The sequence below is a fragment of the Palaemon carinicauda genome, chromosome 41 (assembly GCF_036898095.1).
Source record: "Palaemon carinicauda isolate YSFRI2023 chromosome 41, ASM3689809v2, whole genome shotgun sequence".
NCBI classification, from domain to species: Eukaryota; Metazoa; Arthropoda; class Malacostraca; order Decapoda; family Palaemonidae; genus Palaemon; species Palaemon carinicauda.
The window spans coordinates 47,320,433-47,390,432 of NC_090765.1; the positions used below are offsets into that span (position 1 = coordinate 47,320,433).

General features: G+C 34.9%; 2 protein-coding genes across 2 annotated transcripts in view; one reads left to right on the forward strand and one right to left on the reverse strand.

The window, feature by feature from the left end:
• LOC137632414 (uncharacterized) overlaps nucleotides 1-5,021 on the forward strand; it is a 13,681-nt gene extending 8,660 nt beyond the window's left edge. The window contains exons 2-3 of the mRNA XM_068364347.1: nucleotides 3,715-3,871; nucleotides 4,542-5,021. Coding sequence (XP_068220448.1) covers nucleotides 3,715-3,871; nucleotides 4,542-5,021 — 637 coding nt within the window. The remainder of the gene's footprint in view (nucleotides 1-3,714; nucleotides 3,872-4,541) is intronic.
• Nucleotides 5,022-9,334: 4,313 nt separating this feature from the next.
• LOC137632299 (uncharacterized) lies at nucleotides 9,335-43,146 on the reverse strand. Its single transcript, XM_068364210.1, has 10 exons — nucleotides 43,062-43,146; nucleotides 27,264-27,301; nucleotides 25,944-26,087; nucleotides 25,386-25,492; nucleotides 18,248-18,429; nucleotides 15,854-16,022; nucleotides 14,734-15,647; nucleotides 13,016-13,235; nucleotides 10,403-10,502; nucleotides 9,335-10,090 (listed from the first exon to the last, which is right to left on the reverse strand). The coding sequence occupies exons 2-10, from the start codon at nucleotides 27,274-27,276 to the stop codon at nucleotides 9,939-9,941; spliced, it is 2,001 nt and encodes a 666-aa protein (XP_068220311.1). The 5' UTR covers nucleotides 27,277-27,301; nucleotides 43,062-43,146; the 3' UTR covers nucleotides 9,335-9,938.
• Between the last annotated feature and the right edge of the window lie 26,854 nt (nucleotides 43,147-70,000).

Below are 70,000 nucleotides of genomic sequence, written 5' to 3' on the forward strand. Positions count from 1 at the left end.
TATATATATATATATATATATATATATATATATATATACATATATATATATATATATACATATACATATATATATATATATATATATACATATATGTATATATATATATATATATATAGAGAGAGAGAGAGAGAGAGAGAGAGAGAGAGAGAGAGAGAGTAGATGTGTGTTACTGTATATGATATAAATATTTCTGTGATATTTAGGTAAGGAAAATTGCCCAATTTGAGCGTAAGCATATTTCTAAAGTCTTCATTATGTTAATCGCTGTCATAACTCAAGTTTCTCTGTAGGTTTTGTAAATGTAAATTCCCCATATGTATCGTCCGTCGGTAATCTTACACGTTATTTAATGAAATTATGGATTTATAAGTTTCTATTTATACTTTCGATGATGATTCTCTGCATAGATAGCTTACTTATATTATGTTTGTGGCATATCCGCGTGCGCTCGCTTGTTTGTGTGTAAGAGAGAGAGAGAGAGAGAGAGAGAGAGAGAGAGAGAGAGATCCCTTTTTCACTGGAAGATAGACCTGTTATTTACCTAAGTAAATTTGGTATGTGAGGAATATTTTATTGATAGCATTAATTTGACAATGATGAAAAAAATAAGTTTCAGCAGAATATTATTCCCCTTTTATTAGGTTCGTGCTCTCACGGAATCCTCTGGGATTCATTCTCTTCAAGTTTTTATCCAAATTTGGTCGTGAGAATCTATCAGGTTACATTTATACATTCTCTCTCTCTCTCTCTCTCTCTCTCTCTCTCTCTCTCTCTCTCTCTCTCTCAATTATTAGTTTCATTGAAATGGAAGGGGTTAGGCATAGTAGATCTTCCTGGCATGCTCTCTCTCTCTCTCTCTCTCTCTCTCTCTCTCTCTCTCTCTCTCTCTCTAATTATTAGTTTCATTGAAATGGAAGGGGTTAGGCTTAGTAGATCGTCCTGCCTGGCATATTAAATCAATTCATCAATTGTCTGAGATAATCAAATCAAAGGCAGTAGACGCCCTCTTTGATTATTTGTTATTTGAATTAACAACATCCGTAGATCTCATCCCAAACGATAATTAGTTTTATTTCAAAAGAAACTTATTTTGGGAAATATGTTCTACCAAGCTATATGAATGTTAATTATGATGAACAAATTAGATTTACACAAACTAGCATTGTCGTTTTTATTCGTTTCCTGTGCTATAATTATTAATTTTTTTTTTGGGTACACGTGTTTTTAAACTCTTTAGATAACCTTCGTTTGACTGGTATTCCTAAATAACATCGTTATGTAATGTAGCATAACACAATTCTCCTTGTTTTTTGTACAAAGGTAAAGACCTTTTTTGGCTATGAGAAGAAGGAAATTTTCGCAGTAACTATAAAAGAAATTCAATATTTTTCTGCGATCCTTTTTATCTGGAAGTTGACTTATTTTTCTTTATTAATTTTCATATTTCCTGTTTGTGCTTCTTGCAAGTGCAGAATTTCTTTCCTGTGTGTTTTTTTTTACTCTGTGAAGATAATAATTGAAACCAATATAAATTTCATTGGGAGTAATGATTTACTCAGAAACCTTTATAGCTTATCATGGCTTGTGATTTCCTTTCTTTCATTAAAGATTTTTCTCATTGAACTTATTTTAGCAAAACTTTTTACAACAATTGGAGACTTTTGTTTTCAAATTGACTTCTAAAATGACATTTATTCCGTTTTATCATGAATGATTTTGATCCTGTACATCACATATATAGTATAGTATAACACACACACACACATATATATATATATATATATATATGTGTGTGTGTGTGTGTGTGTAATATGTGTATGTATAAATTTTTTATTGAGAGAATAAGTCTATTTTAACTCTCTGGAAATACATCTAAGTTAGTCAGACATCCGTATGCAGCAGTTATTGGGTTACGTGCTCCTTTCTTGAATTTGACATTTTTGGGTTCCTGGCTTACCTTGAAACTATGTTAATTTATGTATTACTCCCAAAGGAACGATCTAATTAATCGTGAAATTGAGATATCTTTATGGCCTCATATTAGAAATTCTAAGATAATTTCCCAATTAGAATTTTCTTTTCTTCTGTTTTTTTTTTTTTTTTTTTAGCCTTAGTACAGGTGAGTATACGCATATTTGCGCTTCCTTATTTCTTAAAAAAAAAAATAAAAAGAGTAATCATGACCCCCAGTTTACGTGCAGAATGTTATTTACTGTGGATACTTTAGAAGACATCTGTTCAGATATATGCAAATATCAATGTCTATGTAAGAAAAGGATTACTTCCTACAATTACGCGACGATTCACATTTTTTCTCCAACCTACACAGCATTGATACCGCAGAACATGAACCTATATCCGGGTTCTGATAGAAATCTGCAGCTCTCGAGCAATTTCACTTGAAAGAGGAGTCCTGTCCACAGCACCGTTCGAAAAGTTAAAAGGAGGAATCCAACCATGTCAGCTTTTCAAAGGGAAGTAATTTTTCTTCAATTCCAGGGGGATTATTCCTTTAAAACGCCCAGTGTATGTGTGAAGGTCATCTCGAGATTATATAAAGGTAAAGATTTTTTTATTCTCCATTGAAAAGGGACCATTCGTGAGCACTGCTTTGAGCCAACGAATTACCCCAACGATGAGTGAAACAGGTGGTTTAGATTTTAGTGGAAATTGAGGCTCATTTTCTTGTTGAAAATGATAGAAGATCAAGTACAATCAACTCGAATAATGAAAGTAACAAACTAACGTGAAAATGATATGTATAAACAAAAGAGTGCGCCATAAATTTGCTTAATGAAATTCTTGTAAAAACTAATATTGTTACAGATGAAACTAATTTTTGTTAAATCCTCGTTATCACAATACAACTATGCATTCAAAACCTGAACAAAATATTACCACTCGTGGCACCAGGATAAAGTCTGTGCATAGCTTATCTCAATTATTACTAGTAAATTTTTCAAATCAAGAAGTGGGTTATTGGGTGCATTTCATGATATGGCCAATTACAGAAATGAGATAAAATTCACATATACAGTACATACACACACACACACACACACACACACACATATATATATATATATATATATATATATATATATATATATATGTATGTATATTTATATGTATATATATATCTATATATATTTATATATATATGTTTATATATATATCTATATATACTTATATATGTTTATATATATATATATATATATATATATATATATATATATGTATATGTATATGTATATATATATGCAATCACTAATGCAGCCGTTTCTAGTCCACTGCAGGACTAAGGCCTCAGAAATGTCCTTATTCATGTCTGGGGTTTAGCTAGTTTTCATCACCACCTGTGGATTGGTGACGTGGGAGACTTTTGTCTGATCAGTCATGGCAAACCAACCTAGCATGGGTTGTCCAGACGAGAATAAGATAAATTTGCACAAAACCGTCTTTTGCCGTATGTGTTTCAAACACACTCCTACACTGTCACGGTTTTCCTTTTTCATCTTATCACTCGCTCTTCCTTGCACTATTCATAGACTAACCTGTGTAAGCATGCTAGTTCATGTTTGAATTTTTGTGACGTTCTTGCTCGCAAGTCCATGTATATAAACTCAATGATTGTTTAATAAAAGTTCAGTTATATTTTCCTCGCCTCACAGTTACAACCTAATTGCTCTCTCTCACAATTAATGACCACAGGTGGACTCCTGCCATTCCCCTCACTGCTGTGTCCTACTGTTTAATGATGCTGCCTACCGAACCTGACTTTTCCACACATGCTGCATCAATGAAACTACCACCCGTCGCCAGCCTAGAAGCTTGGTTCCAGTATGCCAAAGTCCAGTTTCGCATCAAGGTATGAATCGCTCGAGCAGTAAAGCAGAATATGTCTTTGCGGAGATCCCAAAGAACACATTCCCAGAAATCTCTGACTAGCTTTGCGAACAAGGGGACACCCCAATAGCCCAGCAAAAGTACCAGAGTACCAAGCATGTAGGACATCCTACACATCCCTCCATTGGGAAGATGTACCCCTCGACAACTCCGACACCCCCTGTATGACGTCAGTACTGGTAGACCTAGACCATGCATATCTGCTCCCATGTGCCGACATGTTTGATTTCATTCATGGGCTTTCACATCCCTCGCACCAATCTAATGCACAGCTACTGAATACAAAGTTCATTTGGCACGACATTACTAAGGATTCTAAGTATTGGGTTTGTGCCTGTATTTCATGCCAAACTTCAACAGTTCATTGACACACGGATTAAGGAGTGGGCACCTTTCCTCAACCTCAACGTCATTTTGCCCACATTCACATCTATGTATTAGGTACTCTACCCACATCACAAGGACATCATTATCTGTTTACCGTCATCAACATGTCCACTCAACCTGAAGCCATTCCAATGAAAACTGCACAATCCACCTCATGTACATTTAGCTTACTTTCAAGGTGGATCGTGAAATTTGGTATCCGTGAGCATATCACTTCTGACCTAAGTACCACTTTCACCTCTTAGTTGTGTAGATCATTAGTGAACCTCCTGGGAATCACACTACAGCAGACAACCGCCTACAACCCTGCTGCCAACGGAAGGGTTAAACGTTTCCATCTCACCCTTAAGGCAGCTCTGATCTCCCGCTGCAAGGACTCCAACTTGTTTATCCATCTTCCGTGTGTCCTCCTGGAACTAAAGACCACTCTTGAAGACTATCTAGATGTCTTGGCAGCTGGAATGGTATATGGCAACCCGTTGGTCGTCCCTGCCGAATGTTTTCCGTATGCAGCCCCCTCTGACAATCTCCAGAGCCCACGTGTTGTTGGGGGAAAATTTATTCCAAAGCGCCAGACTCACAAGCCCCCAGGGAAGCAACACATACCAACAGAGCTGCACTTAGCACTGCACGTTTTCCTGCAAAATGATACTATGAAGGCACCGCTAACACCCCCTTACATGGGCCCTTTCCTTGTTATCTGTGGTATGTCCAAACCCTTTTGATTAACATGGTGTCAAAGAAGACTGTCTCCATTGTTCGCCTAAAACCTGCATATCTACTGACAGATGACCTGCCTACAGTACACCTCTCTAGACCAGGGCGACCTATTTTACATGTGTTACTTTTCGGCGGGAGCCATGTACCACGTGTTTCATACACGCTCGTACACTGTAAAGGTTTTCCTTTTTTATCTTATCTCTCGCTCTGCCTTGTACTGTGAACAGACCAACCTTTGTAAGCATGCTAGCTCATATGCAATAATGTTTGAGTTTTTGTGACGTTCTTGCTCGCAAGTCCGTGTATATAAACTCATCGATTGTTTGATGTAATAAAGTTCAGTTGCATTCACCTTGCCTCTCAGTTACAACCTAACTGCTCACTTGCACACTTTCAGCCCATTAAGGTATCCCCACTCAGAAAGGGAAATATATATATATATATATATATATATATATACATATATATATATATATATATGTATATATATATGTATATATATGTATATATATATATATATACATATATATATATATATATATATATATATATGACGCATAGGCGTGTGTGTGGGGGTGGGGAAGGCTTACACCTCTAATTTCTAATTTCCCAGATCATGAAAATTGATGTGCGCTCAGTTTCATACATCTTATTCTTAAAAAATGAACTAACTTGTTACTTCCATGAGTCCTACAGAACAAAAACATAACTGCGCCACATATCCTCATAACAACGTGTGGTCTTTTTAATTTTAGTAATAATATATTTTATTATATTAGTAATTAAACAATCCAATTCCAGTATTTTTTTTTTTTTTTTTTGTGACATTATGGATTGGTCAATCACCTCTGATTTTTAAAATTATTCATAAATACTCAAAGGAATATGTAATACATGTAATTCTCACTATGCTGAAGCTAAATATAGAAAAAACTTACATACATATACCAAGGCACTTCCCCCAATTTTGGGGGTAGCCGACATCAACAAATAAAACAAAACAAAAAAAGGGGATCTCTACTCTCTACGTTCCTCCAGCCTAACAAGGGACCCAACCGAGTTCAGCTGGTACTGCTAGGGTGCCACAGCCCACCCTCCCACATTATCCACCACAGATGAAGCTTCATAATGCTGAATCCCCTACTGCTGCTACCTCCGCGGTCCTCTAAGGCATCGGAGGAAGTAGCAGGGCCTACCGGAACGTCATCACAATCGCTCCCCACTCATTCCTATTTCTAGCACGCTCTCTTGCCTCTCTCACATCTATCCTCCTATCACCCAGAACTTTCTTCACTCCATCCATCCACTCAAACCTTGGCCTTCCTCTTGTACTTCTCCCATCAACTCTTGCATTCATCACCTTCTTTAGCAGACAGCCATTTTCCATTCTCTCAACATGGCCAAACCACCTCAACACATCCATATCCACTCTAGCTGCTAACTCATTTCTTACACTCGTTCTCACTCTCACCACTTCGTTCCTAACCCTATCTACTCGAGATACACCAGCCATACTCCTTAGACACTTCATCTCAAACACATTCAATTTCTGTCTCTCCATCACTTTCATTCCCCACAGCTCCGATCCATACATCACAGTTGGTACTATCACTTTCTCATATAGAACTCTTTTTACATTCATGCCCAACCCTCTATTTTTACTACTCCCTTAACTGCCCCCAACACTTTGCCATCTTCATTCACTCTCTGACGTACATCTGCTTCCACTCCACCATTTGCTGCAACAACAGACCCCAAGTACTTAAACTGATCCACTTCCTCAAGTAACTCTCCATTCAACATGACATTCAACCTTGCACCACCTTCCCTTCTCGTACATCTCATAACCTTACTCTTACCCACATTAACTCTCAACTTCCTTCTCTCACACACTCTTCCAAATTCTGTCACTAATCAGCCAAGCTTCTCTTCTGTGTCTGCAACCAGTACAGTATCATCCGCAAACAACAACTGATTTACCTCCCATTCATGGTCATTCTCGTCTACCAGTTTTAATCCTCGTCCAAGCACTCGAGCATTCACCTCTCTCACCACTCCATCAACATACAAGTTAAACAACCACGGTGACATTACACATCCCTGTCTCAGCCCCACTCTCACCGGAAACCAATCACTCACTTCATTTCCTATCCTAACACATGCTTTACTACCTTTGTAGAAACTTTTCACTGCTTGCAACAACTTTCCACCAACTCCATATAACCTCATCACATTCCACATTGCTTCCCTATCAACTCTATCATACGCTTTCTCCAGATCCATAAACGCAACATACACCTCCTTACCTTTTGCTAAATATTTCTCGCATATCTGCCTTACTGTAAGAATCTGATTCATACAACCCCTACCTCTTCTAAAACCACCCTGTATTTCTAAGATTGCATTCTCTGTTTTATCCTTGATCCTATTAATCATTACTCTACCATACACTTTTCCAAGTACGCTAACAAAGTAATACCTCTTGAATTACAACACTCATGCACATCTCCCTTACCCACATTTTTACTATGCACAAGAAATATTTTACGACCGTTCAAAAACATGTACAAGCATGGTATTGCTTGAGGAAAGCACATGTATACACGGACACACCTAGAAGATTGGGCCCAAGTTTGATGCAGTGTTAACCAAGTGCATCCACCGCATCTACATACATTAAGTTATTCCAAAGGAGATTATGAATATTTTCTAATGGCCACAGTACTTCCATAAGTTCTGTAGGAAATATTACCTAACTGGCACAGAAAATGACAGCAAAGCTAACTAATAGAAATTTGAAGTAATAGTGAAAAAATTTCATATAAAATATAAAATGCGCTTAACGATCTACTGTAGAATATAATAGATAACAATGATATGATACCCTTATCTCGCCAGCTACATGGAAGCAGGTATAGAATATATGAAACGATACTATACGGTATGAATTAGTCGACTAGATATCAAAATGTTTAAAGCCAAGTCGAGGTCCGGTGTCAGCTTATTATGAATTACTTTCAGAAAGATCCTGAAGAATCTGTAGGTTGCATGGAAGACCGTGAATAAAAGCGAGATGGTAGAGATAAAGAAAATTCAAGACGGGTTGGAATTTGTGCTAGGTGGCTGTTCGATCTTAATAGAGGCGAGATTAATGCAAGTAACGTTTATTAAACACATAACGAGCTTATATACAAGAGATGCAATCAGTTGAAAACAACAGTGTCACAAAAATTCAAACAATGTGAAACATGCGATGGCAAGCTTATACAGATTTTTCTATTATCAGTGGGAGATGGAGTGAGAGATAAAAAAGCAATTTTATTATTATTATTATTATTATTATTATTATTACCTGCTAAGCCACAACCCTTGTTGGAAAAGCAGGATGCTATAAGCCCAAGGGCTTTAACAAGGAAAATAGCCCAGTGAGAAAAGGAAATAAGGAAATAAACTGCTAAAGAAGTTTAAGAACAATAATAATATTAAGATGAATCTTTAATATATAAATTATGAAAACTTCAAAATAACAAGAGGAAGAGGAACAAGATAGAATAGTGTGCCCGAGTTTACCCTCAAGTAATACATCACTAACCCAAGACAGTGGAGGACCATGGTATAGACGCTATGCCACTACCCAAGATTAGAGAATTATGGTTTGATTCTTGGAGTATCCTTCTCCTAGAAGAGTTGCTTACCAAGAGGAAACTACCCACTGAAGAATTAAAGTGCAGTAGTTAACCCCTTGAACGAAGAAGAATTGTTTGGTAATCTCAGTGTTGGCAGGTGTATGAGGAAAGAGGAGAATGTGTAAAGAACAGTCCAGACTATTCTGTGTATGAGTCGGCAGATATGAAATGAGCCGTAACCAGAGAGAGGGATCCAATATAGTAGTATCTGGCCAGTAAAAGGATCCAATAACTCTCTAGCGGTAGTATCTCAATGGGTGGCTGGTGCCTTGGCCAACCTCCTACCTAAAGTGTAAGAGCGTGCATGAAATAGCCTACACGGGCGCTAGAAGTTGATTTGGGGCCATTGAAAAATTATCCAGGGTTTTTGCAAGGTCCTTTAATCGGCATAAGGCTTGCTTAGATAACCGGTAAGAGAGAAATTGGAGGCGTATCTGATAAAGCCAAACTAGATTTCAATTTCTGCTTTTTGTTGCTGATCAGACGTATACTTTTTACCAGGAATTCTTGTTGTTTTCATACCTCTGTAAAATGTAAATGATTAGTATTTATTATAGAAAGTTTATTGGGCATGAGATGATTAGGATTTTTTTTATGGAGAATTTTCAATATTTAGTTGAATGAGAATTATCACAAGAAAGATTATCAAAATTAAATCATAGGAACCTAAGAGAGATGGAAAGGAAATGATAATTGTGTTAATCTTGTTGCTTGTTTTTAAGGATATAGATATATGAAATATAAAAGATGATTGGAGATTAATGATACTTATTAAATTAGTCATTCAATGCGTTATTGAGTATATTGTTAGAAATACTCTATTAAACTATTTTGTTTTTCCATTTAAAAAATTGGTGTGTAACACCACTACTACTTCTAGACGAATATTATTAAGTAATTGCATATAGAGTTTTTTAAATATTTCTTTCTTTAGTTATTAAAATAGTTATCACAAGTTTCTGTCATTCGAAGATAGGTTGGTTGGTTTCAGGTGCCAAGTGCATTGATGACACAAGAGAAAAATATCTGTCTGTATGAAAATAGAAAATAATTTTCATAGGTAGGTCATGCAATAGCTCCCTTTTATTTACATACAAAATCATTTATACACACACTAGCTCTTTTGAGCTGTTTTCCGTCACCGTCTCTTTATTGTGTTTCACTGTTCTTTACAGGACCTTCTACAGAATATATCCTCGGGAGGCGAATTTTCTCTTCAATGTAGGGCGTTCATTTCTAAAGTAGGTCCTTACAAAAGCAATATTTTCTATAGGTAAAATCACTAATACAATGGCTCTGATTCCCGTAAAGATTTATTCTTGAAACTTCTGAGAGTACCTTGTAATTGCCATGGTCACGCATGACGGAACTTTCCAGAAGAGCCCCACCTGAGTTTTGGATATAAAGAATTACGTATTACATAGTTTTAATTAAAATGTCTAAGCTACAGCTGTGCAAATAGTTACTTTAGTAAACAGGGCTTTTTCTTTGACAAGTTTGACCTTTAAGGTCTTATTTTTTATGATTAAGAGAGTCAAAAGAAGTCAGGCATGTTCAGTGGGGGAAAAACTATTCATTTGGGAAATGGATAGTAAGGGGCAAAAAATTAAGTCATTTCAAAGAAGCATGATTACTTGCCCTTATTATATTGAAGGGGTTGTATATATCAAACTAGAAATATATGTACAATCAACACTTACTTGGCTCAACAGAGAATATTATTGTATATTTCTCAACAATTGTTTCTCGCTTTACTGGACTGGTTTTATTGGTTGCAGTACTGATCCTTGCACTGAGAACCTGTAAGCAGTTGACATAAGAGAAAATGGTTAGGACATGAGATCTTAAATGAGGGCGATTTTCAATAATTTTGTATTCTATTTTTATATCAACTATAATTTTTTTTTTTATAAGGGGTTGATATTCTTACCCTAGCCGCTGGTTTCTTAGTAATCTAAATCAGACTTCACTGCATTAAACAAGAAATTATATACACTTTCTTTTGTCTGTGATTGTAGAGACATTCACTGTAATCTATTTGGTTCTTCTTTCTCAGTATTTACGATTACTTTCTCGTATAGTTTCTGTTTTTATTCTATGCATCTTTGCCTTTTCGTTATTCACTACATATATGTAACCTGCTTATTGGAATTTACAGATTTTAGTGTTGCGTTGATTTTTATGTCCTTTTCCTTGATGTGCTGTATAGCTAGAACCTTGATTTGCTTTTGATTTAACACTTACTTGTGGTGATTCAGACTTATAGATTCTTTATTTTAGTGCCTTTTGCAATGTTTAATGTTAGTACATAATTTACATTGGGTATATGTTCCAGTGCCTTATCAAATTCCTGTGAACTTTTTCGAGAAAAAAACTATTCAATTGTCTCACCCTCTTATATTTTACGTATCCTACACATACGCGTATATTGTACTTTTCCATGGTGATTAGAATTTGTTTAAGGTTAAGGGGAAAATATGTAGACCATTCATGTTTTATTATACTCTGAAGTCCAGACTTACCATAGGTTAAACATTGCTTGGACATAGTGCATTTGCTTAAATGTGGTACCTTATTTACTTATTAACAATTCATGAAAACCTTTCGGAGAAATGGTAGAAGAAACGCTATCAAACCTATTAAGTTTATCAGTCATTGGTGGTGACCCCGTGTAGGTATTATCACTCTACTCCTTTTTTTCACCGTTACAAGTCTTAAGATGGGCAGTAAATGCCCCGTCCATATTACTGTCTATATCTTTAATTGAAAATGTTTCACCCCCTTGATGTTGGAATGTTATGCTTAAAACACAATTAGAATGCTATCCTAATTTATTTTAGCTTTTTCCTGATCAAAAGCATGTTCATAAATTTAAAGACTCCACTAAAACATCCCAACAAATAGCCCACTAGCCCTTAGCACATTTTTATGGCTAACCTTTAAAGTACATGTAATCGCTCATCTAAATATATGTTCCTACCCTTTTAGTATCTCTTATCTATCTCTTCTCTAAAAGTCTTTCGATTTATTTTTATCTTTGGTTCTCATTCAAGATCCATTGAAATTAAGAGAAAACAAATCAGCCGGGACAGTCTTTGTTAACCATAAAGATAACTGAAACGTGCAGGATTGCAGCCTCTAGTAGTTTTAATTTCCGAAATATAGAATAAAAAACATTCTTTTGCCGATGTTATCCCAGCAATGCTTCCCCTAGTTCCAAATACAGTTCATCTTTCGAAAATGTATGAGAAATCGATATGCCTTTTGTCTATGATGCAAAGATTTTCTTCATTTGCTTTTAAGGAAAGACTTCATACCATGTTACGTGATTGCCTCAAATGAAAAGCTGAGAAAATAATTTGGAATAACAAAGACTTACGATGTAAATTAAATAATGGTTTTATCTAGTCTCAGTTCCCCGAAGAGAGTGTTTTCCTCCTAAAGAAAGAGATGTTTGATTTCCTCCAACCAACGTTGAGTGTTGTAGCCTGACATCTGTTTTTAGGTCACTTTTAGTAGTCCATTTGAACTCTATAGAATAGTGATCGAAATAGTAACCATAGTAAAATGCAACCAAGTCACATAACAAGAAAGAAAGGACAATATATTTGATTACATCTGTTGCCTGGGATTTAGAAATAGTATTCATAAGAAAATAACTGATTTCACCTAATCAATACACCAACATTTTAGAGGCAAAAGTAACTTGAACATGAAAAATGTTCTTTGAAGCGAGAGGTCAAATTAAATTTGGTTTAAAAAGGATAGAATAGTTGGATGGAAAATAATATAGCTAGGTAAAACGTGTTGTAGAGCTATTTAATTTGGTCGAGTATTGAAGCCCCGAGTCAAAATATATCCGATTTAATGTCGATAGATGAAGGAAAATCAGAGTAAGGGGTAAGAGATATAGAGAATTGAATCATAAGAACTAGAAATAATGGAAAGCTATTTTATAAAGTAAATGAGATAACGAGAAAATAGAGCTTAGATATTACTATTATTCCAGTTGCAATTGCCCTATGCCACAAGTGTGTTAATTTCATTAACCTAAAGAGTAGAGTCCTTTTGATTTTTCACATTTCCATAAAAACTTTAAACAAATTTCTTTTGTCAATACGAAATGATTCTTAAAAAAGGGGGACACAGACCTTTGTTACAAATCCAAGAGAACCAAAAAGAAATGGGACACAGACCATTGTTACATATTTAAGAGAACCTAATGAAACCCTTATATAGACAAATCTATGTAAATATATATAGCACTTCACACATAAAATCAAGAACTTTTTAGATCTTCTTGGAAACATCACCTTTTTTAGCGATAGTTTAACACAGTCGGTGAAATTGTCTAGTTCTTTGTTTAACTGTGTTATAGTATGATTTGCTGCATTCCGTATCCTAGGATCATCAACGTCAGCCTCTGTTGAATTCTGACATGCACATAAATGAGGCGGAATAGCCAGATCATCACAGGTCCTGTTTATGGGTACCACCTTGAAGAGACTTTGTCCATATTTTTCTCCCACATAGCTATAGGAAAGGAGAACATCAATGAAAATTAACAGTTAAAAAGTTACATCGTTGGAATAGATTATAGTCATTCAAGTTTGATAAAAACAAACCACAGGAGAGTACAGCAACAAAGCCCCTTTTTGGGAGCCTATAAAAAGGTATATACATGCCAGACCCTTTCAAGGGTTAATAATTTTAGCCAAAATAATCAAGCATCATCGATATATAAGAAATTTGTACTTGATCCATATCCCTAAAAGGAAATATCATTTTGATATACTTAACAGACACAAGGTACGGCTACTAAATTGTGGAAGTCCTCTCTCTCTCTCTCTCTCTCTCTCTCTCTCTCTCTCTCTCTCTCTCTCTCTCTCTCTCTCTCTCTCTCTCTCTCTGGTTGACATGAAATAAATATACCTAGAGGTGGCAATAAATTTCCCGTTTTTTTTATTTACTTTATATCGGTTGTTTACTCGCAACAAAACTCAAAGGAATATAGAAGCTGCAAATTGAATTAACAGAATAAAAAGTAACGTTCATTAGGACACATTCATCAGAAAATTTCAAAACTTCCACAAAACGTTTTATAAATGAACATTTACCCAAAAGCTCCCTGTAAAAAATCAGTTATTTCAGTTTTCACCTTTTTGGGTTTTGCAACTGTTTTGGTTCTAAGGTACCCAAGTGCCATATAAATTTTCAAATATTTTTCATATAAATTCCTAGCTTTAGACCAGACAATGTTAATTGCAGCCAAGACAAGAAGAAGACCTTTACAAGCATTTCTTAAGATGATTAGTATTAATGAATCAACGATTTGCAGGCAACAAAGAACTTATGGACAGTTGTCATTTTTAAGAGATTCAAAGTATTTTGGATATCACGATCACAAAACTACGGCTGCTTATAACCTTACTGGCATTATCTTATTGGATTGAAGATATATTTTTGGGTGATTATCAAATGAATTCCATTTGTATTAATTGTATGGTGTTATTGATGATGAATAAAACATTCATGTTATGTCCAGTTTGTGTAGTGTGCACTCAATTGCCACATCATTTTAGCTATTTTTGAAAATTTAGAATAATACTGATGATTGCCAGCAGTGAACAGGTGATTATTTTCTTAGTTATAAGCTACTACTGATAAAAAAAACACGTGAGAGGCCTAATACTTTTAAAACCAAATTTACCTCAGGCAAATTTCTGTAACCTCAAACGTATTAATTGTATTAATACAATTGACTCATAAATCGTAAGAGTAGTATTTTTTGCTCCATATGTCCTTAGAAAAGGATACTTAAAATATTGAAAACTTCCAATTGCAATAATTAACATGCAAATGACTTGAAAGTCATGAAATTTTTAAGTAAACCAACAAAATCAGTATTTATAATTACTAAAGTAAAGAACTCGATATCATATTTTAGAAAATGATCACATAGAGCAACCTTTTAAAAAGACAACATATAGTCGATAAAGATTTATGTATATGCTTTATAGATAGAAATTACCTTTTGTCAAGGTTAAGATATCCTTGATTGACTATGTCTTGGAGAGTTCCATACAAATCTAGGTTGGATGTCAGTCTCTGGGAGTTGACCAGTAGATTTGTATATGCCTGGCGGTGCTTGTCCTTGAACCATGGAGGTGGTACAAGGATTAGAAAGGGAAGCCTTTCTTCTAGCATTCCAGCATAGGTCGACCGGATAGCCCCATATCTCATGCCATGATCGCCCATGAAGATGACGAATGTGTTGTCTAGCAATCCCTCCATTTTGAGATCCACCAGTGCCTGTAGCGTGCCTGAATCGGACGCTGAAGCCATATGAAGACTGTCATGAGTAAGGGCGGTATCCCACATAAAACCAAAGTATGGGACTTTATCTTTCAGAGTCTTAGATATCTTGAAGATGTAGTCATGTAAGACATTCGAACTCAGCTTTCCTCCTTGACATATCTTACCATTCAGCCCTCGGAAATCTGCAGAATGCCCTATTAGCTGATCGGATATAAAAGCAAAAGGGCTATTATAGATGTCTGTTGGCTGCTCCACAAATCCCGTTTTAGCATATCGGAATATTCCCATCCATGGGGCGTCTTCTAAGTAAAATGTAACGTAATTCTTCTGTGAATATGACTTCCATATGAAGGGACAGTCGTCTAATTTCTTATTCCGTTTAGGGTAGCAACTGTCATTACCCAGTTTATGTGTCGGGATTCCAGTCAACATGGGGAAAATGTTTGGAAAAGTGTTGTCTCCTAATTTGTTGAATCCTTTGAAGTCAATCCCGCCAAGATTATTTGTAACGTATTCGTAGGTGTTGGGCATATGTCTCAGTAGGTTGCCTCTTGAAACTGCATCTTTGCCAATGATGACTACATTGAATCTATCGCCTATTGAGGATTTTTGGTTATTTGTCTGTTTCTGTTGGAACGAAAGTAAGGAGTACAGTGAGATTAGTTGAATATCTCTCTCTCTCTCTCTCTCTCTCTCTCTCTCTCTCTCTCTCTCTCTCTCTCTCTCTCTCTCTCTCTCATTGGTGTATTCCATCCATGCATAATTAATTTCAAATTTACATGTGAAAATTTAATTTTGAAAAATATAAATAACAGATTGGTGGTATCACTTACATGAAACGCTTTCATCTTTTCTTCATAAACGATGGGTTGTACGAAATAATGAAGATTTCTATAAACAACACCCTTCTCTGTCTTGTTTTTCGTAAAACATGTCACAACAATTGCGTTGTCTTCGAGAATCGGAGTAATGGGATTGGTAATGGGTATACTTTCTTTCAATCTGTCGGCAGAAAGCAGAAGTGGACTTTTAAGAAGTCATCTTTGTTGGTACGGGTTTCGTCGAATCATACTCACTGCAGTATTCATCGTCTTATCTGCCAAAGCAAGGAAAAATTCAAGTTCTTGCAAACATTTAAAGCGCCAGACTCTGTGTACCAACACGATGTATATGTAAACATATTCTCACAAAACTTGACATACAGCCTTTATAAACATATCTCTAAACAGATTATTCTTAGGCAACATATCTTCAATTCTACCACAGTTTTTACGGACTGCCAACGCAAGAGCCCATGTCTTACCTAAGGTAAGGCAATCTTTAGACAGACCACAGTTTTCTTTTATAGATTTTCTCTTGGCTTATGTAATTCTCATTATTATGCAACTCTCACAGATACCGTGAAATGCACTCACTCTTGACTTGGTCCTAATCCTAAACCTAAAAGGCCCATTTCCCTATCAGTCTCCATGCCATATCTTTTACATTTTCATTCAGAAACATCCTGTAGAAAGGGAAACCATAGTTTCTCTTATCCATTTCAACGGTGTTAAGATAAAGTATCAACAGCATACTACGGTATCTTGTTCATAATACTATCTCAATCTCATTATGTGTATATATATATATATATATATATATATATATATGTGTGTGTTTGTTTGTGGGTGGGGATAGGTAGATAGGTTGATTGACTGATGAATATGATTGCGTGTATGTACTCACAGGAACACATAAACAAGTATATATATATATATATATATATATATATATATATATATATATATATATATATATAATAATAATAATAATAATAATAATAATAATAATAATAATGATAATAATAATTCTGTTGTGGAAATATCTATCGAAATTAACTGATATTGATCTCGGGATTATTACAGTACCCATGATCATTGGCGACCATGAGTCATTATTGTTGTAGCATAGCCGTTAAAATACAAGACCAACAGTCTCCGAGACCGCATAAAAACATTTAATAATGACATCTCTGGTGAACAGGTTGCAAAATCCCTTCTAAAGTCCACCAACATTTTGAAGACTGCATCTCACTAGATTAACTATCTCTGCATTGGACGTTTAAAGTTTATCTACTAATGCACTAATAAGGAAGAACATTACAATCATTCCCGGATACTGTTGTCCTTGATATATCTGGTAATATTCCGTAATAATTATACATCAAAGAAGCCCTCTTTCTCTGTTGAAAAGTAAGTGGTACACTTACTGTACCTTATAAAAAGGTCTAAAGATCCTATACTCTCTCTAGGCCTTGCAGTAGCCCACCTCACGATTATCTAGTGACTGATAAAATAATCATTACGGGCCTTGTTTGGCGGCCCCTGCCAACCAAAAATTTAACCTGCTTTAGTCTGCTACGGGTCTTATATATAGTCTTGCTTACTGCTCTAAATTTGAATATGGATTGTGCTGGAAGAAAACCATCCCTACAAACACGATCCTTCGAATTATGCTGTGAAAATCTTCAAATCCTTATAGAGATCGATGGGGATTTTACTTCATGTGACCCTTTAACAAAGCTTTGTTACAACGCAGAAGAGACCAGCATTTGCACAAACAATTTAGCAGTAATATCTGCAATATTCATTGAGAAGAGGAAGGAGGTGAAATTGGCGACCCATCGCTGTCTCTTTAATTGTATGTGTGTGTGTTCCCGTTCATGCTTCTGTGGTAGAGTTTGAACCCACGCACTAGTAAGAGCGAAGTACTGTAGCATCTCCGTCAACTAAGGCATTTATTTCATATCAGAAATTAAGACTTGGGACTATATATAAAGAAATGATGAAAATGAGAATTGAAACTCATGTAGTTATTATTATTATTATTATTATTATTATTATTATTTTTATTATATATATATATATATATATATATATATATATATATATATATATATACTGCATATGAGGCCCTTTGCGTCAATAGGCGTAGGAGATGACGATTATATATATATATATATATATATATATATATATATATATATGTGTGTGTGTGTGTGTGTGTATATACATATATATATATATGTGTGTGTGTGTGCGTGTGTATGTATGTATGTATTTATATGAAATGTGTGTGTATATATTTTTATGTGTGCATGTGTAATATACATAACTGAGATAGAATTTAATGTAACTCTGTTATGGATTGTATTTTATTCAGCAAAATGGAATTAGTTAACTACTCACTTTTGTTTTCTGTCTGCTTGTGAATTATAGTTTTTTGGATCTTGTTTGATCCTGACGATTCCTTGGTAGGAGCAATTAAGTTGGTCCCATGTTTGAAGTCCATATTGCCAAATCCTGTCTAAGCGGAACATCAACATTTGTTCGCAGTCTTCAGTTAAAGGTTCCTTTGGACTACATGTTATCTGTCAAAAAAATAGATTGAACATACACACTCATTGATATTATTATTACTATCCAAGCTACAACCCTAGTTGGAAAAGCAGGATGCTATAAGCCTAATGGCTCCAACAGGGAAAAATAGCCCAGTGAAGAAAGGAAATAAGAAGGAAATAAACGCCATAAGTAATGGCTAATGAATATAGATATTTTAATAGCAGTAAAAACGTGGATACAGATCGACACTTATGTCAGCTCGTTCAACATGAAAACATTCGCTGCTAGTTTGAACTAATGTAGTTTGAACGATTCAACTACCTGATGAGAAGGATCATCCAACAATCTGGTCATAGATAGGAGTAAAATTATAGAATACTGTGTATTTTTTAAGCTTTTTGGTGGAGAAGGCATGACTGTTATAATTAACTGCATATCTAGTATTACATGTAGGATGGTGCTGTCTGGGAAGATCTGAATGCCGAGGTTGGTCAAAGTTGTGAAAAATCTTATGCAACATGCATGAAAAAATAACTGAATGACGTTGTCAGAGATTAATATCTAGGACAGGAATAAGAAATTTAATAGAACGAAGTTTTTATCCAACAAATTAAGATGAGATTTAGCATCTGAAGATCAGATAGGAGAACAATACCTGAAACAATACAGAATGAAAGAGTTAAAAAAAATTTTTCAAGATGAATTTATCACTAAAAATCTTGAAAGACTCTCAAAAAAAAATTTTTTGTGCACCTAAAGAAGAAACAGGTCACATGTGTTTCTCAAAAGTGAATTTGCAAACTAGGGAAAAGATAATTACCTCTAGCATACCTATTTAGACATTTTGCCAAAAGACGTAGAAAATTTTTTAGATAATACGGGAGTTATGGAAAATGGGAAGTAATGAGCTTTGTTAGATTTACCACAATCACGTATACGTAATGGATTAACTTTACGAATTCTCCAATAAGTGCTAAAAGAGCCTCTTCTTGCTAACTTGCAGAAATTAACAGATAAATTAAGAGCTAAGAAAACTGCATTCGTTGTAAAACAACAACAGAAAAAAAAAAAAATTTCCTCAAGGTCCATCAAGGGTGTTATAATTTCATAGAACCGAAAAGCTAAACTAGTTAGTTTCGCGTCAGGAAAAAAGGAACGAGAAAGATTGAGTTTCTAATTACTCTGATTGCTGTCAAACACATCATCCTTAAGGATTGCTATTTTCTTTTCGACAATGAGTAACAGAGCCAGGAGGAACTGTTAAATCTACACCAAAGATTGCAGATTTAAGGGTAGCTTACCACTTAAGTTCTTTGGGTGTACCACAAAGGTTTCTTTTATTGTTAAATTGTATTCCTTTTCTGTTGAAGCATAAACTGTCTAAGCAACAGCTCTTAGCTGAGTATAATTATTCCAAGTCAAATCTGATCTGTTACCCTTCCAAAGATGATAGGCATCCTGCTTCTCCAAATAAGCATGTCTACTGTACCGCACGTGTATCACTCATGCTCGTATGCTGTAATGGTATTTGATTTTTTGTATATTGCTGTTATCATTCTCCCCTCACACTGATAACCTGTTTATGCCTGTATTTGCTTGTATTGATCTGTTCGAATTTTTGTGACCCTCTTTCAATGAAAGTGTCGTTATAAAAGCTTGCTGTCTGTTGAAATAAAGTTAGTTGCATTTGCCCCGTTTCTCAGTTATAACTTAAGGGCTCCCCTGCACATTGGTGACCCCGAAGTGTTCAGCTCCCTCCCGCTTTCCCCCTCTCCTCCGTGCCTTACTGTTTGATGATGCCGCCCTCAGACACTGACTCTGCTGTCAATGTCACGCACCTGAAACTTGGCCAACGGAGAAGCATTTGCCTGGTTCCAGCGTGCTGAAGTCCAGTTTCACATAAAGGGCCTGACTCAAAGCAGATTATGTTCTCGTGACTTTTACGCTTTCCCAGAAATCTACGATTGGCTGCGCAAACAAGGGGACACCCCCACAACATTCGAAGACCTCAAATCATACCTCCTGAACAGTACTCGCCATCAGCAGCCGCTTTTTCTGCTCTCAACTCCCGTAGGGGGACCCAAAGGTTTCACTCGCGCTCAGGGAAATGATCAGTATTGCTCACCTGCAACCTGCTGCTGATGGCTCTCCTCGTGAAGTGAATCTACTTCATGTCCTTTGGGTACGGCCCCTACCCGAACCTGTACTTGCTGCCATCCTCGCTGTCGATATTTTGCCCATGTAGGACTTGATGACCAAAATTGACGCCCTTATGGACTGCCACTTCACCACCTCCAGACCTCTATCAACGCCTTCAATCCTGACGAAGTGGACAACATCGACCGAAGCTGACATGAATCCGGTAGGACACAGACGCCCACCTTGTGACGAGTCGGAGTAGCGACAAAGCCGTTCACCTCTCACATATACCAACCCGCGCTTACGTACCAACCACCGACCTCTCCAACCACTTACTGGTGCCCATTGGCTGCATTTATTCTATTACCACTCCAAATTCGGGGCTGAAGCGAAGAAATGTGGGAATTGTTGTCAGTGGCCCAACAATGTGTAAGTAGGCCATCGCTTGCAGCGGTGGCTTTTCTGGTTACTAAATCTTTTCTTTTTACATGACACAAATTCGGGCATGTGATTTTTTGGTAGACATGGGTGCTTGCTGTGTTCTTCGGCCCAGACCACGCTCCAGGACATGACGTAGTCTGTCTAATCTGCCTGGTAGCTGCCAACGGATCTGCGATACCCGCCCATGGTTATGAAAACCTCACACTATTGTTTGAAGCGCCAAATATATTTGGAAGTTTACAATTCAGCCATTAAAGGAAATTCAGTCTGTGTGATGGGGAATAGCTCAAAGTTTGAAGAATATGTGAGAAAGCATGTATGTATATTTACATGTGGCCCGTGGCCTATATTTGCAGTGGCCATAGTTCGCTTTTAAAAGGTTACTAATGCTTGTTGTGTCAAGAAATAGCTAGCATTCTTATTGCTGTAGACCTGCTGTAAAATCATATTCGAATACGGAAATTATATATATATATATATATATATATATATATATATATATATATATATATATATATATATATATATATATATATATATTTAGATATCATCATCTCATACGCTTATTGACCTTATTAACGCAAAACGTCTCGCTTAGATTTCGCCAGTCGTCTCTATCTTGAGCTTTTAAATCAATACTTTTCCATTTATTATATGCTACTTCACGCTTCATAGTGCTCAGCCATGTAGGTCTGGGTCTTTCAACTCTTCTAGTTCCTTATAGAGCCCAGTTGAAAGTTTGGTGAACTAAGCTCTCTTGGGGGTACGAAGAGCATGCCCAAACCATCCCCATATAACCCTCACTATATGATCTCGTCCACATATGGCACTCGAGTAATCTCTCTTATAGTTCATTTCTAATCCTGTCATGCCATTTAACTCCCAATGTTCTTCTGAGGGCTTTGTTTTCAAATCTACAAAATCTGTTGAATATTGTTTCATTGTCATATCACGATGCGTGTCCATACAGTAATACCGAACTTACTAAACTGATATATAGCCTGAATTTTATATTTAATTTCAGGCTATTTGATTTCCAAATTTTACTTGACCTGGATATTGTCTGATTTGCTTTTTTCAATCTTTCAGTAAACTCAAATTTTAAAGATCCTGTATTAGAGATCATAGTTCCTAAATATTTAGATAATTCCACCTCTTTAAACCTTTCTCCTCTCAGTGATATTTATATTCCATTGCATATTCCGTTCTCATCATCTCTGTCTTTCTTCTATCTATCCTGAACCCAACCACCTATGATCTTTGGTTCATTCTGGTAAGCAGGTTTTGCAAGTCCTGTAGTGTTTTGCTAATAGGGACAGCGTCCTCAGCATACTCTAGGTCAGCTAATTTCCTGCTACCAATCCAGTCCAATCCTTTTTCACCATCCCCAACTGTTCTATACAATACAAAATTCATGAGGAGGATAAACAACATAGGTGACAACATATTCCCTTGGAGTACCCCACTGTTCACTGGAAGTTCATCTGATGGGACTCCACAAAATTGGCCACTGCACACAATCAAAGTCTTTCATAATCCACAAATGCCATCCAAAGTGGATTTCTATATTTACACATTGCTGTAGCATATGTCTTAACATGAAAATTTTGTCAGTACATCTTCTACCTTTTCTAAATACTGGTTGTTCATCTCTCAGCTTTTCATCAATCATTCTCCTTTTTTTTTAGGGGGGGGGGGCATTCTCACCACCACTCCTAGTTCCCATTCAGGTTTCGCCCCTTTATGCCACATTATATAGAATAATCTTGTAAGTATTCTGGTAGTCACTTCCTTTTCAGCCAATATCATCTGAGCAGTTATTCCATCGTATCCAGGGGCTTTCCATCTATTTAGTTTTGTAATGATGGCGACTTCAAACACACTGAATATAATAATGGGCACATCAAGGTCTTCCTCAGCTTCAGGAATATCAATCAAATTATTCCCTTCATATATCCTATTCATGACCCCACTAAAGTGTTCCAATCAACGTTGCCTTTCCTCATCTTCTATTGTTATAACAGATCCATCTCTCTTGTTGATGGATATATGCCTTTTCTGCTTTGCCCCAGTAGAGATTTCATTAATAATTAGATATATATATATATATATATATATATATATATATATATATATGTGTGTGTGTGTATATATACATATATATATATATATATATATATATATATGTGTGTGTGTGTGTGTGTATATATATATGTATATATATATATATATATATATATATATATATATATATATATATATATATATATATGTATATATATATATATATATATATATATATATATATATATATATATATATATATATATATATATATATATATAATGTTTAGCAATGTGGACAAGGAAAGCAGTTTCGTAATTTTCATAATCACATTATTAGGGGCTACAAATAGGAAGTATAAACATAACGTTAAGAAACAGTAAAATTCACATAAAAAGTCAAAATTAGTAAAAAAGAAAAAAAAAACAATAAGAATTAAAAGGAAACTATACATAAAACAGAGGCGTAATAAAAAAACTGAATGCCATCAACAAGAACCAAAACAAAACGTCGAAGGCTATGACAGATATAATTGTGTGGAGGAAGCGTACAAAAAATAAAAAAAGAGGAAGGAAACAAACAACCTTTTTTAGATGGCCTGGTTTGTTAGCGTTCCTTCTTTCTTCTAACTGGGAATATTTTCATACACAAATGATTTAGTTATGCGAATATTTTAAGAAAATTTTTCCCAACAAAATATTGTTCAAACATTGATAAATTATTAAATGACATGTTGGGTCAGACTTTGAAAAATAGCCACAGTTCATAAACTCAAATTCTATGTTAGTTTTCCTTTTCTTCATTATGATTTCCTTAGTCATAAATATACGTAAATCACCCAACAACACTTTGCAACAGTTGAGGAAAAAAATGAATCCCAAAGAATCATCTCACAATTTTTTGTTTCTTTTTTTAAAGAGCAATTCAATTCTCTAATGTCCTCTGGTGTAGCATATAGATAGATTGCCCAAAGTGTAACTCTGGGACCCACGTAATTGGTGAGAGTGATAATTGATTTTCATAGAGGTTTGAGCTTTCGAACTGCCTGCAGATATCCGGGCCAGAACATTCGAAGTGAATGCAGAATATCCTGCCCAGAACACTCAAATATTTGCAATCATGCTAAAATATGCAAACTAAATGTTGATAACAAAGATTTTAGTATTATAGACCAAGTATCAAATAACCATGACTTGCCTATTCCTGAGTCAATTATGATTAAACGACAGGTTCCAACGTTATACACCGAAGTTTCCTCTACTCAATTGTATCTGTTATATCTTTCTTCGTTTTGTTTTGTTTCTGCTGATGGCATTCAGTTTTTCATTATGCCCCTGCGAGGTTGGTTTGACTGTTCTGTTTAATGTATATTTTCCTTTAAATTATTGATTGATTTTTTACTAATTTTTACTGTTTCTTAATGTTACGTATATGCTTCATATTTGTAGTCCTGGAAAACGTGATTATGAAAATCACAAAGTGATAAATGGTATTTTTGGGAACAACTGCTTTCCCTATATACATTGTAAAATGTACATTATATGTTATCGCTGCCTTCACTGATGATTATATATGATTTTATATATACACACATATACACACACAAAGTAATTACAAAGAGAAACCTGAATAATTAAGACCATCAGATAGAATGATTTTGTTGGTAAACTTGCCTGTTAATAAATGATGGCAGGTACTAGTGCAACCCTATAATTTCCATAAAAATGTATTTTCACGTTATTCATTGAATTAGGTTTTCAGTGACTTGGAGATGCTAAGTAATAGTATTACTTTTTAAGATCTCAGTTCATTATGTTCTAATTTTGTTCAATTGAGAGAGAGAGAGAGAGAGAGAGAGAGAGAGAGAGAGAGAGAGAGAGAGAGAGAGAGAGAGAGAGAGAGAGAGAGAGAGAGAGAGAGATTTTTTGAATTCCATTTTGATTAAGATTATCTTGCTTGTATTTTATATACTTTTCGACTGATAGATGAAGCTTGTATAATAAGCCGGATAATTATATGCATGATAATTGAAAGTCGAGATGCCTCGATGAAGTTTAGCATCTCGAAGAATGCAAAAATGAGTAAATGGGAGTGAAATGAAAGATGATATCCTATTTAATGATGGAATATAAAATATCGAACTTTAATGATTTTATATTTATATATATATGTATGTATGTATGTATATATATATATATATATATATATATATATATATATATATATATATATATATATATATATATATTGATGTCTTTAAATCTCTCTAATTACTGCTATTAACTTGAAAAGGATCTATCAAAAAGAAATTATGTTCTTATAACGACCATTTTTAACTTACCTCTAGAACTTCTTTTCTTTTGAACATGATAATGCTGGAATGATTGATGGGAATATTTGGAATTGTACAAGTGGGTGTATGGATCAGGAATTCCTTTGGTGGGTTTTCTGGAAAAAAATAGGTATGAGATTAACATTGTGATATCTATCTATCTATCTATCTATCTATATATATATATATATATATATATATATATATATATATATATAATTTATATATATATATATATATATATATATATATATATATATATATATGTATATATATATATATATATATATATATATATATATATATATATTTATATATATATATATATTTATATATATATATATATATTTATATATATATACATATATATATATATACATATATATATATATATATATATATATATATATACACACACATATAGTTTATGATATATCTAATGGGTGATATTTTTCTTGTGGAAAGATTTGTTCGATATTTTTATCGGAGCTCTTTCGTCTGTACACACACTGCAAAAATTCCATACTTATATAAAACCGGAGATTTTTGACAAGCGGTTTTACTCACCATATAATTGATTCTCAACACATTCAACTTCACATTGCTCGTGGTAATCCATATGCTGCATAATTATATTTCTGTAGGCAGTATGATAATAGCACATGCTGAGAATTCCTGCGCCCATTAAAAACAGCAGATACTTCATAGTTTCTGCAAGTAGAATAACAGGGCCTTTAACTGCAAGATCCTCACTGCCCGTGTTTTCTGACATCAATCGGAAATGAAATAACTAAGCAAAATGTAAAGATGCCTCTTTTAAAGAGGAAAATATTTACAATTCCCTGATGTATTCAAAGCAGTGTCTTTAGATTCTATTAATTTTTGATGGTGTGTAAGGGGGTTATTGAAAGTGGTTATAATACATAGGATCAAAAATTTTCGGCCATTTTTTTTTTCCTCCAAAGTATCTGCTTAGGGGGCAGTAGTTTAAGTCTCGTTGCTTTTTCATACTTTTTGGTTTATTGTAAGATGTTTGTCATAAACTCTTGAATAATATCCATAATATTCATAAACATAGTTCTTGGATATAAAGACTTTTATCTGGCGCCATTGTTTTCATAATTTACAATACATTGGTTTTGAACCTTTTTATTGTATATTTTTTTTTTCTTAATTCATCCACACGTAGAATGGATGGAAAATATACTATACAAATGACAGAATAACTTTAGATCCTTGCATTTATATGCGAAAACGTGCATCATTTTAAGAGAATCAAGTCTTTACCTTGAAACTTCAGAAAATTTTCATATCTTACACAAAATGCTATTATTTTGGTCGCCCAGAACTTATGATAAATTCATGAGGTAATGAATACTGTAAAGTTTGTCAAAGTAGCAAAATTGTTAATCAACTGATGGTTACTCTTTTGACAAAACTGCACTGTAAATAAGAGAAAAGAACACGTGAAAGAATCATGTACTTTGAAGATGAGCAGTTTGTATGATTGTTGTCAATGAAATCGAACTGAACTCTGGCATTATTCTTGTTCTTGAAATAGTGTATGATTGGCTTGAGAGGTCACTGCTTGGAATTAGTGTAATTTGTCTTAAAGAATCAGGATGTATATTTTTTTTAAAATGTTTAGTATTTGCTATCTCTACTTTACTTATATGTCTGATGTATATCAAAGCTCCCTTATAAAAAAAGTTTAATATATGATTTAATGATTTAGTAACATAGATTAACGATATAATGCAAGTATAGTCATCATGGCAGAAAATAGCTATTTTTTATATTTCCATGAGCAATTCATGCGTTTATAGATTAAGCTACTTCAAATATTTTTCAACCGTCTTATTCCTTTATTTCTATCTTATAACTGACCTTTGACAGCCATGCTGCACAGATATTCCAAATGATACCTGGAAAAAAAAGTTTCCTTAATTAGAAAGTGTATGAAATGGAATTTGACAGACGAAGAAGGGTAGTAGTGCTATACGATTTAAATGCAGAACCATGTAACTCAGAATGGAGGAGCATAATAGAGATACATGCATTTCATGGAATTAATGAGAATTTCAACCTTATGTTTCGAAGATGTGTCATTGATTTTACCGTTCATTATTATTATTAGGAAGGTGAAAGGGGAATGGAGGCTCGTGCATAATTCTTTTTTTAAAGGGACAAGATTGCGGGAATTTAATTTTTTGTTTCCATGCAGAGAAAAAATGGTAAGGAAAAGTTTGAATTCTCATTTTTCAGATAATGATAGATTTAAATGACAGACGTGGGGTGTAAGAAGGTATTCTTGTTCAGCAACTGTTTGAAACAAGAGGTAAAAGCGAAGGGTATATAAATATCAATAAGATAGCCGAGTTGAATCGGAGTGAAAATTGCATATAGCATGATATAAGAAAGAATCTGCACTTAACCCTTTGATTGCCGACGCTTCACCAAATGATTTGACAGTTATTATCCATATAGATGAAAAATTACCGTTTTATTGATAAATAATGTGACTTATATTGGAAAATGATAAGAGAAAGATATAGAAACTGGAAATTACTGGGAGTAAAATACGTCCATTGGTGCCAAAGGATGTAGAAAAATTGGACGTAAATCATGTCCAATGGGGCTCTAAGAGTTAAAGACAATTGGAAGGAGTCTTTAAGGTATGTGCAAAACTCAAGGATGGTATTGAAAAATTGGCTGTTAGTATTTTTGTGCAAAGGATAATAGGAAGGGTGAAGAAAAGCTGTAATTGTACTTGAAAGATTATTAAAGCCAGGAAAGTAAATATTTAGAGGATCCTTGTAAGAATAAACAGTCAAACTGAGAAGGGAGAAGAAAGCAGCTCAGTAAACGGCAGTGAATTAGTCCCAGCATAATATTTTTGAAATTCTGCCAATTTCTTATTAAACACTTAAAACCATAAGTATGGCACTTATGGCCCCCATAAAAATAGGATAAAATTATCTGGAATTCTCAAGAAATTTTTGGAAATTGAAATCATACCCTTGAGATTTCTTGTGCATTAGACAAGATCTAGCATAGGTTTCTTGTAGCCATATTGCTTGTCTATTATTTTTCTTCATTCTCTAACCTTAAAATTGTTCATCTGGGTAGATTGTTTCTACTGTGCCTGAGGGCTCTAAATTACGTCCACTTCCACTTTGGGAATTTCGCTTTTACACCTGATCATCTCTACTCATTATTTTCTTTTCTTCAATGGCTTGTTGAAGCGCCTTTTTGCTCATCCCACTCATAAGTAGAAGATTCTAATCCTTGCAAAGATTCATCATCCATACCTCGACCGTCTTTTGAGTTTAATTCTTTATGTTGATTGACAAGGGGTGATGTTATTAATGCGATTTTAGATTTGTCCTAATGATACAAACTAAACTTTTATTAATCTTTTACAAACTAAACTTTTATTAATCTTTCTTTTATAGTCTTCCAAGCTGCACATTCATGTATGAGAATTTATAAGTTCTACTTGTCTGAGACAAATGAATATGTCTTAGTATGTCCTAGAGAGATCATGTCATTTTCAATCTATTTTTTTAGAAGCAGGTGTGCCCTTTTGGGGCAGCATATACACCTCTATGCAGACCCTTCAAATTGATAAGAGGGTTTCTTTTTCTGTGAAGGTCCTTTGGATTTCCCAAAAATATAATATTAAAAGAGAGGCCGTTATTACCTGTAACTGAGGTTCACTTCTACTTCATCGTAAAATCTTATCTATTGTGACTATTTCGTAAATACTGTTGTAGGAATTACAATAAAATAACTTCTTTAATGTGTCTCACTTCTATATCAACTTTAATGAATGTTTTATTTACAGATATTCGATAAAAATCCCAAGTGTTAGTGATTGATTTATCATAAAAAGTTTACAAACTTACCAATCCGCTATAATGCTGGAGGTGCGTTAATTTCGATTCTAAGAACACGTCCTGAATACGACAAGATTATAAACGACAAAATCGAAACAAGTTCTTTTTATATATTTATAGCCCGATAGTCAAGTAAACTGTTTATCTGTATTTGTACTTGGCGGTAAAGTTCGAATCCTTCTCCTGGCAGAATATATATATATATATATATATATATATATATATATATATATATATATATATATATATATATATATATAATACATTAAAGTCTGGATTTTCTTACTGACCTCGGGATCAGACCCCCAGGCGAAATCACTCAAAGACTATGGCATCTGACCGGCCGGGTTTCGAACCCTGGTCCAGGATACTTGTATGACCGTGACATTACCACTTAGCCACGAAGAAAGATAAAAGTCAATGACAATTCTTTTGTACATATACCTGTCGAATTCAGGCTTTTTGTACTTAGAATTGAAATCAACCCATCTTCACCATTGTAGCTAATTGGTAGGTTTGTAACATGGTATTCGATTAATGATAAATTTTGCACATTTAAACGTGTTTTTCATATTTTAAATAAGACATATATTTTAATACATTAAAGTCTGCACTCTCATACCGACCTCGGGATCAGAACCCCACGCGAAATCACTCAAACACTATAGCATCTGACCGGCCGGGTCTCGAACCCTGGTCCAGGATACTTGTATGACTGTGACACTACCACTTAACCATGATGAAAGATAAAAGTCAAGGACAATTCTCCTGTACATATACCTGTCGAATTCAGGTTTTTTTGTACTTAGAATTAAATCAACCAATCTTCATCATCGTAGCTAATTGGTAGGTTTGTACCAGCTAGGACTTCGCCCACTGTTAGAAATACCAACTACAACTGTGACCACTGTTAGAAATACCAGCTGGGACTTCAACCACTGTTAGAAGTACTAGCTAGGACTTTAATCGCTGTTAAAAGTACCAACTATGACTTCAACTGCTGTTTGAAGTACCAGCTAGGACTTTGACCGCTGTTAAAAGTACCAGTCAGGGCTTCGACCGGTGATAGAAGTATCAGCTGGAACTTTGACCCCTGTTAGAAGTACTAGCTGGGACTTAAACCACTTAGAAGTACCAGCTAGGACTTCAACCACTGTTAAAGTACCAGTTGGGACTTCGACCCCTATTAGAAGTACCAGCTGGGACTTCGACCACTGTTAGAAGTACAAGCTAGGACTTCGACCACTGTTAGAAGTACCAGTTGGGACTTCGACCGCTGTTAAAATTACCAGCTAGGACTTTGACCCCTGTTAGAAGTACCAGCTAGGATTTCGACCATTGTTAGATGTAGCAGCTGGGACTTCGACCACTGTTAGAAGTACCAGCTGGGACTTCGACCACTGTTAGAAGTACCAGCTGGGACTTCGACCACTGTTAGAAGTACCAGCTGGGACTTCGACCACTGTTAGAAGTACCAGCTAGGACTTCGACCACTATTAGAAGTACCAGATGACTTCGATCACTGTTAGAATTACCATCTGGGAATTTGACCGCTGTGAGAAGTACCAGATAAGACTTTGATCGGTGATAGAAGTACCATATAGGACTTCGACCACTGTTAGAAATACCATCTGGGATTTCGACCACTGTTAGAAGTACTAGCTAGGACTTCGACCACTGTTAGAAATACCAGCTAGGACTTCGACCACTGTTGGAAGTACCAGCTGGGACTTCGACCACTGTTAGAAATACCAGGTAGCACTTCGACCACTGTTAGAAATACCATCTGGGATTTCGACCACTGTTAGAAGTACTAGCTAGGACTTCGACCACTGTTAGAAATACCAGCTAAGACTTCGACCACTGTTAGAAATACCAGCTAGGACTTCGACCACTGTTGGAAGTACCAGCTGGGACTTCGACCACTGTTAGAAGTACCAGCTGGGACTTCGACCACTGTTAGAAGTACCAGCTAGGACTTCAACCACTGTTAGAAGTATCAGCTAGGACTTTGACCACTCTTAGAAATAACAACTGGGACTTCGACCACTGTTAAAAGGGCCATCTAGGACTTTGACCGCTGTTAGAAGTACCAGAAAGGAATTTGACCATTGTTAAAAATACCAGCTAGGACTTCGACCACTGTTAGAAATACCAGCTAGGACTTCCACCACTGTTAGAAGACCAGCTGGGACTTCAACCACTGTTAGAAGTACTAGCTAGGACTTTAAATTCTGTTAGAAGTACCAACTAGGACTTCGACTGCTGTTAGAAGTACCAGCTAGGACTAAAACTGCTGTTAAAAGTACCAGTCAGGCCTTCGACCGGTGATAGAAATACCAGCTGGGACCTCGACAACTGTTAGATGTACAGGGTGGGACTTTGAACACTGTTAGAAGTACCAGCTGGGACTTTGACCGCTGTTAGAAGTACCAGCTAGGACTTCAGCCACTGTTAGAAGTACCAGCTGGGACTTTGACCGCTGTTAGAAGTACCAGCTAGGACTTCAGCCACTGTTAGAAGTACCAGCTGGGACTTTGACCACTGTTAGATGTACCAGCTGGGACTTCAACCGCTTTTAAAAGTACCAGCTATGACTTTGATCCCTGTTAGAAGTACCAGCCGGGACTTGGACCAGCTGGGACTTTGATCACTTTTAGAAGTACCAGCTGGGAATTTGACCGTGAAAAGTACCAGCTAAGACTTTGACGGGTGATAGAAGTATCAGCAAGGACTTCGACCAATGTTAAAAGTACCATCTAGGACTTTGTCCACTGTTAGAAGTACCAGCTATGACTTCGACCACTGTTAGAAGTACCAGCTAGGAGTTACCACTGTAAGAAGTACCAGCTAGGACTTCGATCACTGTTAAAGTAACAGCTAGGACTTCGACCGCTGTTAGAAATACCAGTTAGGACTTTGACCATTATTAGAAGTACCAGCTAAGACTTCAACCACTGTTAGAAGTACCAGCTGGGAATATGACCGCTGTGAAAAGTACCAGATAAGACTTTGACCAGTGATAGAAGTACTAGCTAGGACTTCGACCACTGTTAAAAGGGTTATATAGGACTTTGACTGCTGTTAGAAGTACCAGCAGGGAATTTGATCGTTGTTAGAAATACCAGCTAGGACTTCGACCGCTGTTAAAAGTACCAGTTAGGTCTTCGACCACTGTTGGAAGTACCAGCTGGGACTTTAACTGCTGTTAGAAGTACCAGCTGGGATTTCAACCGCTGTTAAAAGTACCAGTTAGGGCTTCGTCTGGTGATAGAAGTACCAGCTGGGACCTCGACCACTGTTAGAAGTACCAGCTAGGACTTTGACCACTGATAGAAATACCAGCTAGGACCTTGGTCACTGTTAGATGTACCAGCTGGGACTTCGACTGCTTTTAAAAGTACCAGCTATGACTTTAACCCTTGTTAGAAGTACCAGCTTGGACTTGGACCATTGTTAGAAGTACCAGCCGGGACTTGGACCAGCTGGGACTTTGATCACTTTTAGAAGTACCAGCTGGGAATTTGACCAGTGTGAAAAGTAACAGCTAAGACTCTGACGGGTGATAGAAGTATCAGCTAGGACTTCGACCACTGTTAAAAGTATCATCTAGGACTTTGTCCACTGTTGAAGTACCAGTTATGACTTCGACCACTGTTGAAGTACCAGCTGGGACTTCAACCACTATTAAAGTACCAGCTATGACTTCAACCGCTGATAAAAGTACCAGCTATGACTTCGACGGCTGATAAAAGTAGCAGCTAGGGCTTCGACTGGTGATAGAGGTACCAACTAGGACTTTGACAACTGTTAAAAGTACCAGCTAGGACTTTGACAACTGTTAGAAGTACCAGCTGGAACTTGGACCACTGCTAGAAGTACTAGGTAGGACTCTGACCATAATTAGAAGTACAAGTTAAAACTTTGACCACTGTCAGAAGTACCAGGTAGGACTTCGATCGCTGTTAGAAGTACCAGCTAGGACTTCGACCACTGTTAGAAGTACTAGCTAGGGCTTTGACCACTATTAGAAGTACCAGCTTGGACTTTGACCACTGTTGGCAGTACCAGCTAGGACTTTGACCACTGTTGGCAGTACTGCTGAGGACTTAAATGATTGTAGACGTTAACTGTGGTTAGTTCTTATTCTGTTTTAGTGATATTGGAAGGTGTCAGGTTGATGACCTATTTTAACGCTAAACCCTTGATTTTTTTTACTCTTAATAAGATAATTAACAAACAAAATAGGTATAAATAATGTCAAAAAAAATTTTTTGAACCTAAGATATTAAGATTAAAGCTATGGTGATCTTTTTGCACATTGGTCATTTTGAAATTGAATTATGTTCTTCAGAAACAAGTAAAACTCATCATTATGTGAGGTAGGAGACTACTGTATTTATTGTATTTCAGTGATCAAGAACTGCTCCAAGATTAGAGAGAGAGAGAGAGAGAGAGAGAGAGAGAGAGAGAGAGAGAGAGAGAGAGAGAGAGAGAGAGAGAGAGAGAGAGAGCCGACCCAGTTGTTTTCTAGGAGGGTACAGTGATAATTTAGCTAATGTGTTTAAAGCGTTTGAGATTTCCCATAAAAAGAGTTATTAATACAGATAAGAGGGTCTGGAGACGGGACGTAATATTTACACCTTCAACTTGAGAAATACCATGAAATTGTGTAAACGAAAAAAAAAAAAATTTACAAACTCAGAAGGCATTTTAAATTTCTGTCGATGGAGTCTTGTTCCAGGAAATATTCCAGTCATTTTGCATATTATTCGCTTTAAACATTTGTCTTTAAGAATTTTGTCAAACCCAAGACAGCAATAGTTTTCATTACTTCTCTAAAAGTAAAAGTTGAAATTATTTGGTTTTTATTCTGTGAAAAGAGAGTAATAGGATGGTCTAAAGATAACAAACGATTACCTTTCATTACAGAGAACACGGTATATCTCTAGAAACTAACTGTTGTTGAAAATAATTGTATATTTCCGCATCATTTGACGTTTTACGCCTCCAATGGGATAGTCTGTAGATAACATCTGATTATCTTTCATTGTAAAGAACCGGTCATATGTTTCTACAAAGCAGACGATAATTAATGAGTAGTTGCTTATTTCCGCATCATTGTAATTTTTATTTCTCCACTAGATTAACAATAAAAAGATCCAGTTTGGTTAATGGCATATCATGTTAGGATTACTTGTATACAAAGATCTACTGAAAGCCCGCCAGTATTTTTTAACGTAAAATTTTACTTGGATTATAATAATTAAGTTTAAAAATCCCTATTTTCATTAATGTTTTTAAGAGCATAGCTGTTATGTATCCCTGAATACAATGATAAATGAGTAAAAATTATAAAAATATAGGAAAGAAATTATAATATCTTAATTAAATGAAGAGAAAATAAGGAAATACTTTATATGGTAGTAACAATAAAGAAACTTAAAAAACACATGAGATTAACTTAATTGTATTTTCAACCAATAAACAAAATTTGAAGAAGATCTCAATACAAACAATATTTAGTGCTACAAGTTTATTATTACATGGAACGTAGAATACGCCAGTTGTAAATAACTCTTACAATATCTAATGGCAAGTTTTTCGTATCCCTTGATATTGAAGTGACTAGTTAAGCAGCAGTTATTGCCTGGGACACCAGAGCTACGCCCCCCCCCCCCCCCCCTCATCCTCACCCAGGCATTCACTTCATGATAAGACTCCTTTAGAGAAAAATGTATCACTTGAAAAGGTCATTGTGTAATTTGATTATTCTCAATACAGTACTAATTGAGTTTTCGTTAAACCCCGACAAAAAAAATGTGTTATTTTCCTATTCGTTTTACGATTCACGCCACATCTGGAATTGATGTTTCACAACCCGTAACAGCTGTCTCTCGGTTTTATTTGATCACGAGATGCCACCGAGTGTGCTTTATGTTGGTCAAATTAGGAAGATGTTCATACGACACGTGACTGGTTTTTTTTTATGTTATGAGATAAAACATTTACACATATAGATCTATATATATTGCAGGAACATTGATATATGTATATGCAAGTTCATGTATGTATTAATAAATGTTTAAGTGAGAACAAGCATATGTGTATGCGTACGTGTATATATATATATATATATATATATATATATATATATATATATATATATATATATATATTTATATATATATACATATACATATACATATACATATATATATAATTTATATATATATGCACATATGTATATATGCCTATGTTTATGTGTTTGTTAATGAATATACGTACGTATGACAGGCAGTAAGTGATTCCCGGGACAATAGACCGAAATTAAAAGAAAGATAACCAGGGGATGGAGAGATTTTGGTAAACAAGATGAGATTACGAAGAATTAAAACGTCACTTTCTCTGAAAAAAAAAAAAGTATTTGATCAGATTGTCCTGCCAGTTTTATCTATTGCACCAGAAACTTGAAGCTGAACATATGTTAGTTACAGCTCACAGGGCTATGGAAAGAATAACGATGGGAATAACACCAAAAAAAAAAAAGAGCAACATGGAAACGGGAGCAAACTAAAGTAGAGGCTATTCCAACAGCATGTAAGAAAAAAGAAATGACATGGGCAGGATATATAATGAGAATGGCAGATAGTAGATAAACATTAACATTAACAGAATGGGTCCCTAGATATTGCAAAAGAAGCAGGTGAAGAAAGGGAAAACGATGGGTTGACGAACTAAGAAAGTTTGCGCTTGTGGACAGGCATAGAATGACCAACACACGCGATTGGAAGGGAATATATATGTGGCCTTTGTCCTGCAGTGGATTAGTTACGGCTGGTGTTAATATTTATGTGTTAATATTTTTTTATAATTTAAAAGTTTTCAATGATCAAAATTTATTGAGTTTAAAGTTTCCAGGTGTTAACGTTCATATGGAAGCGTGATTGCATTTCATTCACCATGGCTTTAAACCCTGATGAAAGCGTTAATTAATGGTTTCAGCAGCTGTTGGCACCATATAATATAAAATAAAATAACACATTTCCAGTTTCATCTATTCCCTGAACTTAAAAGAAGCTGTTTAAAGCTACAGAGATGTCTTTTAATCTTGAACGGCACAATTACTAACTTGCATGGTAGTACACACACACACGCACACACACACACACACACACACATATATATATATATATATATATATATATATATATATATATATATATATATATATATGGTATGTCACTGACGTGAAAGTTTCTTTGACCAGGGTTCGATAACCCGGTCGACCAGAAGCTATTGTCTTTGAGTTGATTCCACCTTGGGTCTCTGATCCCGACGTACAGGGGGAACCCAGATATTAAGGTAATATAATATATAGCTTATTTAAATATATATATATATATATATATATATATATATATATATATATTCAAATAAGCCATATATATTTTTTGATACATTAATGTCTGGATTCTCTTAACGACCTCGGGATCAGAGCCCCAGGCGAAATCACACAAAGACAAGAGCTTGGCTCCGGCCGGGAATCGAACCCTGGTCGGCAAGCTTGTACAGACAGTGACTAACCCACTTGGCCACGAAGAAAGATAAAAGTCAATGACAATTCTTCTGTACTTATACCTGTTGAATTCAGGTATTTTGTACTTAGAATTGAAATCAACCCATCTTCACCATCGTAGCTAATTGGTAGTTTGTTACTTGGCATTCAATTAATGATAAATTTTGCACATTTTTACGTGTTTTTCATATTCAAATAAGCCAAATATATTTTTTGATACATTAATGTCTGGATTCTCTTAACGACTTCGGGATCAGAGCCCCAGGCGAAATCACACAAAGACAAGAGCTTGGCTCCGGCCGGGAATCGAACCCTGGTCGGCAAGCTTGTACAGACAGTGACTAACCCACTTGGCCACGAAGAAAGATAAAAGTCAATGACAATTCTTCTGTACTTATACCTGTCGAATTCAGGTATTTTGTACTTAGAATTGAAATCAACCCATCTTCACCATCGTAGCTAATTGTTAGTTTGTTACTTGGCATTCAATTAATGATAAATTTTGCACATTTTTACGTGTTTTTCATATTCAAATAAGCCATATATATTTTTTGATACATTAATGTCTGGATTCTCTTAACGACCTCGGGATCAGAGCCCCAGGCGAAATCACACAAAGACAAGAGCTTGGCTCCGGCCGGGAATCGAACCCTGGTCGGCAAGCTTGTACAGACAGTGACTAACCCACTTGGCCACGAAGAAAGATAAAAGTCAATGACAATTCTTCTGTACTTATACCTGTCGAATTCAGGTATTTTGTACTTAGAATTGAAATCAACCCATCTTCACCATCGTAGCTAATTGGTAGTTTGTTACTTGGCATTCAATTAATGATAAATTTTGCACATTTTTACGTGTTTTTCATATTCAAATAAGCCATATATATTTTTTGATACATTAATGTCTGGATTCTCTTAACGACCTCGGGATCAGAGCTCCAGGCGAAATCACACAAAGACAAGAGCTTGGCTCCGGCCGGGAATCGAACCCTGGTCGGCAAGCTTGTACAGACAGTGACTAACCCACTTGGCCACGAAGAAAGATAAAAGTCAATGACAATTCTTCTGTACTTATACCTGTCGAATTCAGGTATTTTGTACTTAGAATTGAAATCAACCCATCTTCACCATCATAGCTAATTGGTAGTTTGTTACTTGGCATTTAATTAATGATAAATTTTGCACATTTTTACGTGTTTTTCATATTCAAATAAGCCATATATATTTTTTGATACATTAATGTCTGGATTCTCTTAACGACCTCGGGATCAGAGCCCCAGGCGAAATCACACAAAGACAAGAGCTTGGCTCCGGCCGGGAATCGAACCCTGGTCGGCAAGCTTGTACAGACAGTGACTAACCCACTTGGCCACGAAGAAAGATAAAAGTCAATGACAATTCTTCTGTACTTATACCTGTCGAATTCAGGTATTTTGTACTTAGAATTGAAATCAACCCATCTTCACCATCGTAGCTAATTGGTAGTTTGTTACTTGGCATTCAATTAATGATAAATTTTGCACATTTTTACGTGTTTTTCATATTCAAATAAGCCAAATATATTTTTTGATACATTAATGTCTGGATTCTCTTAACGACTTCGGGATCAGAGCCCCAGGCGAAATCACACAAAGACAAGAGCTTGGCTCCGGCCGGGAATCGAACCCTGGTCGGCAAGCTTGTACAGACAGTGACTAACCCACTTGGCCACGAAGAAAGATAAAAGTCAATGACAATTCTTCTGTACTTATACCTGTCGAGTTCAGGTATTTTGTACTTAGAATTGAAATCAACCCATCTTCACCATCGTAGCTAATTGTTAGTTTGTTACTTGGCATTCAATTAATGATAAATTTTGCACATTTTTACGTGTTTTTCATATTCAAATAAGCCATATATATTTTTTGATACATTAATGTCTGGATTCTCTTAACGACCTCGGGATCAGAGCCCCAGGCGAAATCACACAAAGACAAGAGCTTGGCTCCGGCCGGGAATCGAACCCTGGTCGGCAAGCTTGTACAGACAGTGACTAACCCACTTGGCCACGAAGAAAGATAAAAGTCAATGACAATTCTTCTGTACTTATACCTGTCGAATTCAGGTATTTTGTACTTAGAATTGAAATCAACCCATCTTCACCATCATAGCTAATTGGTAGTTTGTTACTTGGCATTCAATTAATGATAAATTTTGCACATTTTTACGTGTTTTTCATATTCAAATAAGCCATATATATTTTTTGATACTTTAATGTCTGGAATCTCTTAACGACCTCGGGATCAGAGCTCCAGGCGAAATCACACAAAAACAAGAGCTTGGCTCCGGCCGGGAATCGAACCCTGGTCGGCAAGCTTGTACAGACAGTGACTAACCCACTTGGCCACGAAGAAAGATAAAAGTCAATGACAATTCTTCTGTACTTATACCTGTCGAATTCAGGTATTTTGTACTTAGAATTGAAATCAACCCATCTTCACCATCGTAGCTAATTGGTAGTTTGTTACTTGGCATTCAATTAATGATAAATTTTGCACATTTTTACGTGTTTTTCATATTCAAATAAGCCATATATATTTTTTGATACATTAATGTCTGGATTCTCTTAACGACCTCGGGATCAGAGCCCCAGGCGAAATCACACAAAGACAAGAGCTTGGCTCCGGCCGGGAATCGAACCCTGGTCGGCAAGCTTGTACAGACAGTGACTAACCCACTTGGCCACGAAGAAAGATAAAAGTCAATGACAATTCTTCTGTACTTATACCTGTCGAATTCAGGTATTTTGTACTTAGAATTGAAATCAACCCATCTTCACCATCGTAGCTAATTGTTAGTTTGTTACTTGGCATTCAATTAATGATAAATTTTGCACATTTTTACGTGTTTTTCATATTCAAATAAGCCATATATATTTTTTGATACATTAATGTCTGGATTCTCTTAACGACCTCGGGATCAGAGCCCCAGGCGAAATCACACAAAGACAAGAGCTTGGCTCCGGCCGGGAATCGAACCCTGGTCGGCAAGCTTGTACAGACAGTGACTAACCCACTTGGCCACGAAGAAAGATAAAAGTCAATGACAATTCTTCTGTACTTATACCTGTCGAATTCAGGTATTTTGTACTTAGAATTGAAATCAACCCATCTTCACCATCGTAGCTAATTGGTAGTTTGTTACTTGGCATTCAATTAATGATAAATTTTGCACATTTTTACGTGTTTTTCATATTCAAATAAGCCATATATATTTTTTGATACATTAATGTCTGGATTCTCTTAACGACCTCGGGATCAGAGCCCCAGGCGAAATCACACAAAGACAAGAGCTTGGCTCCGGCCGGGAATCGAATCCTGGTCGGCAAGCTTGTACAGACAGTGACTAACCCACTTGGCCACGAAGAAAGATAAAAGTCAATGACAATTCTTCTGTACTTATACCTGTCGAATTCAGGTATTTTGTACTTAGAATTGAAATCAACCCATCTTCACCATCGTTCGACCAGGTTTCGATTTCCTGCCGGAGCCAAGCTCTTGTCTTTGTGTGATTTCGCCTGGGGCTCTGATCCCGAGGTCGTTAAGAGAATCCAGACATTAATGTATCAAAAAATATATACGGCTTATTTGAATATGAAAAACACGTAAAAATGTGCAGAATTTATCATATATATATATATATATATATATATAATGTATATGAATATAATATATTATATATAAGATATATATAATATATATTATATATATGATATATATAATATATATTATATATATATATGTATGTAATATATGATATATATATATAATATATCATATAAATATATATATAATACGTATATAATGTATACTATATATATATATATATATATATATATATATATATATATATACATATATATATGTATATATATATGAAATATTTTAATGTTTTTTATTTGTTTACATTCATTTATATGTTATATACAGTTATATTTTTGAGAAAGTTAAACCTTTTGTCTTGCATAGTTCGTTCGTTTGCTTTCCTGGCATAAATTATGTAAATATGTTGTCGTTGTACCAGTATTTAGATTTCTTGAAAATATATAAAGCAAACTGGTCAGGATGTAAGTAGTGCTTTCATATTTCCTAGTCTTTTTATCTATAGTGTTCTAGTGATACATGAACAAACAAACACACACACACACACACACACACATATATATATATATATATATATATATATATATATATATATATGTATATATAAACCATAAATATCTCTTAATATAGAATTTACTCTGCCTCGAGATCAGAGATCCAAGGGGGGAATTAAAATTATGATAATAACTTCTGGCTTGTATGAAAAACACGATTAAATGAGAAAAATTATCGTATATATATATATATATATATATATATATATGTGTGTGTGTGTGTGTATATATATAATATATATGCATATGTATATATATATATATATATATATATATATCTATGTGTGTATATATAATATATATATATATATATATATATATATATATATATATATATATATATATATAGTACTGTGTGTTTAATTATTTTTTTTTTATAACCACAAAGTACGCTTTCTGAATGTCTGCTGTTAAACCTAGTTCAAGTTTGAAGTAGACAGCGTATGTGTTACAATGAACCATCGTAATGCCGTTGATAGAGTTGGTTATTTGACACTGTCTAATTAACCCCTCAACCAGGACCTCGACAAGATTTTAGAATTTCAAAAATTTTGTTATTAAACCTGAAAAATGGAATAAATATGCTAAATTTTTGAAGCACCTCTCCTATTTAATAATAAATATGATTCTAAAGTAGTATGTAAAATTGACAGCTTAAATACAAACTGTAAATTATTGCGTAAATTGGCCTTCAACCATTCCACATTTCATCTTGAGTTACTGATTAGACCCCATACGCGTATGAAATTTAGACCCCATACGTGTATAAAATTGCCCTTTCCCCTCTGAGACAGTCCCGTCGTGCCATAAAAGGATTAAAGTCCTATGAAACAGGAATCATATTTATATATTTTTCATTGACAGATATCATTAAACAAATGTCACTGATTGGAGTATTAAGAACAACAGACACTGTATTGTTTAAATCTAGACATCTTGCATAAATGCCATGTCGTCTTCCGTGTATGCATCCAGCGCACCAATCACCGGCCTAACGGTAAAGGTTCTTGTAACTGCTGATCATACTTACTGTCTGCTACGTTTTCATACTCACTGCAAAGTTGGAGGAAGGGCCAGACGATTTAAAAAAAAAAGATTACTGTTCGATCACTATTAGTGTTATTTGGCCAACCCTGGTTGGAAAATATAATTGATTGTTGCAATCTCAAAATCCTAGCTGTGGGAGCAACGCCAAAGAAAAAAAAAATAAGTATTTTCACCAAGTTTGGATTTCCTAAGTTCCACAGACACAACTCCAAGATTATGGAGATCTTTTCATGGAAAAAGAACTAGAACACTTGGTGTTATTAAATCTCTCATAGAAGTAGGCAAGACTGTTAGAAGCAAATACATATTTATTACTACAGTACTTGACGGATAGAATAGTTTGGGGAATACGTATATGCGATATCACATGTATAGTGCGAGATTTGTAGCAAAATGAGACAATTTGAGATGACAGTCAGCTGCTGAAAAGCAAACAGAACAATATTCAGAATATGGTAGGATGAAATATATATATATATATATATATATATATATATATATATATATATATATATATATATATATATATATATATATATATATATATATATATATATATATGTTTTCTCGTGAAGGACATATTTCCGTGAATATGAAAGTCTTTCAGGGAACCGATTTTTTTTTCTTTTTCGTGCAAAGCTTTATCACGCCACTAGTTTTTTTTTTTTCTTATTCTTTTAGAAATTCTCTATGAGAATATACGGAATTATGTTAGAAATTTATATTGCAGAATGAAATAGCTCGGTGGTAACGCGAACACATTTCTGGTAATAAATCTATTTTAATTATCAAAAAATGAAAGAGAATTTTGTTTATCCAATATCATTTGGACATAAGGAAAAATCATAAACTGTCGATTTCCTGGCCCTTTCCAAACTCTGCTTCTTGTATTGGTTCTTTGTTATGTTCTTTAGGATCTGACTCGTATACTTCTTTGATTATGAAGTTCTTTGTTCAGCCACCTACCTCTGTTTCCACCTTGGAGGACCAACTCACGCTCACTGGAAGGCAAGTCTTGCTGTTATGATAGCACTACCGCTATGAAGTTGTGAGATAGAAGGTATTTTTTTTAGAGGCGTGAACACCTGTTAACCTCTCTCTCTCTCTCTCTCTCTCTCTCTCTCTCTCTCTCTCTCTCTCTCTCTCTCTCTCTCTCTCTCTCATGTAGCATATTTTGATCATATGCTGCAGGCAAGTCAACCATAAAATGAAGCTCGCTTGAAACCTTTTGTTAATGCCGTCATCTTTTTTCAGTGAAAATTGGTAGTTATTTTAGTTTCTTGATCGAGCCAAGTATAAGAATCAACAGCCGTTGTACAATTATTATTATAATTATTATTATTATCATTATTATCATTATTATTATCATTATTATTATTATTATTATTATTATTATTAGTTAAACTACAGCCTTAGTTGGAAAAGCAGGATGCTATAAGCCCAAGGTACCCAACATGGAAAATAGCCCATTTAGGAAAGGAAATAAGGAAACTGATAGAATGGTGTGCCCTCAAGCAAGAGAACTCTAACCCAAGACAGTGGAAGTCCATGGTACAGAGGCTTTGCCACTTCTCAGAACTAGAGAACAATTGATTGGTTTTGGAGTGTCCTACTCGTAGAAGATCTGCGTATTAGGTAGCGTCTTATCTATCCTTACCAAGTAGAAAATAGCCACTGAATAATTGCAATGCAATAAGTTTCAGATAATGTAACTTGATTAATGTAACATCATTGTTGAATATAGTACGTTGAAAAATATTACTGTTTTGTTGACCAAGTATTTTCCTATTTATTACTTTCTTACTTACTCCACCGGTCTTGAGACCACTTGTTGACCCATTACCGCTGTTGATAGATTATTCCAATCTCTGCTGTCCTGTGCCAGTCATCCAATCTCTAGGGTTCAAACCCTCTTGCTGTAAATCCTCCTACACCTCCTCCAATCTTTTCTTGGTCGTCCAAGAGGTCTACGTTCATCTACATGTGCCAAGAAATCCGTCCTATTTATTTATAGCATCGAAAATGTTAGGTATTAATGGTTATGGTGAAATTTAATGGAATTCTTATCTGATCAAAAGGCAGTTTATTTTTTAAATAGCCTAGCACCTTTAATGGGCAGGTACGACTTTTGTACATGCTAAAATTATACTTATATCATTAATATGGATTTCTAGGAACCATAAAATGAGACTGCAAAAGATTTAATATAATCATTTATAGGATGACTACCTGTAATCTTTATACCCGCTCTGTCTCAGAACATTATCTATCCTAAGTTGGAGGCAAATTTGCTTTAGTATCAGACTTACTGATGTTCACTCTCCAGGTATCTATTTTGTTGTATCTATTACCGTTTGGACCTCTTATTGTCACATCTATCAGTAATGTGACATAGTATTTACTGGTTTTGGCGAGTTGACAGCATAAGCCAATTCTATAAATGTTAGAGGTTTCAAATAGTTCTGCTGAAGGGTTTCTTTATTACCATTACAGTGGTTTGTTTATGTTTGAAGTAGACTCTGTAATTCCCAACTTTTCCACTCAATGTATCAGGTTTTTTTTCCTTCAACATACTTTGCTTTATCAGTTAGTTTTTACAATTGTCGTTAAAAAAAATTTCTACCTTTATAATACATTTTTTCTCTATCATGCATCATTTCTCAACTTTTGACGTTACAACAGCAAATCTGTTTAACCTTTTTTTTACAGGTGTATACAAACTAGAATTTTTTTTTTATCTTTTATTAATAAATTATACATTGGTTATACTTTACAATCAGTTCATGATATTTACATTTCTACTCTAAATTTTATTGTACGGAGCTCATATATTTTAGGTGCAAAATTACAAATACAATGTTATATATACAAAGTTACATATTAAAATAATTTTCTGAAAAATATGTTTTAAACTTATCACCATAAGATTTCATCAGCATGTATCCACTATAAAAAAATCGACTCTATAAATTGAACCATTTTACATTCATTGTCAATTAATCCTGCTTTGTACCTAAACCAAACTCCACTTACATAATCAACAATTAACATCACTGCTGTATTTCGATCTTTTTCCGAATATCCTTTGAGATCTAATTTTAAAAACTTTAATGGGTGTTTCATACCTATCTTACATACATTTCTCAATACCGATATAAACCACGGGTAGACACTTTTAATATGCTCACAAAAATAAACCAAGTGAATTGTACTTTTCGTTTGTTCACAAGAAACACACAATCTAGAATTTGAAATATTCATAAGGAAGAGCCTGTCTTTCGTTGCAAGTACCTCATGTACATATTTAAACAATTTCTCTATGTGTATTCGTAAACTTATGATTAAAATTTTTCCAAATATCTTCCCAGTTGAATAATGTGTAATTTTCTTCAATACTTGCACTGTATCCATCTATTATTAAATATCTGTATATAGTTTTAGTACTAACTGAAGGGTATGTTTCATGTTTTATCACTTTGTGTAACACTGAAATAAAATCATTATAATAAGGCGTGCAGAAGACAGTAACGTTCTTCATATTTTCAAAGTCCAGAAGATATACAGTCATAAGGTTACAATAATATCCAATAAATTCATAGCCCGTCGTTTTATTTAAAATGACTTGTAACACGCGAAGAAAAATATTGACAATTATTATTATTATTATTATTATTATTATTATTATTATTATTATTATTATTATTATTATTATTATTATTACTTGCTAAGCTACAACCCAAGTTGGAAAAACAGAATGCTATAAGCCCACATTTATTGTTCCAAAACATCCATTCCCCCTTGGCATATACATTATCTTCCTATTTAACGGATGGTATTTTCCATTCCACAAGTAACTAGAAATACATTTTTCTATCGACTTACCAACATCGCTGCTTAGTGGGTAAGTATGTGATATGTACCATGCTTTAGCTAAAATTTTTGAGTTTATCAATAGAGGTCTTTGGAACAATGATAGTTTTCTTGAACTGCTGTCCTATATGACTCACAATTTTATTTTCAAAAATTTTCCAATTTTCTTGCTTGGCTATTTCATAGTCATTATTATATATCACCCCAAGTACTTTAAACGACCCCACTACAAAGTTCAATCCATTTATTGACCATTCTTTTCGGTCTTTCCAAGAGCCTAACCCGACAATACTTGTTTTATCAAAATTGAGCAACGCTCCCGTAGCTTGTTATTATTATTATTATTATTATTATTATTATTATTACTAGCCAAGCTACAACCCTAGTTGGAAATGCAAGATGCTATAAGCCCAAGGGCTCCAACAGGGAAAAATAGCCCGGTGAAGAAAGGAAATAAGGAAATAAATAAATGATGAGAATAAATTAATAATATATCATTCTAAAAACAGTAACAGCGTCAAAACAGATATGTCCTATATAAACTATAAACAACGTCAAAAACAGATATGTCATATATAAACAATAAAAACTCATGTCAGCCTGGTCAACATAAAAACATTTGCTCCAACTTTGAACTTTTGAAATTCTACCGATTCAACTACCCGATTAGGAAGATCATTCCACAACTTGGTAACAGCTGGAATAAAACTTCTAGAATATTGTGTAGTATTGAGCCTCATGATGGAGAAGGCCCAATTATCACAAAGCTTTCCGCAATATTTTCATTGGAGGAGAGAACACATTTGAGGTGTCATCGGCAGACCCAAGTACCGCCAGTAATAAGTCGTTCGGGAGTTTCAAGGAAAACTTCGATAACCGTTTCTTCAACATTGTGTACAGAGGTTTTTGAGCAATTACAGAGTATCATGGATAACTGATCTTTCTATAGAAAACTATCAGACATATTACCATTTATGCATAAACAGCTTTTAGCATCGGCATAAATCATTCGAATTACTGTTACAAACTTATTTGAAAATCCCAATTTCTTTAATATTCTGAAAACAAATCTTAAGTCAACTCTATCAAATGCTTTAGACCATTGGAGGTTAATTAGTGCACCAGGAATATTTTCACGATTAGCAAAGAAAATTATGTCTCTGTGTACAGTATTACAATTAGTGATGGTTCTATTGGGAACACCACAACATGGCTCTTTCGAGATAACCAATTTTAAAACTTTCTTTATCCTATTTGCTATTAGTTAAGCTATTATTTTATAATCAACATTCAACATCGTTATAGGTCCTCAGTTGCCAATTAACTCCAGATATCCTTTTTTTTTTTTTTTTTTTTTTTTTTTTTTTTTTTTTTTTTTTTTTTTTTTTTTTTTTTTTTTGGTAACAATTTTATCAAACCTTTATATCCCTACCTTACAAAATACAGACTCTTTAAATGAATATCTTATTACCTTTAAAAAAGTAAGATTTTATTGTATTCCACATACTCATAAAATTCACCAGGTAACCTGTCAATTCCCGAACATTTCCCGTTTTTCATGCTACAAATGTCCTCCCACACTCCAGATTCAGTCACTTCTGCAAGTAGGATTTTGTGTTCTTCTCTTAGTACACCTTCCATCATGTTCCCAAATATATTTTGCTTGCTTCGTCAGTTTTTGCTTTTCCATATAGGTCTGAATAAAATTCTTGAAATTCCCTTTGTATAGCACAAGAGTCATCTAGTATTGTTCCATTTTTCGTTTTCAATTTTGCTATGTAATTTTATACATTTTTCTCTTTTCCCATTAAAAAGGTGACTACTTTTCACCATATATTCCTTCGTCCATTTTCACTCGGATAGTAATCCCCTAACACATTTAATTTTCTAGTATTCTAATTTTCTCTTTTAATATGGTAATTTCTTCATATTGATTGCACAACACATAATGAGATTAAAATTTCCTACGTAATACTGACTTTATTAATTTCAGTGTTCCATATTTTTCCTTATTTATGATTTTTGATGCATTAATAAAGAACTTTTTTTATTTCTCCGTTAGCAAAAACCCACCACTCTAAAATATACTTAAACCCCGTATTTTTCCTATTTTCCAACTTTCTCCATAATACTGCAAAATTTCCACATACACAGTCATCATCAAGAACTTTGGTATTTAGTTTCCAGTAGATTTTACCTATACTAAGTTTGTTGTCTAATTTGATCCCGTTTTTATTCACCTTATGGTCAGACCATGTTACTGTAATATTTTCAGTAAAAACAATATTATTGTAAAGTCCTTTTACATAAATTCTATCTAACATAGACCCATAGGATCTTTTTAAAAACGTATATTCTATCATCTTTGAGCTTCAGTGTATTTTTTTAAATTTAGCAAAGCTTTAGGAATAAGATTGTTATCGATACTCAAAACTTCTCTTTTGCTACTTATACAATTCCAATCCCCTCCAATTATTATATTTTGTAAATTGTTTCTACAGTAATATATCAAATCATTTTGAAACAATTCTTCTCTTTCACTTCTTTTGTAATTTCCTGATGGAGCGTAAACATTAACCAGTTGTGATTCTACATAAAACACACAGCACTTAAGGATTATTACAACATCCTTCTAATGACTCAAAATCTTCACCTGTGACTTTTTATTGGTCAGTATTGCGGAACCCCATTTGAACTGAACACTTGGATTGAATATAATTTCACAATGCTTCTCATTTCACTTAACTGGTTTACATTTCTGGCATTATGTTCTTGAATGTATATGATGTCTAAATGTTGAAAGTACATAAAATTGATTAGTCTAATTTGCTTATTCAAAGTGCATAAACCGTTAACATTTATTGTAGCTATATTTATGTAGGTGAAGATATAAAATCAAGATAAAATTTATTTATGTTCCTTTACATGTCAGTTTTATACGTTTTGCGATCGGAATCTTTACTGGTATTTATCCGAACTCTTTTCTGGTTCTATTGAAATGTTGTCCGGGTCGTCACCAAATTCGTCCGTCTGAATCGATTCTTGTTCCTTTCTGGGCATTAAGCGGCTACTTGAACTGTCACTAACGCAAGATTGTCATTTTCCAGTCTTTTTCTTTCCCCTATTTTTCCCTATAACCATTGATTCCCTTTGTTTTTCTGTCGTGGCTGCTATACCATCTTCGCCTTTGTCTTCTTCCATGTGTACATCAACTTGAACTTTCGTTTGAAAAGGTCCCTCTTCCTGGGTCTGGGAGATCTCAAGTAAGGGCTCTGTCTTTGTTCCTGTGTTATTATCCGTAGTACTGTTCTCGATTTCACTTCCATAACAAATTTCTTCTCTATCTTCTGGAATCTCTTCTTTCAGGGCTGCTTTCATCATTGTTATTTTCAACCGTAATTACTTCATCAGTTTCTAGTCTTTCTCCTACTTCCTTGCCTTCATCTTCGACGTTGATTGGTCCTGTATTTTCATTTCCTTTGGCATTCCTATGCGTGATCGCGGGAAAGTTTTGCTCATTTAAACTAAGCCGTTGCTCCACAATTCCATATGTACAATCTTTGACTAAATGGTTTTCTTGTCCACATTTATAACACGTTCTCCGCTGCCCATTATACAAGATGGTTAGATTAAAGCCAGAAACATTTATTGAGGAGGGAATATTCTCTTTCAACCCCATCGTAACAGTCGGAGTTCCATTGAGTTTACCAGAGAATGGACCCATTAAATCTGTTGTGTCGTATACCTTCCACTTTTCCATACCTTTTGACAATTGAAATAACACGTTTCATCAGATATTCCAGTAGGGGCATTCCTTATTGAAACTTATGTCACAGCTGAGCTAACATTGATTATCTTCACCTTAACCACTTCACTCAACTCACTCACCTCATCGTCATAGTCTCTAACATCACTCGTAAATGTCTCTTCTGAATCAAACTTTACCGCAACATTATTCGTACTGATATTCTGCACGCCGTTGATGTTTGCTATGTTGATTTTCATTTTATCAAACAAAACTTCACTCTCCATTTCCATTGTGGCAAAGGCCGAAAAATCTAATCCTATGGAGTCTTTCCTCCGTAAAGTTTGAGAAGTTCCCATTCTGAAAATTATTATTTTCCACAGCGACATACGTAAATAAAGGTGAGACCATAGAAAACGGAGTCTATGTCGTAACACACCCAGAGGCAAGATTCAAACTAGAATTACGAGAATTTTTGACGAGAAAATTACTTTGTTACACAGCCACTAGAAGTGGTATTAGCAAATTCTTTATTAATGACTTGCTGATTTTTTTAGTTTTATGGAAGATAATTATAATTAGATAGTCAAGAGCAGTAACAACAGAAAGATACTGCTGAAATTTTCTAAAAAAAAAAAAAAATCTACCCAGGGTTTTGTAAATATATGATTGTTATTTTTATGAACTTTGTTATTTTTGTCTTTACTGTTTGGATTTGTTTGCTTTTCCTTGTTGTGGGCATATCAGTGTCATATTCCCTGCGTTGCAACACAAAGAACTTCTCAGATAATGGGGTTTGATTTCCAAAGTAATTGCAATACCAGGAAAAATGAGAGCAGAGTTCTTTTTAATGGGCGGCAGTCACTGCTGTTGACAGATTTCAGCATATCTATTGCCATCAGGGTCTTCCTATTCCGGATACTTATTAGAGGTATTGTAAATTTCGGATTTTAGGTAGTTATTAATCAAAAGACCCAGATCCCTTTCATAAGGATGTTTGTATAATCAATGCAATTAGGGGTTTAGTTCGGTGTGTCAGAATTATAATTTTCTAAAGGATTGCCTGGAAGCCATCGTCATCAGTAGCCCTCAAGACACCTCTTCCTACATCCATTATCCCCTTTCCAGTAGGTAGTAGGTTGGTCAGGGCACCAGCCACCCGTTGTAATATTACCACTAGAGAGTTATGGGGTCCTATGGCTGGTCAGACAGTACGACATTTGATCCTTCTCTCTGGTTACGGTTCACTTTCCCTTGCCTACACATACACCGAATAGTCTGTTCTATTCTCTACTGATTCTCCTCTTTCTTCATACATCTGACCACACTGAGATTACCAAACAATTCTTCTTCACTCAAGGGGTTAACTACTGCATTATAAATTGTTCAGTGGCTACTCTCCTCTTGGTAAGGGTAGAAGAGACTCTAGATATGGTGAGCAGCTATTCTAGGAGAAGAACACTCCGAAATCAAACCATTGTTCTCTAGTCTTGGTTAGTGCCATTGTCTCTGTACCCTAGTCTTCCACTGTCTTGGGTAGTGCCATAGCCTATGTACCATGGTCTTCCACTCTCTTGGGTTAGAGTTCTCTTGCTTGAGGGTACACTCGGGCACACTATTCTATCTGATTTCTCTTCCTCTTGTTTTGTTAAAGTTTTTTTAGTTTATATAGGAAATATTTATTCTAATGTTGTTACTGTTCTCAAAATATTCTATATTTCCTTTGGTGACTTTGGTCGGGCAAAGAAGGAAGACGTGTTTTCAAGTGCTCCTGTCTTTCTCAACTTTGAGATTATACCATGGGCTCTTTCTCGTTTTTCTACTGTTCCAGCAGTGTATAAAAGTGATGTGATACTAGCGGTGTGTTTTTAGTGTTATATGTGCCAAGACAGTGTTGTAATTTGGGCAAATTTACTTTTGATTACACACCTGGCGAACCAGCTTCTTGGCCGGTGAACGAGTATGCCCTGAGGCGACTTGCCTCGGGGGTTAGGGGCTGGTAGTGTCTCCCTCCCGCTCTCCCTCCGTTTCCAAGAAACACAGAACTGGCAGTTAATCAAAACATAAAAACAGGTTAGTTAAGATGGCTTATAATACACAACATGCTCTCAGGAGGAAAGACTCCTTTGGCCTGCATTTTACAGCGCCTTATGTGACCATGGAAAGTGTTAGTAATGTGTTGTTTAATCATATGAAATTAGGAATTAGTGACATGAAAGGTGTTCAGAATATAAATAGAAATAAGGTTGTGGTAAAGCTAATCTCTGCAAATGTATTTGCCGATGTTTTGAAGAATTTCGAGGATAAAGTTATAAAGTTAAGTGAAACAGACTCTGTGAAAGTTATAAATTTAAGTTCACAAGTTTCGTATGTATCGATAAGGAACGCACCGTTCGAGATGGATGATAAAGTGATAATAGATATTTTGAATAGGTATGGAAAGGTAGAGCACTTAAGGCATAACAAATTTGCAGTTGGGCCCTTTGAGGGTTTATTCAATGGCGTTCGCACAGCAAAGATGAGAGTTAAAGAAAACATCCCTTCATCAATTTATATTGGTGGCTATAATTTAACCTTCTTATATAGTGGACAGAGTAGAACATGTTACAAATGTGGGAAAGAAGGTCATCTAGTAAAGGACTGCATTTTGAATATTAGTGAGAGTAATTACATTATTAATGAGGGAGATTTCCCTGAAATACCTAAGAATGGAAAGAGTAGTTCATCCAGCGCGAACAATAATGGAAGGGAAGATGAGCATGGAGGTGGAGCCAGATCGGCGAATGGAAAAGAGAGAAAGGGGCTAGAAGTAAGGAACGATAATTCGGGCTTGGGCCATGAAAGCATCAGAACGACCACCGCGACGAGGACTGGCGATGGACGAATGGACGAAGTGGAAACGGACAACGAAAGACAAGATGAGGAAGGAGCTGGAAGGCTTGTGGAAATTCCCGCATCACCTGACGAAGGACTCGTTATTTCGACAGTTGAAGCAGAAATCCACGCAGACGAGACAGACATTGGAAAGGAAATGGACGTTCAATTATGTGTCGTACAAAATAAGGAGGATTCAATCGAAGAGGTGATAAGTGAAATTCAGGAATGTGAAGATAATGAAGAGAATAATGTGGACTGTGGTGGGGAAACTACAATAGACAGTGTTTTCAACCTTGGTAACACAAGTGACGCCGAAATGTGGCAAGCTACAATTAGTGACGAACCAAGCAAAGGCATTCGTCTGAGGCTAACAAAGGATAATGGTGTGCTTTCCGAATCGAACATGGGCGAAGATACATCAGTGTTTGATGAACCTAAAAGTAGTTCTGAAGACGAGATGAATCGATTGCCAGTGAATAAACGTTTCAAATTGGATGAATGATTTAGATTTTCTTTCTTATATTTGTAACCTTCACTTACTTAAATTTAGCAACTGTTAATGTTAATGGATTATGTATGTCTTATAAGCAAAGTAAATTGATTGATTTTATGTACTTTTATCATTTGGATGTAATATTTGTGCAAGAACACAATGTCAAAGATATTTCGCAACTTGAGTATGTTGAAAAGCATTGCGATATAATATTGAATCCAACTGTCTTGTTGAAGGGAGGTACTGCTATCCTCTTCAATAAAAAGTCGAGAGTGAAGGTTCTGAATCAGGAGATGGATGTAAAGGGCCAAATAATCAGTGTAAAATGTACATATCAAGGAACAGATTTTCTATTAATAAATGTGTATGCCCCTTCAGGGACAAATAAGAAAAAGGAAAGAGAGGAACTGTTTTTAAATGTTTTGTTATATTACATGAGACACAATTTACGAAACTTGATCATAGGTGGGGACTGGAACAGCGTAACGAGCAAAAGAGACTGCTCTAATCCTGATAATCATATAATTTCAACAGCTCTTCAAAGATTAAAAAATGATTTACAACTTAAAGATGTGTGGCTCTTGAAAAACCATTTGATTGAATATACGTATGTTAGGCATAAGTATGGTTCTAGGATTGATCGCATATACGTTAGAGATTTGAAGAATAATGTAAGTGAATCTGAAAATATTCCATTAAGCTGGTCTGATCATAATTCTGTTACGGTTAAGATTAAGATGGACAATGATATTAGCTTTGGCAAGGGATACTGGAAATTAAATACAAGTATTCTGAAAAATACAGTAGTGATAGAAAATTTTGTTCAATTTTGGAGCTATTTGAAAAGAAAGATGGGTGATGTACAGTTTCATTCTATTTTAGACTGGTGGATTTATGCAAAAGATCAGCTTAGACTCTTTTTTGTTAAAGTTTCAAAGACAATAAATCAGGAGAGATTAGGCTTACTGAATCTGCTGAAAGCAGAATTAAGGCGGAATTATTGGATCCATTCTGAAAACTGTAATAACTTTTACAAAATAGAGGAACTTAAAGACAGAATAAATGTAATTGAAAATGAGATATGTGAAGGGGTCAATGTAAGAGCTAGAATTGATGAAAGAATGTATGGGGAAAAAATATCTGCATATTTACTTGGGAAAGAAAAGAATGTAAAAACAAGTATCGATAAATTGTGTGTAAAAGAGGGTGCATATGTAACAGACACAAAGTCTATACAAAGGTATGTATTAGAATTTTATGAAAATTTGTATAAAGAAGAATCTATAGATTTTGATTTGAAATATAAATTTCTTGAAAATATGAACAGTGTCATAGATGATGATATGAACTTAAACCTGAAGGCTGAATTAACAGAGAAAGAAGTTTGGGAAGCTATATCAGGAATGAAAAATGGGAAATGTCCTGGTGTTGATGGATTAGCCGTCGAATTCTACAAAACTATGTGGAGCATTGTAAAAAACGAACTTATGAAAGTACTGAAATTCTCATTTACTAATTTTAAAATGTGGAAAGACTCAAATAAAGGTGTCATTAAACTTTTACCAAAAAATGGAGATAAGTGTAATCTTAATAACTGGAGGCCCATAACTATGTTAAATGTAGATTATAAGATTATAGCGAAGGTTTTAGCAAACAGGTTAAAATCAGTGCTATCTCTTTTCGTATCAGAGGAACAGTTTTGTGCTGTCCCAGGAAGGTCAATTATTAACTGTAACACCTTGCTAAGAGATGTAATATACTTCCAAAAAAATGAAAACAAGAAAGCTGCCCTGATTAATCTTGATTGGTATAAAGCATTCGATATGGTAAATCTGGACTTTCTATTCGGAACGTTATACAAACTTGGATTTTCTTTAGAATTTGTAAACTTGATTAGGATGCTTTATAAGGATGCCAAAAGCTGTATATCTACAAATGGCCATATATCTGACCCTTTTCTAATAGGCAAGTCTGTTCGACAGGGTTGTCCATTATCGATGATTTTATTTGTTATAGCTCAAGAACCATTGTATAGAATGCTGAAGGTTAGGTTGGGAACTTTTTCCCCAGATCTTCCGAATGGGTTAAAAATTGTAGTGGTTGGCTTTGCAGATGATAGCACTATTATTGTCAATAAGTTGGAAGGTATTGAGGAAACTTCACGGGTTATTAATGAGTACGAAAAGGCAAGTGGAGCGAAACTTAATAAAAAGAAAACTTACATTGTGGGAATTGGCTCGTGGAAAGACAAACTCGAATGGCCAGAAACAGGGATAGAAGTGAAACAAGGCAGTTTTAAAATCCTAGGTATAATCCATAATAATGATTATGAACTATCTGTAAGGGTGAACTGGGAAAATATCAAGGATAATATTTCAAAAATGATAGGGCCACTTTATAAACGAAGACTAACTCTATTTCAAAAGAGTGTAATAATTAATGTAACTGTATTATCAAAGGCATGGTATGTGTCTCACGTATTTCCCATTCCAGCTGATATTGGTAAGTACATAGAAAAGTGTACCTTCAGATATCTCTGGAATGGGAATTATCAACCTATTAAAAGGAAAACTATGTATCTTCTAAAGAGTCAAGGTGGATGTGGTATTGTAAATCTAACTGTGAAAGCCAATTGTATGCTTTTCAACAGCTTTTACAAAAGTATTGTCAATAGATTAATGGGATGTGAAATAGCTGCGTATTATTGTAAGCTGAGGCTTTCTTATCTTGTTGATTTTAACAGATTTAGTGAATCTACCATTTTTAGCACTCCATATTATGACAAAATAATGACGATATTTCACTCTGTAATAAAGGTAAAGACCTATCCTTTGCTGAAATTAAAACACATTTACTCTCACATGCTGAGAGGTGAATCAGTTCTGCCAAGTATTGAAGAAAGTTATCCGTTGTTTAACTGGAATATAATATGGGAAAATTTGAATAACAAGTGGATTGATCCAGTAAATAGAGAAATTTTGTTTAAATACAGCCACGAAGTCTTAGCTACAAAGGATAGGTTATTTATGATGAAAATTACGGACAGTTGTTTGTGTGGCAATTGTGGAGAGCCTGAAACAATTATGCACTTAGTATATTTTTGTAGATTTAGAGGAACAGTTGTGAATTGGATTAAAACATTTTTGAACAAGGTTTGTAAAATACACACACAAAGCTTTCTAAAGGTTTTAAAACTGGATTTTCAGGCCTATTCTAAAAGAGACAGAAACACAGCAATGTTATTAATAAGTGAATTTATAATTGGGATCTGGTACCTTCACAAGGTAATGCCCTCCGCAGATGAGTTAAGTATGATCTCCTTTATTAAAAGTAGAATGTTCAAGACAAGATTTATATTGTTCAAGTCACTAGAGGATAAATGTCTTTTACATTTTACAAAAGAATATGTTAATTTGGATAAAATTGAGTAAATTAGTGTGAGAAATTCCTTAATGATAATTGAAGTTTAAAGTATATAAAATATAGTAATCTTGATTTATTGCATTATCAGCTTGTCTTTATGTTATGTAAATATTAATATGACTAATGTTAGTATATGCTAATGATGAATTATAAACATCAGAAAAACCAATATCAAAATATAAATTATATGTTTATATAAATATGTATTTGTAAAAATGAACTTGTAAACTGTATATTTTCTTAATAAAAGTAAAAAAAAAAGTATTGCGGAACCCCATTTGAACTGAACACTTGGATTGAATATAATTTCACAATGCTTCTCATTTCACTTAACTGGTTTACATTTCTGGCATTATGTTCTTGAATGTATATGATGTCTAAATGTTGAAAGTACATAAAATTGATTAGTCTAATTTGCTTATTCAAAGTGCATAAACCGTTAACATTTATTGTAGCTATATTTATGTAGGTGAAGATATAAAATCAAGATAAAATTTATTTATGTTCCTTTACATGTCAGTTTTATACGTTTTGCGATCGGAATCTTTACTGGTATTTATCCGAACTCTTTTCTGGTTCTATTGAAATGTTGTCCGGGTCGTCACCAAATTCGTCCGTCTGAATCGATTCTTGTTCCTTTCTGGGCATTAAGCGGCTACTTGAACTGTCACTAACGCAAGATTGTCATTTTCCAGTCTTTTTCTTTCCCCTATTTTTCCCTATAACCATTGATTCCCTTTGTTTTTCTGTCGTGGCTGCTATACCATCTTCGCCTTTGTCTTCTTCCATGTGTACATCAACTTGAACTTTCGTTTGAAAAGGTCCCTCTTCCTGGGTCTGGGAGATCTCAAGTAAGGGCTCTGTCTTTGTTCCTGTGTTATTATCCGTAGTACTGTTCTCGATTTCACTTCCATAACAAATTTCTTCTCTATCTTCTGGAATCTCTTCTTTCAGGGCTGCTTTCATCATTGTTATTTTCAACCGTAATTACTTCATCAGTTTCTAGTCTTTCTCCTACTTCCTTGCCTTCATCTTCGACGTTGATTGGTCCTGTATTTTCATTTCCTTTGGCATTCCTATGCGTGATCGCGGGAAAGTTTTGCTCATTTAAACTAAGCCGTTGCTCCACAATTCCATATGTACAATCTTTGACTAAATGGTTTTCTTGTCCACATTTATAACACGTTCTCCGCTGCCCATTATACAAGATGGTTAGATTAAAGCCAGAAACATTTATTGAGGAGGGAATATTCTCTTTCAACCCCATCGTAACAGTCGGAGTTCCATTGAGTTTACCAGAGAATGGACCCATTAAATCTGTTGTGTCGTATACCTTCCACTTTTCCATACCTTTTGACAATTGAAATAACACGTTTCATCAGATATTCCAGTAGGGGCATTCCTTATTGAAACTTATGTCACAGCTGAGCTAACATTGATTATCTTCACCTTAACCACTTCACTCAACTCACTCACCTCATCGTCATAGTCTCTAACATCACTCGTAAATGTCTCTTCTGAATCAAACTTTACCGCAACATTATTCGTACTGATATTCTGCACGCCGTTGATGTTTGCTATGTTGATTTTCATTTTATCAAACAAAACTTCACTCTCCATTTCCATTGTGGCAAAGGCCGAAAAATCTAATCCTATGGAGTCTTTCCTCCGTAAAGTTTGAGAAGTTCCCATTCTGAAAATTATTATTTTCCACAGCGACATACGTAAATAAAGGTGAGACCATAGAAAACGGAGTCTATGTCGTAACACACCCAGAGGCAAGATTCAAACTAGAATTACGAGAATTTTTGACGAGAAAATTACTTTGTTACACAGCCACTAGAAGTGGTATTAGCAAATTCTTTATTAATGACTTGCTGATTTTTTAGTTTTATGGAAGATAATTATAATTAGATAGTCAAGAGCAGTAACAACAGAAAGATACTGCTGAAATTTTCTAAAAAAAAAAAAAAATCTACCCAGGGTTTTGTAAATATATGATTGTTATTTTTATGAACTTTGTTATTTTTGTCTTTACTGTTTGGATTTGTTTGCTTTTCCTTGTTGTGGGCATATCAGTGTCATATTCCCTGCGTTGCAACACAAAGAACTTCTCAGATAATGGGGTTTGATTTCCAAAGTAATTGCAATACCAGGAAAAATGAGAGCAGAGTTCTTTTTAATGGGCGGCAGTCACTGCTGTTGACAGATTTCAGCATATCTATTGCCATCAGGGTCTTCCTATTCCGGATACTTATTAGAGGTATTGTAAATTTCGGATTTTAGGTAGTTATTAATCAAAAGACCCAGATCCCTTTCATAAGGATGTTTGTATAATCAATGCAATTAGGGGTTTAGTTCGGTGTGTCAGAATTATAATTTTCTAAAGGATTGCCTGGAAGCCATCGTCATCAGTAGCCCTCAAGACACCTCTTCCTACATCCATTATCCCCTTTCCAGTAGGTAGTAGGTTGGTCAGGGCACCAGCCACCCGTTGTAATATTACCACTAGAGAGTTATGGGGTCCTATGGCTGGTCAGACAGTACGACATTTGATCCTTCTCTCTGGTTACGGTTCACTTTCCCTTGCCTACACATACACCGAATAGTCTGTTCTATTCTCTACTGATTCTCCTCTTTCTTCATACATCTGACCACACTGAGATTACCAAACAATTCTTCTTCACTCAAGGGGTTAACTACTGCATTATAAATTGTTCAGTGGCTACTTTCCTCTTGGTAAGGGTAGAAGAGACTCTAGATATGGTGAGCAGCTATTCTAGGAGAAGAACACTCCGAAATCAAACCATTGTTCTCTAGTCTTGGTTAGTGCCATTGTCTCTGTACCCTAGTCTTCCACTGTCTTGGGTAGTGCCATAGCCTATGTACCATGGTCTTCCACTCTCTTGGGTTAGAGTTCTCTTGCTTGAGGGTACACTCGGGCACACTATTCTATCTGATTTCTCTTCCTCTTGTTTTGTTAAAGTTTTTTTAGTTTATATAGGAAATATTTATTCTAATGTTGTTACTGTTCTCAAAATATTCTATATTTCCTTGTTTCCTCTCCTCACTGGGCTATTTTCCCTGTTGGGTCCCCTGGGCTTATTGCATCCTGCTTTTCCAACTAGGGCTGTAGCTTAGCAAGTAATAATAATAATAACAATAATGATTAGTCATACCCTCAAAAATCTGGGCCATGTTATTAAGTTCTGAATGGTCAATAAAAAGTCATTTTGACCGAAAAACTGCTTCCCTCTTGGTAATGGATAAGCACTACCTAAATTGAGCAATAGAAGATAAGCGACCTCCGACAGAGTTAAAGTGAAATTCTAAATATAAATTAGGTATTAGAATTTTATTATAGGCCCGTTACAAAAATAGAAATCGGGAATTATATATCTTAGTATAGCAGAGAAGAGTGCCTCGATTCCCCCCCCCCCCCCCTCCTCCGGGCCTATATTACCTATATTAGGAGACTATGCATCTATAACCAAGTATATGCTCATCTTTGCTATTATTCATCCCAGCCCTAACCTTTGCTGAATATGTTTATATGCAAGTGAACATACCTTGGTTTTGAATAGTGAAGATATCACACCGATTTGAGCAACACAGTTTTCATTCTTTAATTGAGAGTAATCAACAGTATGGGATTCTTAATTTTTCAGAGAAATATTTTCACATATGACATTGTGTTGGCTATCAAAATAGAAGAGTAATCTTAAACCCTATAAAGCGTCGTATATATGAAATACTTTATATGGCTGATAACATTATTATCCTATCATTTCATGCCTACATGTTAAATAGGATACTCATAGGTACACACCATCTTTTGCTACATGGCAACCAAATTAATTTGTATGTTGGTCGAGGCATAGAACTCGCATTCATTAACGTAAGGAGCATTGCCCATTACTTGATTGACCTCCCGTATTTTCTATGTATTTATGCATGATGTCTCCTGTCTTCATACGACCTCTTAAGTAGTGTACGATAGTCTCATGCAAGATGAAGTAATAGGAACAAGTATGTTAATCCGAATACTTTATGAAAATGTTATTCAGTATATTAATGATAAATGCAGTATTTACCAGACAGAATCCCATTAGGAAAGTAATATTTTGCCTCATTCAGCAAACAATCACGACTTAATAAACTACATTTAGCAGTGTAGTTTGTGTAGCACCGTGTGCCATGACCATCTCCAGTATCATGATATTCCTCAAACCTCCATCCGTCAGAAGACTGAAGATTATTTGTTATTAGATCATTCAAGAGCTATTGCGTGATGTTATTGCTAAATAGAACAAATAAATGGAATGACAGAACAAATAAATGGAATGATATGCAATTTAAGAACGACGTAGATGCTTGGTAGAATTTATTTCATCAAAGTAATGAATAGTGTAACTGTCGTTATAACCATGAATCAAATGCAACGTAACACACATATACAAACATACACGAGAGAAATAGTCGAGAACAGCTTTATGGGCTGTCAGATTTTATTTACTCGCTTGTCATTCTAATTAAGATGTGTTTGAACCCTGGTAACTTTACTTGCTGTGAATATTCGTTTTAGGTGACCCTCCTCTGCTTAGCAGTGGACAGATATTGATAAAGAGGTAAGACCATAATAAGGATGAAGAAGGAAATAATTAGTAAAATGTAGCCTATTCACATAAGTGAGTGTACAACTTAGTTGAAGGTAATGCCATTACGGATCTTTTCAATGTAACATTGGTAAAGGCGTATTAGGTTTTTTTCTGTTTATGACATAGAGAGTTTGATCGTTTGTTTTACTTCCTCAATCTTATTTTTTCCTCTTATATACACGCCGTCGTACAGTCGTCTCTAACAGCTCATATCATTATAATTTCCTTATATATATATATATATATATATATATATATATATATATATATATATATATACACACCTGTTTGAGAAAATACAAGATGAATATGATGAGCCACAGAACACTAAAATGACAGAATAAGCTAAATGTTCCATTGATATCTGGTACGCTCACAAACACTAATATATATATATATATATATATATATATATATATATATACACATACATACATACATACATACATACATATATATACACACACACACGCATATATATATATATATATATATATATATATATATATATATATATATATAGTGCCTGACATTAACCTGTTCTATCAATGGTAGTCATTTATTTAGAATTGCCTAATTTTCGAAAAGTGACTCCTAGAAAAGTTACATTTCCTCATCTGAAAGTTTCATGCTTGCCCATATTTCTTCGTAACGTGATTGATTGAAGTTTTCCATCCGAACTTGCACTACACGATCTCTAAAAGCGTTTTTTACAATTTTTCGAAGACAGAATCGAAGGTCGTTGCCCTTCATCGCGTATTGAACGATCAGTAAGTACAACACCTTCTTCCAGTTTGAATTAGCTGTGCCAGAAGTGTACAGATTTCTGGTATTTACAAATATTTTAAGAGATGAGGTTGCGAGACCAACCGTCCATTTTCTTAATCTTAGCAGATTCTGATACCCACTTATAGCATGTTAGTGGTAGCTCGGGCGCGGACCTAGGAAGTGTGATCCAAGGATTTTAACATTCAGCCGAACACTTTTTTTTTTTAGGGGGTGGGGAGGGGGGGGGGAGCTGGTTGCACATACTATACCGTGCTGAAGAGGTATATACCATGCGCTTGACTATCCGGGAATTTTTGACAAACATTGGTGGTTGAGTTATCTTCAGATAATGTTAAAAGAAAGGCACAGACCCGCTTTGTTACTAGAAACAAGAAAACAGATTGTTCAGCAGTTTGTTTTATGTCCCTTCACCCTATTAGCCTCTCTCTCTCTCTCTCTCTCTCTCTCTCTCTCTCTCTCTCTCTCTCTCTCTCTCTCTCTCTCACTTAGGTTTAGAGGATTGATAACTTTTCTGTTTTGTTATTTAACGTTGAATAGCATTTTGCATGGTTGTATTTCGGTTTGGAAATCATAAGACCTAAAATCGTATAATGAAACACTGTGACAACCGTTAATCGGCGTTTCGCAGTGAGGTACTGAACAGTAAAACACGATCTCAAGTGGATGGCATGAAAACGACCTTGCAACAAACGCAAGTCGTGGGACTTTGATTGCGTATGGATGTGGTGCAGTTGATAGGTAATGTTTGGTAACCTGATTATTCCATGAATGAACTCCAGATGTTTAGGCACTTGCAGTCAAAAGAAAGGGCGCAGTGTTGAGAACTGATTAGGACAGTGGGTGATTGTTTTGAGCATTTGCAGTTATAAGAAACTGAGGAAAGAGTACAAATTTTTTTCAAAAATAAGAAACTGAGGAAAGAGTACAATTTTTTTCAAAATTGCTTACAGTGTTTGAAGAAAATTTTTATAATAGTGGGTTTATGTCATTCGGTAATGGAATTTTTTTTTAAATGCTTAAATAGATTATAGAGTAGGAGATGGTAATGTTTGTAGGTGTGGAGATCATGGAATAAAATGCGACGGAGAAAGCTCATGGAAATATTTTTAGAACGAGGCTCAATTGCGGGAAATTCATAATTTATAAAATATAGTAATTATTAGTATAATTTGTTAAGGCAAAAGTTTACAAGATTAATTGTTAGCGTAAAGTAGACGGGGACGGTAGACCAATTTAACAGATGTCAAGGGGAGAAGAGTAGAGGTTGAGAATGTATCTGATCCTTATTTCATTGAAGCAGAAATTATGATAAAGTAGATGATGTAAGGTGGATGGGAAGGTAGGAAAAGGCCAGAAGTTTAACTTGAAGATGTAGGTTAGATAAAAAAAAAAAAACAAGTGAGAAAATCAGAGGAGGAAGAGGACAATCTTTGCTAGGTAAAAGACACAGAAGTGAAAAAGATGGCAAGTTTGTAAAATTATATAGGGGTATAGGGGCAGCAGGGAGTAGTTGTGGTGAATTAAAGGAGATTAAATGAGTCTTTGTTCCCTGACGAAAGAGATCATGGAGAAACTTTCAGATGAAAGTGGGGGAGATGAAGAATGCAAATAAATTGTAGCAATATCGTGAAATCGGTCAGTGTTTGTGGATTATTTTGGTTTGTTGAATGTATAGGGTTGAAGAAAATAGAGCTAAATAACTCAAGAAGGCTAAATTTTAGGGGAAGAGGTAGAATGCTTGTAGAAATGGCTGTCAAAAATGCAAGAGAAGGAAATATGAAGAGGCAATAAGTTGAGATTACAAATCATATATAGTGCTACTGTGGTTAAAGTGCAAACTAGGGTCTGAATGAAGTAAAAGTGCTGAAGGAATGAGCTAAAGGATTTCTTTTTTATTCTATAAAAGCAAAGGCGATGTTAGCGACTATAAGAATTACAGGTGCCAAGTGTTAGGTAGTATACCAGGCAACGAATAGGTATGAATTGGTTTAGAAAGGAACAGAAGAACTGAGGGACTAAAGCAGTGTGGGTTTAATCTCGTATGTAGATCAAAATTTGGTTATGAAAATTTTATATGAAAAGATACAAAGCAATGGAAAAGATCTTTCGTCGTATTCAGACACGGAAAATTCATGGTAAAATACCCACAGGTAATGAAAGAGGTGTATAGATTATTATTATTATTATTATTACTTGCTAAGCTACAACCCTAGGTGGAAAAGCAGGATACTATAAGCCCAAGGGCTCCAACAAGGAAAATAGCCCAGTGAGGAAAGGAAACGAGGAAAAATAAAATATCGTGAACAGTAACAACGTTACAATAAATATTTCCTATATAAACAACAAAAACTTTAACAAAACAACAGGAAGAGAAATAAAACAGAATAGTGTGCCCGAGTGTACCCTCAAGCAAGAGAACTCTAATCCAAAACAATGGAAGACCATGATACAGAGGCTATGACACTATTCTAGACTAGAGAACACTGGTTTGATTTTGGAGTGTCCATCTCCTAGTAGAGCTGCTTGCCTTAGCTCAAGAGTCTCTTCTACCCTTACCAAGAAGAAAGTAGCCCCCTGAACAATTACCGTGTAGTAGTTAACCCCTTGAGAGAAGGAGAATTGTTTGGTAATCTCAGTGATGTAAGGTGTATGAGGACCGGGGAGAATATGTAAAGAATAGGCCAGATTATTTGGTGTATATGTAGGTAACGGGAAAATGAATCGTAACCAGAGACAGGGATCCAATGTAGTACTGTCTGGCCATTCAAAGGACCCCATAACTCTTTAGCGGTAGTATCTCAACGGGTGGCTGGTGCCTTAATTTACATTGGGTGTTATTCATTACAAAAGTAACAAATACAGCCGCTTCTAGTCCACTGCATGACAAAGGTCTCAGACATGTACTTATTCATTACTTCATCGATGAAAGTATGAATACATTTTTATCTTACCTGTTTAGCTATCGCTAGTATACGCCGCAATATATTAAATACTCAATGACTTAAAAATTGTGTAAACCTTGGTTATATGAAGGGATGCAGCCCTGAGCTTTGTATGGATTTACTAGCAAATAATATTTGAATCATGGACGACAAAAGTTTGCTCCTCTTTCCTTGCATTGTCTCAAGACTGCATTGAATTGGAATAATTAAAAACTATGGTGAATTATATTTTAGTTTTAAAATAATGAAACTGATCCAGTACTGATTTTTACATTTATGAGCAGTAAGAAAGTATAATCTAAAAAAAAAACATGCGTCACATCAATCCAATCTAAAACATTCAAGAAATCCATTATATTAATCTAACTTAGAATGTATTAATGAGGCTGTTTTAAAAGCTTTATTGTTTAAAGATCACTCATGAATGACAGAGGCAAGGGGCAGTGACAATGCCTAGAGACGGGTGACATATATATATATATATATATATATATATATATATATATATATATATATATATATATATATATATGTGTGTGTGTGTGTGTGTGTGTGTGTGTGTGTGTGTGTGCATATATGATCAGCTATCGAGCTTGTGCGAGTCTCGAACCCCAGTCCATTAGATCGCGAGCCAGGGACTTTTCCAGTAGGCGGCCTCATGACATCTTGATTAATTATGATAGCTTGTGCATATACGGAAGTGTGTTTTACTCTAAACTGAGCAGAGTTAGAATGATCTCTCAAAGAATATTTTTTATTTTAAAGCAAAATCTATACATAGGTTGGTCAGGTGATTTACAAACTAATTCATTTATCCATTCTCATTTCTCTTCGTACTAGCCACAATCAATTTAAGTGACTATCAATCACATATACTAACTAAAGACATTACAAAACTGGACACCAAATATTTTGATGATATTTAAGATAACTAATCTTATTTTGATAATGGGGTAGTTGAACACTAACTGAAGCATTTCAGAGGAATTAATAAGCAATTTCTGACTGATTTTTGCAAGGAAGTCACTAGATTTATACTGGATATTTAAAAAAAAACAATCTTGCAAAATTTACCTTTACAGAGTAATTTTGATTCGAACAATATTAGGAAAAAACGGACTTGAGAGTAATAACGTCATTTATATACAGTGTGCCTTTTGTATACAGGTGTGCAATATAAATAGGAGGGCTGTCCAGTAAATTATGTTTTGTGACTTTTATGTATTTCCGTAATATCTCTCTCTCTCTCTCTCTCTCTCTCTCTCTCTCTCTCTCTCTCTCTCTCTCTCTCTCTCTCTCTCTTTCTGTATGCCGGTGAGTGAATACACTTGTGCGACCCTATAAATATCCTGATTTAATAAGGATAACAAAAGGCTATCGAGCGCAATATAGCTACAAGTTTTCGTGAATAGTCGGTGATTAGTCTGAGGTCAGAAAAGTGGGATAAAACGTTGGCATAGGATAGTTATCTTGTGAATTACTAAAAATCTGATCAAGATGGCTCTCTATAATACAGGCAAAGCTTGGAGGGACATTGCTGCTGTCAGCAAAAGTAAATTCCATGAGTTGGCGAAACAAGAACTCGATCGTCTGATAACAGAGGTCGCTAGTAACTCCAACCAGTGTGACGGAAAAATATTCGCAGACATATTGAAACAATATGATCCAACAAACTGGAGCAAATCTGCGGAAAACATCAGCAAAATAATAGAAGAAATTCCAAAGAAGATCCAAGTGATAAAGAGACTTATAAAGAAAGTTTACATCAATCAACACATTCCATTAAAGAACAATAAGAAGTCCAATATGGTGAATATGCTGATTGATGCATTGGGAAAAAGAATGCCAAAATGGTGCAATACATGTAAGATATGGTATTCCATTAATAATCCTCAACAACTGATTAGATAATGCGATGCCTGTCATATTCCAACACACCCTACATGTGCTGAAATACAGCAAAAAATTAAAAATAGACACACAAAGACATTCTGCTCAACATGCTTAGTCTGGATAAAAAATATAATTAAGTCGAGACTAAATCTGCAAATAGTTGAAGAAGAAGAAGAAGAAGAAGAAAAAGAAGAAGAAGAAGAAGAAGAAGAAGAAGAAGAGAAAAATGAACAGGATATGTGTAAGGATGCAGAGGAAATCATTGATATAACTTATGATGCCTTCCAACAACATACTTACGAAGAAATATATTATCAGATAGAAACAAATAATAGACCCAAGAGACACTACCCGGACCTACATACTTTTAGGGAAGAGCAAGAACAAGTAAAAAAAGAAAAGAAAGATATAGTCTGCAATTTGCTGAAAAGAGGGAATTGCAGATTTGGCGAAAGATGCTACTACAAGCATCCAAAGATATGCCATAATTATGAAATATATGGTAAATGTGCGTATTTAGACGGATATTTCTCCATCCAAAAATATGCAAAAACCTAAATGAAGGAAAAGGATGCAAATACAATAAAAAATGTCGATATATGCATCCTGTAACCATGAATGAAAGTAAGAAAACTCAGCAAACTGAAAAGAAAAATGAAAGCAAAAATGAAAAAAAAAAAAAACCAGGCCGAGTATAAACCGCGCTATGCACCAGAGGCCCCAGGATATGATGCCTTTCAACCCAAATATGCACATTTAGAGCCCAACTACAAAGAATGCATCTATAATGCCAGGGGTTGGTGCAGATATGGGGATAATTGCAGGTATACACACAAAAATAAATATGAAGGTGAAAGAGCAAATATAATAGAAAACTTGGATTTTTTAATGGCAGAACAGGAAGGAAGCATGGGAGAATCCATATTATTACCAATATTAAATAATGGGGATGAAACACAGACCATAATAGTGATGAATGCATAAGGTTTAGTCACGAGTAACTCTAAAAGGAAAATAGTTCTTAGAAGAACTAACCCAAATTGAAAAAATAGATATATTAAATATAAGTGAAACATGGTATTCCCAAGAGACTGGCAGTGGTGATCAGATAAAGGGTTTCTAAATATATAGATCAGACAGAACAAATAGGAATCAAGGGGGAACCGCAATATATGGAAGTGACATAAATCAAGGAAAAGTCTGTGAAAAATACAGCAACACAGAATGTGAATTGATTGCGGTAGAATTTGAATTTGAAAAACTAGTGAATATTGTAGTTTACAGACCCCCAAATACTAAGGAGTTTGACATAATAATAGAAAAAAATAGATGATATATATAGAAACCATAAAGATTGGAATATACTCCTATCCGGAGATTTTAACTTTTCTTTCGTGGATTAGAAAGAACGGATAGAAGAAAGTGGTTGTATATATACATATAAAATAGAGAGTAATAGTAGCGCAGAAGATAAGAGGCAATTTGAAAAGCTTCATGATATGCTATTAGAACATAATATGCAACAAATAAACCACATTCCAAAAAGAAAGGAAAATGTCCTATATCTAGTATTTGTGAATGAGGTGAATTATGTTAAAGAAATAATAGTGTATAACATGGGAATTTCAGACCGCAATGTCATAGAATTAATAGTCCATTCCAAAGCACAAAACGTTGGGAAGGATATGGAAAATATAATTTTTACAGTAAGAATAGAAAATGGTCAGAAATAAATGAAGAACTGAACAAAGAATGGAAAAATGTATTCGTAAGTGATAATAAACAGGTAAATACGGACATACTGTACAAAATACTGGAGAAAATTGTTGAAAAATATGTACCGAAAAAAAAAACAATAAACAAAAAACATGCATACCAAGAGACAGAAGGATCTTATTTCAGAAAATTATAAAATGGAAGAAAAATCTTGCAAAAGAAAAAAAATTGTGGAAAAGGATGGAAATAAAATGTAAGATGGAAAATGCAGAACAAAAGATTGTGCAATCGAAAGAAACTGAAAAAAGGGACTTAGAAGAAAGGACTCTTCAAAATATATAAAAAAAAAAACCCAAAGTACTTTACTCCTATGCAAAAAAGATGAATAAAGGGAGAATAGAAATAGGCCCTCTAAGAATTGAAGGACGGTTAACGAATGAAAAAAAGGAAATATGCAACATAATAGCAGAAAAATATAAGAGTGAGTTCACGCCAAGAATTATGAATGAGAATAATGAAACAGAAATGAGAGAAGAAAATGTTAAATATCTAACGGATATATATATTAATGAAGCAGATATTGTCAAGGCTATAAGCAAAATTAGAAATGGATCGGAAGCCGGACCAGATGGAGTCCCAGCGATTTTGTTAAAAAAACTGCACACACTATCGTGAAGCCGCTTGCAATACTGCTAAGACAAAGTGTAGATATGAGCGAAATATATGTTAAACATAAATTAGCTTATATAACCCCTATTTTCAAAAGTGGATCAAGACTAGAGGCAAGCAGTTATAGACCTGTTAGTCTAACATCACATATTATGAAAGTGTATGAGAGGGTAATAAAAAAAAATAATGAACCATTTGGTTAAAAATGATTTGTTTAATATAGGTCAACACTGTTTTGTGCCCGGAAAAAGTACACAAACTCAACTGATAGCACACTATGAAAACATATACAAAAATATGATAAATGAAAAAGACACAGATGTGATCTATCTAGATTTTGCAAAAGCGGTTGACAAGGTAGACCATAATATATTAGAGAAAAAAATGAGAAAGCACAATATTGTGGAAAAGATAGGAAAATGAGTAAAAGAATTCCTGCAAAACAGAAAACAGATAGTGGTTGCAAATGACGAGAAATCAGATGAAGCTCAGGTAATATCTGGCATGCCACAAGGTACGGTATTAGCTGAACTGGTGTTTGTTATTATGATCTCAGACATAGACTGTGATGTTAAAAACTCTGTAGTGAGAAGTTTCGCAGATGACACAAGAATAAGTAGAGAAAGTACTTGTGATGAAGATAGGAACTCACTACAAAGATATCTAAACAAAATATATGAATGGGCGGAGATAAATAGGATGGTATTTAACTCCGATAAATTCGAATCAATAAATTATGGAAACAGAGAAGGAATGGTATATGCATACAAGGGACCTAATAACGAGACAATCACAAACAAGGAAGCAATTAAAGACCTTGGTGTAATGTT

What these genes read in the sequence shown, in the direction of transcription:
- LOC137632299 (XM_068364210.1), bottom strand. An exon ending in CAAGCAGACAGAAAACAAAA is followed by an intron (nt 16,023 to 18,247) that starts GTGAGTAGTTAA and finishes TTCTGCCGACAG; the next exon opens with ATTGAAAGAAAGTATACCCA. An exon ending in TATCTTAACCTTGACAAAAG is followed by an intron (nt 13,236 to 14,733) that starts GTAATTTCTATC and finishes CCTTTCCTATAG; the next exon opens with CTATGTGGGAGAAAAATATG.